The sequence below is a fragment of the Balaenoptera acutorostrata genome, chromosome 20 (genome assembly GCF_949987535.1).
Source record: "Balaenoptera acutorostrata chromosome 20, mBalAcu1.1, whole genome shotgun sequence".
Lineage (NCBI taxonomy): Eukaryota > Metazoa > Chordata > Mammalia > Artiodactyla > Balaenopteridae > Balaenoptera > Balaenoptera acutorostrata.
Genome location: NC_080083.1, coordinates 6,592,630 through 6,644,397, shown reverse-complemented (window position 1 = coordinate 6,644,397; position 51,768 = coordinate 6,592,630). Strand labels below are relative to the sequence as shown.

The 51,768-nt window shown below is 42.2% G+C and overlaps 3 protein-coding genes across 5 annotated transcripts in view; 1 reads left to right on the top strand and 2 right to left on the bottom strand.

Annotated features, from left to right (window-relative positions):
• Positions 1–19,389: 19,389 nt before the first annotated feature.
• On the bottom strand, positions 19,390–34,591 carry LOC103010074 (protein SCO1 homolog, mitochondrial). Of its 2 annotated transcripts, XR_450413.2 has the most exons (7): positions 34,279–34,591; positions 33,121–33,211; positions 30,212–30,409; positions 29,373–29,465; positions 25,456–25,571; positions 21,110–21,279; positions 20,209–20,344 (listed from the first exon to the last, which is right to left on the bottom strand). XR_450413.2 is itself a non-coding variant. In XM_007175282.2 (6 exons), exons 1-6 carry the CDS (start codon positions 34,561–34,563, stop codon positions 20,210–20,212), a joined length of 918 nt encoding a protein of 305 aa, XP_007175344.2. In that variant the 5' UTR covers positions 34,564–34,591; the 3' UTR covers positions 19,390–20,209. The 2 variants fall into 2 exon arrangements, 1 of the variants encoding a protein (XP_007175344.2); XM_007175282.2 differs by lacking the exon at positions 21,110–21,279 and having other exon boundaries at positions 19,390–20,344.
• A 70-nt stretch (positions 34,592–34,661) lies between these two features.
• ADPRM (ADP-ribose/CDP-alcohol diphosphatase, manganese dependent) lies at positions 34,662–49,248 on the top strand. Of its 2 annotated transcripts, none has more exons than XM_007175283.2 (4): positions 34,662–34,725; positions 41,287–41,904; positions 42,758–42,874; positions 46,264–49,248. In XM_007175283.2, the coding sequence occupies exons 2-4, from the start codon at positions 41,304–41,306 to the stop codon at positions 46,572–46,574; spliced, it is 1,029 nt and encodes a 342-aa protein (XP_007175345.2). In that variant the 5' UTR covers positions 34,662–34,725; positions 41,287–41,303; the 3' UTR covers positions 46,575–49,248. The 2 variants fall into 2 exon arrangements, with proteins under 2 accessions (XP_007175345.2, XP_007175346.1); XM_007175284.3 differs by having other exon boundaries at positions 42,758–42,870; positions 46,264–46,566.
• Positions 49,249–50,683: 1,435 nt separating this feature from the next.
• TMEM220 (transmembrane protein 220) overlaps positions 50,684–51,768 on the bottom strand; it is a 13,323-nt gene continuing 12,238 nt past the window's right edge. Inside the window, exon 6 of the mRNA XM_028164778.2 lies at positions 50,684–50,846. Within this exon, the coding sequence (XP_028020579.2) occupies positions 50,711–50,846 (136 nt within the window). The 3' untranslated portion in view covers positions 50,684–50,710. The remainder of the gene's footprint in view (positions 50,847–51,768) is intronic.

The window sequence follows — 51,768 nt, the reverse complement described above, 5'->3', positions numbered from 1 at the left end:
CTGGTCTACAACTGCCATCTGCCCACGGTGGTCTCGGCTGAGAAGTGGGCCTGTCCCCGCTCGTCCAGTCACCACGGCCTCCAGACTCCAGGTCGGTTAACACACTCTTTACCCGCCTCACCCAAAATAGAGGCCCCTGCGGATGTGCTCAGGCCTGTGCCAGGCAGTGGGAGCCAAGTGGTGAACCGAACGGACACGAAACATAGACTGTGCAACTAACTGATGAATTCCATACCTTTGACCTTTGTGGTTGGTGCTAAAAGGGGAAACGCAGGGAGCTCAGGAAGGAGCCAGGCGAGGCACACCAGTGCCACCTTAGTTTACGCACCTGTAGGCTTCAATGCAAAGCTCCAGTCCTTGCCTGCTTTCCACAAGAAACCCAGCCGCACTGAGCGTTCCACGGTTTGTGGGAATCTTACGAGGACGGGAGGGGAAGGGCAGGGCATCACCTTCCTCCATGTTACTCCCCCTCTGCTTCCAGATTCCCCTCACCACCCTCCAACCAGGGAGCCTAAGTTCCTCTTCTCTAGGCCGTGCCGAGGAGCTTTCTCAATGTCTCAGACCTGGACACAAGCCCATCTGGGGCCTAGGTCCCCTCAAGTAGGGTCAGTAAACGTTTCCTTACCAGAGTTTCAAGACGTCTCGCACCAGGTGCCTCGGCAAATAACACTCCCTCCATTCCATGGCACTCTCACCCCACGCACACCTGTCCCTTACGCTCCCTCCAGGTGGGGCTGTAAGGGCCACAGCCCTGCCCTCTGGCAGCAAATGTCAACTGTCCCCTGCCACGACCCTCCTGTCACCACGTCACTTGTGGGTAACCTCATCTGTTCCCGTACACCTGACGTCACTGCTCCCCGAGGTACGCTGGTGCCAAGCACGCTCCTCGCGAAGGGTAAGGCGCCTCTCTTGCCTCACTACATTTCTCTTCCCAAAGCGCGAAAGCGCCATGGCTTTTGCCATCACTGGGATGGGCTGGGGCTGGGGCTGGGGCTGGGGGCTCTGCCGAAAACATGAGTCCAGAACAGGGATCATCCCTCTAGCAGAATAGTCAACTCTAGGAAAGCAAATTGTGGCTCTTCAGGAAACTGGGAATGACAGTGAGTAAAGAGTTACTTTAGAAATGATTTGGTAACCACAGCTTGTGGGGAAATGTTGCCTTCTCCAAGATTTTCTTCTGATTATAAAATTAATATTCATATAAAAATTTAAATTATAGGGCTTCCCTGGTGGCGCAGTGGTTGAGAATCTGCCTGCCAATGCAGGGGACACGGGTTCGAGGCCTCGTCTGGGAAGATCCCACATGCCACGGAGCAACTAGGCCCGTGAGCCACAACTCCTGAGCTTGCGCGTCTGGAGCCTGTGCTCCACAACAAGAGAGGCCGCGACAGTGAGAGGCCCGCGCACCGCGATGAAGAGTGGCCCCCGCTCTCCACAACTAGAGAAAGCCCTCGCACAGAAACGAAGACCCTACACAGCCATAAATAAATAAATAAATAAATAGTTTTTAAAAAAATTAAATTATAAGATAAAGGCAAATCATAATCTCCCACTTAGAGCTAGCAGTCACTAATATTATATATTACTTCCAAGCATTTTATTATGCCTATTCATATTTGTCTTTTCAAAATAAAAAGGGGCGATTTTTACATATTTTTATTAAAGCAATAATACATGCTCACTGTAAAAACAAAATCCTATCATGCGGAAATGTAATTGTAATCAACTTTGTTTTTACTTGACAGGTTGTGGCTATAATTCCACGTCAGGGACTTGAGATTCACATCGTCATTTTTTATGGGGCCACACAATCCTGTCGTGCAGAGGTACTGTAATTAATAAGTCCCATCTTTAAAAATATCATAGTGAGGAACTTCCTTGTTTCTTTGAACATTTATCCAATTATTTCCTTAGGATAAACTTCCAGAAATAGGATTACAGAATCTAATGCTTTTGGTACATATAACCATATTAATCTGAAGGATTATATCCATTTACTATCCCTCCTCCCCCTCGGTAAGGGCTTATTTCCCCACATCTTTGCCAACTCTAGGTCTCATCACTCGCTGGTGCCAGTTTTATGGGTGAACAAGGTAACTCACTCATGCTTTACTTTGCTTTTATTATGAATGAGACTGAATCTCATCTTGTTGCTGCCGGTCATTTGTTGTTCTATAAATAGTCTTCGTGTCCTCCGTCCTTTTTCTCTTGAGAAGTTAATCTTTCTCTATTTTAAGAACTTTCATGTCTCAGAGATTTTAGTAATCTCTCACGTATATTGCAAATGTTTTCCCCATTTGTTCCTCATCTCATGTGAGCCTCACAACAATCCCAGGGGGTTGGCAGAGCAGGTGGAATGATCCCCACTTAATTGATGTGGAAACTGTGACTCAGTGAGGAATACTGGCCAATGTAAGAGGGGTGTGGGAGGACCATGGTTTCCTTGCTTTGAGTCTGATGCACCAAGCTGTCCTACTGTTCCAAGGGCCCTGATGGCATCCTTCAGGATTATGGGAGAAATAACATTTCCCCTATGCAAATTAAAATGTCTTGAATATTTGGGCCTCAGTTTTCTCTTCTGTAAAAAAAAAACAAAACAAAAAAAATGGAATTAAAAAAAAAAATGATCCCTTATGTCCTCTTCAGCTCGACGATCTTCTGATTCTGTGATTTAAGGCACAGGAGAGACGTGCATTGTCTTTATCCTCCAAGCAAGTATGTGGGTGCGGGAGGCAGCTAGGCTGTCCGTTTCCATGTGTGAAGTGCAGGGTGAATGTCCACAATGGCATGATACCAAGAGCCCTTCCTCCCTAGACCTGCCCAGGCAGGAACCTGGAGCTTGATCCTGGCCATGTCTCTCCCCAGTCAAGTCAAACACACAAGGCAAGAGCGATAATCCCCAGCACCTCCACGTCTCGGGCTAGAGCAAGGTAGCTACTGCATCTTCCCAGGATCCCCGGAGTTGTCACCGAGCAGGGCACACACCATGGGAGCCTGGTCACCGCTTCCTCCTCCTTCTTAGCAATGTATCTCAGGAAGGAACTGCTGTTTGATCAAAATCGATGTGGGGATAAACTATTTGTCTTCCTGATACTAGGAGATTCTTCCTAATAATGACTGTTTCTTATTACAAAATTAATATGTGTTTGTTTAGGCAGGTTTATAAAATCAATCCTCAAAAATAAGAAAATAAAAATCATTCATGATGAGATTGGTTCAAGATGGCGGAGTAGAAGGACATGCTCTCACTACCTCTTGTGAGAGCACCATTATCAAAACTAACTGCTGAACAATCATCAACAGGAAGACACTGGAAGTCACCAAAAAAGATACCCCACATACAAAGACAAAGGAGAAGCCACAATGAGACGGTAGGAGGGGCACAATCACAATATCAAATCCCATAACTGCTGGGTGGGTGACTCACAAACTGGAGAACACTTATACCACAGAAGTCCACCCACTAGAGTGAAGATTCTGAGCCCCATATCAGGCTTCCCAACCTGGGGGTCCGGCAACAGGAGGAGGAATTCCTAGAGAATCAGACTTTGAAGGCTACCGGGATTTGATTTCAGGACTTTGACAGGACCGGGGGAAACAGAGACTCCACTCTTGGAGGGCACACACAAAGGAGTCTGCGCATCGGGACCCAGGGGAAAGAGCAGTGACCCCAGGGAAGACTGAACCAGACCTACCTGCTAGTGTTGGAGGGTCTTCTGCAGAGGCGGGGGGTGGCTGTGGCTCACCATGAGGACAAGGACACTGGCAGCAGAAATTCTGGGAAGTACTCCTTGGCATGAGCCCTCCCAGAGTCCGCCATTAGCCCCACCAAAGAGCCCAGGTAGGCTCCAGTGTTGGGTCACCTCAGGCCAGCCAACCAACAGTGAGGGAACCCAGCCCCACCCATCAGCAGACAAGCGGATTAAAGTTTTACTGAGCTCTGCCCACCAGAGCAACAGCCAGCTCTACCCACCACCAGTTCCTCCCATCAGAAAACTTGCTCAATCCTCTTAGAGAGCCTCATCCACCAGAGGGCAGACAGCAGAAGCAAGAAGAACTATAATCCTGCAGCCTGTGGAACAAAAACCACATTCACAGAAAGACAGACAAGATGAAAAGGCAGAGGGCTATGCACCAGATGAAGGAACAAGATAAAACCCCAGAAAAACAACTAAATGAAGTGGAGATAGGCAACCTTCCAGAAAAAGAATTCAGAATAATGATAGTGAAGATGATCCAGGACCTCGGAAAAAGAATGGAGGCAAAGATCGAGAAGATGCAAGAAATGTTTAACAAAGACCTAGAAGAATTAAAGAACAAACAAACAGAGATGAACAATACAATAACTGAAATGAAAACTACACTAGAAGGAATCAATCGCAGAATAACTGAGGCAGAAGAATGGATAAGTGTCCTGGAAGACAGAATGGTGACTGCTGCGGAACAGAATAAAGAAAAAAGAATGAAAAGAAATGAAGACAGCCTAAGAGACCTCTGGGACAACATTAAATGCAACAACATTCGCATTATAGAGGTCCCAGAAGGAGAAGAGAGAAAGGACCAGAGAAAATATCTGAAGAGATTATAGTCGAAAACTTCCCTAACGTGGGAAAGGAAATAGCGACCCAAGTCCAGGAAGTGCAGCGAGTCCCATACAGGATAAACCCAAGGATAAACACGCCAAGACACATAGTAATCAAATTGGCAAAACTTAAAGACAAAGAAAAATTATTGAAAGCAGCAAGGGAAAAACGACAAATAACATACAAGGGAACTCCCATAAGGTTAACAGCTGATTTCTAAGCAGAAACTCTATAAGCCAGAAGGAGTGGCATGATAAAGTGATGAAAGGGAAGAACCTACAACCAAGATTACTCTACCTGGCAAGGATCTCATTCAGATTCGATGGAGAAATCAAAAGCTTTACAGACAAGCAAAAGCTAAGAGAATTCAGCACCACCAAACCAGCTCTACAACAAATGCTAAAGGATCTTCTCTAAGTGGGAAACACAAGAGAAGAAAAGGACCTACAAAAACAAACCCAAAACAATTAAGAAAATGGTCATAGGAACATACATATCGATAATTACCTTAAACGTGAATGGATTAAATGCTCCAACCAAAAGACACAGGCTTGCTGAATGGATACAAAAACAAGACCCATATATATGCTGTCTACAAGAGACCCACTTCAGACCTAGGGGCACATTCACACTGAAAGTGAGGGGATGGAAAAAGATACTCCATGCAAATGGAAATCAAAAGAAAGCTGGAGTAGCAATACTCATATCAGATAAAATAGACTTTAAAATAAAGAATGTTACAAGAGACAAGGAAGGACACTACAAAATGATCAAGGGATCAATCCAAGAAGATATAAGAATTATAAATATATATGCACCCAACATAGGAGCACCTCAATACATAAGGCAACTGCTAACAGCTATAAAAGAGGAAATTGACAGTAACACAATAATAGTGGGGGACTTTAACACCTCACTTACACCAATGGACAGATCATCCAAACAGAAAATTAATAAGGAAACCCAAGCTTTAAATGACACAATAGACCAGATAGATTTAATTGATATTTATAGGACATTCCATCCAAAAACAGCAGATTACACTTTCTTCTCAAGTGCGCACGGAACATTCTCCAGGATAGATCACATCTTGGGTGACAAATCAAGCCTCAGTAAATTTAAGAAAATTGAGATCATATCGAGCATCTTTTCTGACCACAATGCTATGAGATTAGAAATCAATTACAGGGGAAAAAACGTAAAAAAGACAAAAACATGGAGGCTAAACAATACGTTACTAAATAACCAAGAGATCACTGAAGAAATCAAAGAGGAAATCAAAAAATACCTAGAGACAAACGACAATGAAAACACGACGATCCAAAACCTATGGGATGCAGCGAAAGCAGTTCTCAGAGGGAAGTTTATAGCAATACAAGCCTACCTCAAGAAACAAGAAAAATCTCAAATAAACAATCTAACCTTACACCTAAAGGAACTAGAGAAAGAAGAACAAACAAAACCCAAAGTTAGCAGCAGGAAAGAAATCATAAAGATCAGAGCAGAAATAAATGAAATGGAAACATAGAAAACAATAGCAAAGATCAATAAAACTAAAAGCTGGTTAGTTTATCCCTTTGAGAAGATAAACAAAATTGATAAACCGTTAGCAAGACTCATCAAGAAAAAGAGGGAGAGGACTCAAATCAATAAAATTAGAAATGAAAAAGGAGAAGTTACAACAGACACTGCAGAAATACAAAGCATCCTAAGAGACTACTACAAGCAACTCTATGACAACAAAATGGACAACCTGGAAGAAATGGACAAATTCTTAGAAAGGTATAACCTTCCAAGACTGAACCAGGAAGAAATAGAAAATATGAACAGACCAATCACAAGTAATGAAATTGATACTGTGATTAAAAATCTTCCAACAAACAAAAGTCCAGGACCAGATGGCTTCACAGGTGAATTCTATCAAACATTTAGAGAAGAGCTAACACCCATCCTTCTCAAACTCTTCCAAAAAATTGCAGAGGAAGGAACACTCCCAAACTCATTCTATGAGGCCACCATCACCCTGATACCAAAATCAGACAAAGATACTACAAAAAAAGAAAATTACAGACCAATATCACTGATGAATATAGACGCAAAAATCCTCAACAAAATACTAGCAAACAGAATCCAACAACACATTAAAAGGATCATACACCATGATCAAGTGGGATTCATCCCAGGGATGCAAGGATTCTTCAATATACACAAATCAATCAATGTGATACACCATATTAACAAATTGAAGAATAAAAACTATATGACCATCTCAATAGATGCAGAAAAAGCTTTTGACAAAATTCAACACCCATTTATGATAAAAACTCTCCAGAAAGTGGGCACAGAGGGAACCTACCTCAACATAATAAACGCCATATACGACAAACGCACAGCAAACATCATTCTCAATGGTGAAAAACTGAAAGCATTTCCTCTAAGATCAGGAACAAGACAAGAATGTCCACTCTCACCACTATTATTCAACATAGTTTTGGAAGTCCTAGCCACGGCAATCAGAGAAGAAAAAAAAAAATAAAAAGAATACAGATTGGAAAAGAAGAAGTAAAACTGTCACTGTTTGCAGATGACATGATACTATACATAGAGAATCCTAAAGATGCCACCAGAAAACTACTACAGCTAATCAATGAATTTGGTAAAGTTGCAGGATACAAAATTAATGCACAGAAATCTCTTGCATTCTTATACACTAATGATGAAAAATCTGAAAGAGAAATTAAGGATACACTCCCACTTACCATTGTAACAAAAACAGTAAAATACCTAGGAATAAACCTACCTAGGGAGACAAAAGACCTGTATACAGAAAACTGTAAGATACTGATGAAAGAAATTAAAGATGATACCAACAGATGGAGAGATATACCATGTTCTTGGATTGGAAGAATCAATATTGTGAAAATGACTATACTACCCAAAGCAATCTACAGATTCAATGCAATCCCTATCAAATTACCAATGGTATTTTTTACAGAACTAGAACAAAAAACCTTAAAATTTGTATGGAGACACAAAAGACCCCAAATAGCCAAAGCAGTCTTGAGGGAAAAAAACGGAGCTGGAGGAATCAGACTCCCTGACTTCAGACTATACTACAAAGCTACAGTAATCAAGACAATATGGTTCTGGCACAAAAAGAGAGATACAGATCAATGGAACATGACAGAAAGCCCAGAGATAAACCCACACACCTATGGTCAACTAATCTATGACAAAGGAGGCAAAGATAAACAATGGAGAAAAGACAGTCTCCTCAATAAGTGGTGCTGGGAAAACTGGACAGCTACATGTAAAAGAATGAAATTAGAATACTCCCTAACACCATACACAAAAATAAACTCAAAATGGATTAGAGACCTAAATGTAAGACCGGACACTATAAAAGTCTTAGACGAAAAGATAGGAAGAACACTCTGACATAAATCACAGCAAGATCTTTTTTGATCCACCTCGTAATGGAAATAAAAACAAAAATAAACAAATGGGACCTAATGAAAGTTAAAACCTTTTTGCAAAGCAAAGGAAACTACAAACAAGATGAAAAGACAACCCTCAGAATGGGAGAAAATATTTGCAAATGAATCAACAGACAAAGGATTAATCTCCAAAATATATAAACAGCTCATGCAGCTCAATATTAAAAAAACAAACAACCCAGTCCAAAAATGGGCAGAAGACCTAAATAGACATTTCTCCAAAGAAGACATACAGATGGCCAAGAAGCACATGAAAAGCTGCTCAACATCACTAATTATTAGAGAAATGCAAATCAAAACTACAATGAGGTATCACCTCACACCACTTAGAATGGGCATCATCAGAAAATCTACAAACAACAAATGCTGGAGAGGGTGTGGAGAAAAGGGAACCCTCTTGCACTGTTGGTGGGAATGTAAATTGATACAGCCACTATGGAGAACAGTATGGAGGTTCCTTAAAAAACTAAAAATCGAATTACCATATGACCCAGCAATCCCACTACTGGGCATACACCCAGAGAAAACCATAATTCAAAAGGACACATGCACCCTGATGTTCATTGCAGCACTATTTACAATAGCCAGGTCATGGAAGCAACCTATATGCCCATCGACAGATGAATGGATGAAGAAGATGTGGTACATATATATAATGGAATATTATTCAGTCATAAAAAGGAATGAAATTGGGTCATTTGTAGAGACTTGGATGGATCTAGAGACTGTCATACAGAGTGAAGTAAGTCAGAGAGAGTAAAATAAATATCGTATATTAACGCATATATGTGGAACCTAGAAAAATGGTACAGATGAATTGGTTTGCAGGGCAGAAATTGAGACACAGATGTAGAGAACAAACGTATGGACACCACAGGGCGAAAGCGGCAGAGGTGGGTGGTGGTGGTGTGATGAATTGGGAGATTGGGATGGACGTGTATACACTAATATGTATAAAATGGATAACTAATAAGAACCTGCTGTATAAAACAATAAAATTAAAGAAAAAAGAAAACCAGTGTTCACAAAAACAAACAAAAAAAAACACTTTCGCAAATGCTTTTAGTAGCTTTTTTGGTAATTGCCCCAAACTGTAAAGAACCCAGGTGACCCTCGAGTGGGAATGGAGACTCAAACTGCTTCCTCCAGATAATGGAAACCTAGTCAGCAAACCAACGGAACAAGCTCCCCGGGCTCGCAGCTACATGGGTGACCTACACTGTGCGTGCCAAGTGAAGGAAGCCAGGCCAAAGGCCTCCATTCGGTGTGATTCCATTTGCGTGACATCAGTTGTGGAGAAGGCAGAACTAGAGGGTCAGAGGAGAGAGCAGTGGTTGCCTGTGCCGAATGCGGGGTGGGGGGTGACAACAAAGGGAGTCTGAGAGAATTTGACGGGGGGCGGGGTGGTACTGATGGAACAGTTTCGTCTTTTAATTGTGGTCATGGTTACACAGTGCTTTGCATTTGTCATAACTTACAGGACGTGCTTTAAAACCAGTGAATTTTAGTGTGTATGAAGCTTTTCAATGTTTTAATAAAAACAGTGTGTATTAAAAAAAATCATTCATAAACATACCATCATTAGTAATAACATTTTGGTGTGTATTTTTTTTGTGTTTATACAAAAAATGAGATCAAACTTTTGCAGCTTATTCACTTAAAGCATATATTGGACAACTTTCCATATCATTAAACATAAATCAGCTCCTCCATTTTCAAGGTTCCATGGCATTCCACTCATAAATGTACCACAGTTTATTTATCCCCACAGTTGGGCAAATAGGTTGCTTTCCATTATCTACTATTTCCATTATTTATTATCACAAAAATGTTGCAGTGAACAAACCTTCGTGCAAACCTACTGCTCTTTTTGTGGATAAAATGTATAAAGATGGAACAGTGGGGCTTAGCTCTACGTTGACAAACTGCTGTCCAGAAAGTCTGCCACACTGTATAGCCCACCAGTTCTATGTGAGACAAAATTCCACCGTTTTAATTTGTGTTATCTGATCACTAGTAATTTTTTTTTTTGTATGTATGGCTGTTAACTATTTGATATTCTTTTCCGAACTCTTTATGTCCTTTGCCCGACTCTATCTTGGGGTGTTCATCTTCTATTTCCTTATGGATTTGTAAACATTCCTTTTATATTAGTGATAGTAACTCTATGATCTTGATCAGGCCTAGCAATGACTTACTTTATGCTTTTTGCCTTTAGTATCATGTTTACAAAAGCTTTCTCTACTATTTTAGTCTGCATTTTATGGTTGCAAAAAACAGAATCTCACGCAGAACCTCCACAGAAAGGAGGTGGGATGGGGAGGGCGGGTAGTGTTAGAGTGGATGTAGGTGACATCAAAATCCAGGAAGCCTAGGCAGCCTAAAGCACTGGTCTCCAGACTCAGGAGCACACACCACATTGGAGTGTGGGAAGAAAACATCAGCCATCCTACCTGAGTACATATACGCTTACAGTTTTTATAGGAAACTAGAACAAACGTACATAAGATGTACAAAACTACGTGTTCAGTTTATAGAATAATAAAACAAACACTCAGGCATCCATCACCTGGGCTAATAATACCATTTATTTGTTATCTCATCCTTTCAGATGTCTGCTTTTTTCCCCACATGCTACCCCTGACAACCACTTGCCAAGTGTTTGTGCAGTAGTACACGTAGACCATGTGCGAGTAAGTAAATATGCGTGCGCTGGAGGAGGCGTGTCCAATTGGTGACTCTGAGGCCCCACTTGTCTCTGCCCGCCAGCTTCTTGCTCTACCCACAGGCCTCCTTTGCTGAGCGGTTTGCACCCGGCTCGTGGTGGCCGCGCTGGCCCGGCTCCGGCCCCTCCTCGTCATGACCTTCTCGCTTCATTTGGCTCCTGTTGCTGATCGGCACAGCCTTCTTCTGTCCCTGTTCCAGAGCTGGCTCTGACTGGTCCAGCTGCGAACTGGCAGGCTCCGGGCTGCGGAGGGTTTGACCATGTGGTGCAGTAGACTGCACTGCCCACCAGAGACCCGCGTGAGTGGGCTGCTGCCCTCCGGCGTGTTCATTTTCAAGGAGGACGTCGCATTAGAATCTCTGTCTTCATTTCGTTAAGTTCATTAAGTTCCAGTATTGTTTAGTAATCACCACCACTACAATATACTACCTTTGTCACGCAGTCAAGTTTTATAAGCCACATGTCTGTTTCCATACTTTCATTTGTGACTTCATCCACCTGTTGAATGCTAGGTAAGCACTACACTTTAACAAATCATTATGGCTTTGTAATATATTTTAGTAACAGTAAGACAAGTCTTTTCTCCTTGTTATTATTTTTACTGTCTTCCCTTACTTTCCTGTATCTTTCCTTGAACTATTTTGCACATTTATTTTTCCAGATTAATTTCAGAATCTTTTTTGTTGAGCTCCCAAAAAATGCCCCTACAAATTTTTTTTTCTTCCTTAAATTTTTATTTGTTTGTTTATTTATGTCTGTGTTGAGTCTTCATTTCCGTGTGTGGGCTTTCTCTAGTTGCAGCAAGCGGGGGCCACTCTTCATCGCGGTGCGCGGGCCTCTCACTATCGCGGCCTCTCTTGTTGCAGAGCACAGGCTCCAGACGCGCAGGCTCAGTAGTTGTGGCTCACGGGCCCAGTTGCTCCGCGGCATGTGGGATCTTCCCAGACCAGGGCTCGAACCTGTGTGCCCTGCACTGGCAGGCAGATTCTCAACCACTGCGCCACCAGGGAAGCCCCCCTGCAAATTTTTAAAGTTTATTGAGGTGTGTATGTATAAACTAAATTATACCCTTCATGCCTGTCCCTGTTAAGGGTGGAAGTTGATTCTCTCAGGGCTCCGTAGCCCCACTCTCTTCTGTAACCGAGAGGCTTTCTGGCGTCTGAGCTGACCAGGAGACGGGGAGATTTAGCCTCCCTCAGCTTCATTTAATTACGTCGGCTGTTCTCATCAGCCTGACTGCGCAAGGGCAGGGTGGAAGTCAAATGGTCCTCAATCTGGTTTCAATTCAGTATTTGAAAATGCTCAAATGGAAATACTGCATTTAGCCTTGATAAAGCCTCACAGGCTAACCAAACAGCCTATTTCTCCTTTTTGCTGGAATTACAGCAACTCAGTGGAGAAACCCTTGGTATCCTATGCTGAACAGAAGTTCTGATAGGGAATAATATATGTCTTTGATTAAAAATTTTAAATGGAGTGATCAAATAATTACCAGAAAATGGAATTTGTTTACTTGAGAGATGCTTTCAAATTATGTGTTTCAAGGAAGCAAAATTAATTAAAGAGCTTGCTGGTCAGGGAAAGATGAATTACTTCATTATTCTTAACTTTCTCTCTTCTCTATTGGGAGAAAATTAGTAGGCTCCGTGGTATTGGAGTGGGGGGGGGGGGCGGGGAAAGCCACTGTGCTGCAGAGCAGTGGTCCTCAAACCTTAATGTGCATAAAAATCACGTGGGGATCTTGTTAAACTACAGATTCTGACTCAGGACACCTGGAGAGAGCCTGGTCCTGCGTTTCTAGTCAGCTCTCAGGTGATCCTGCTGGTCCAGGGACCACTTCTGGGCATCAAGGCTGTAGAGGGAGGTCTAGGGTTAGCTTTGCTGCAGATTTGCAGACACGTCCCCCTTGGCCCTTCCTCTCCTACACAGCGAGGACGTACGGGATGGTCTCTGCCACGTCGGATACCGTGATGACACAACCACCTCAAGGTCATCCGAGAGACCTCAGCACCCAGCAGATGCAGAGCCCAAGGCTCTCGAGACTGGGAGGCTGTCGTACCATCTACACAGTTCAGTTTGGGCCAGTACCTCTGCATCATCCCAGTGGAGACTGGATAGGGGGCCCCCAGCTGAGGACCACCCCCTCAAGGAGTACTTCACACGGCTCATGTGTAACGGCAGCGCCTAGGCTTGGTCCACAAAAAGGGACTCGGCGGGCACACGAGTCACCAGCCCCACAGCTGACAGTGACCCAGTGCTGCTACCTGCAGCCCAAGGGGAAACTGCCTGCTCTCCCCTCCAGTTCGTTCCCCGTTCGGCGTCCTGGGCCCCAGAAAGCGCCCCCATGGCCGCTGAGCAAACCGCTCTGCCTCTCTGAGCCAGGCCCGTTAGCCCCATCCTCCAGCTCGAGTCACCAGAGCTGCTGAGTGGGACTGAGGAGCCCTCATCTGACCGCCTGCATGACCCCCGGCCCCATCCCGCCTCCGCTCTGTCAGAGCTCTCCGAGAGGCTCCTTTCAGCCGGTTCTCACCTGCAACCTGGAGGAGCTGGTAGCTCGCATTCCCGCGTCCATGCTGCAGTGAGTTGCTGAGCGATGGCCGATGCCTTCTCCACATCGCACTGTTTTCTTTCAAGTGCCCTTCGTGGGAACTCTTCTTCCCCTCCTCAGTTGTTTTGTTTTGGTTTTTTTTGAGTTATAGCCTACAGACAATCAAATGCAAACACCCGAAGTTTATACTTAACACCTCCTGAGCTACGCAAGTCATCAGTCATCGCCCAGATCCAGCCACAGAGCGTCTCCACGGCTCCGGAAGGAGCCCTGCGCTTCTCATAGTAACCGCCCACATCCTGCCGCAGGTGAGCACTGTTCTCATCGCCACTGTAGATTACCATTCCCTGTTCTCACAGCATCTCATCTCATCCTCAGTTATCCCTGTTCTACAAATAAAAAATCCAAGACAAGTGAGTTGGTCTTTCTAACCTGGTCCCGTACCCGTGCAGGACCCTGTGGGGCCTTCCCAGAACAGACCCCCTCCCCCCGCCCATATCCTCCACCAGCCTCTCGTCCGCAGGAGACTTTTAGCCTCCTAGGCCTTCCCTGAGTTCCAAAGAGAAAAATTAATCAGAGAAGTAAGAAAATACAGACGAAAGGAAAAGAGTCAAGTAAGACAAAATAAGAGTGTAGCTATTAAAGTCAGGGACCTTTAGTTCCTCCTCAAGGGCTGTAGATAATATTCGGAGCCATTTCCTTTGAGCTGCTTTGCAGATACTGAAACTCCCACCAGGTGGAAGAAGTTGACTGCGTGCTGATCACAAGCACGTAGACTTCAGACCAGCTGGAACCAGGTTGACGGTGCTGACTCTCGATTACCTCGCCACTGACCAATCAGAAGAGTGTCCACGAGCTGATCACGCACCCCACCACGCCCCTCCCTCACCCTGTCTTTAAACACCTTTCCCCGAAGGCCGTCGGGGCAGTTTGGGCCTTTCCAGCACTAGCTACCTGGACTCCTTGCTCGGTGCCCTGTGATAAATGCTGCACTTCACCCGGTGTCAGTGCATTGGCTTTACTGCGTGTGGGCGAGGGGACCCAAGTTTGGTTGGGTAAGAGGCCGACCTGAGTACTGCCTCCCCCGCGAGTGGGAGTGGTAAGCCCTGTGTCCTCCTTGACCGGGCGCAAACACAGTCACACGTGCGAGGCGGGCAGGACACCCCTCCACGATGAGGTACTGTGGTTCCCTGAAAGCAAAGGACCCAATTTACAAACTTGACTTTTCACTGACTGGATATTCAGTGATATTGAGCAAAAATAAATATTTGTTGGTGTGATAATGAGATTGTGGTTGTTTTTAAAAGACTGAGTTGGTACCTTTTACAGATGTGCACACACGCGGGACTGGGTGGGGTGGGAATGGGCGGAGGTGTAGAAGAAACAAGGTCAGCCACCTTGAGAGTTACTGAAGCTTGGTGACGGGAATATCAAGTTCACTAAACTAGGCCACTCTTTGAGTATGTTTAAAATTTCCCACAATAAAAAGGAAAAAGAAAACTCAAGTTTTCCTTCAATTAAATATCCACAGAGATGTTCTCCTGAAGTATGACACAAAGTGAGTGACTTTTAAGACCCCCTGGGAGGGGCAACATTAACGCCCTCAGACTAACGTGAATCAAAGCAACGGTCATGGTGGGCGCCTGGTGGATGGGTCAGATGAAGCTCTGCCCTCGGCCCTTCCAGGGCCTCCCCGACACTCAAAATAGAGCCAGAGTCCCTGCCGTGGACTCCAGCGCCCAATGAATGTGGCTTCCGGCCCCTTCTCCAGCCTCCTGCCCTCCCTGATTCACCGGCCACTGTCACGCTGGGCTCCTTGCTCTTCTTGAGTGTCCCATGCTCACTCTGGGGTTAGGGGCTTCCCCCCAGACACTCACATGGCTCACTCCCAGTTTCCAAATGGTCACCTCCTGAAAGAGTCGTTCCATGACCAGTCACACTAATACTCATCCTCGTTATTCTCCAAGCCCTTACCTTATTTTTCTTCCCCACTATACGATTATCTGATGCCACTTTATGCATTTATCTGTTGATGGTCTGTCTGCCATACTAAAGACGAGCTCCCCCAGCTAGGAGAGTTCCCTCCTGTCTCCCAGCGCAGAGAACAGTCCTGGCACGTGGCAGATGCGCGATAAATACTGAAGGAACAGACGAACAGGCTGCTGAGCACAGCCGGGTGTCCTGGGGCCAGAGGAGGAGAAATGCTCGCTCATGACCTGTTGTTGGACCCTCGAAGGCAAGTAAGCACCACCCTGTGAGCCGAGCACAGGCAGAGATGGCACAGAATTAAACCAACTTGGCCCAGACTGGCAGAAACTAGGCCCCAGGAAAATCTGAGCAGCCAGACACAGCAACTTGCCCCTTAGGTCAAAGTGGGAGTGCCACTCCATTGTTAAAGCCAGAAATCCTTGATAGGAACAGTCACAATCTGACAGAGCAGCTGCACCTGCGGTCGAAGCCCTCGCTGCAGCCAGCAGCCCTCCGACAACCCTCTGTCCTGAGCATCACATTCTAGAACTTGGAGGACTGCCCTCCTCCTTGGAAGACTCAGAGCTGCTTGAAGACTAACAGGCCCCTGCGCCCACCCCACTCCCGAGGAAGAAGCTGCTCTGACCGTGTACTCATGCCCTGCTGGTCCTGTCAGGACCAAACGCCCCAACACTTCTGGTTTCAACCTGATGGTTTTTCCCAGAAACTTTTTTTTCTATACTTGAATACCATTTAAGAAAACAGGTGTGAAGAGTTCATTAAGGCAATGTGACCAAACAGCTCCAGGCTCGGGTATGTATGGAGTGGCGGGGACAGGAGATGGGGGAGTTCCAGGAATTAGGATACTGCAAGGCAGGCTCGAGTGTGGGGAGCAGGGGGGTGGAGGCAGGGTAGAAAACACTTATAATCAAACCCACTTGCTGTCACCACCTGTTAAGCAAGCCTCAAATCACTGCCCTCATCAGGACCAAAAATAACATCAGCCATCACTTCCCGAGCATGTGCTGGTGTTCTACACGGCTTCCCTAACCCTCACACCGACCTTACCACACCAGTGCTATTATATCCCCAGGTTACAGGTAAGAAAAGTAAGGCTTCGAGAGGTTACCTCAGCATCGTCAGCATTGAAACCAGGCTGGTTTCAGGGCAAGGAACTCCTGAGGAGCAACGCACGCTGGACAGACAGGCTGCGTGCAGGCGCTGCACACCGGCCACACCTGCGGGGGAGGAGCCCGAGCCCGGCCAGCTCTGAAGGTTACTGGCCGTGTGGTCCCCAGTTCCACGTCACCATTCCCAGAGAACGAAGTCTCTCCACCAACACACCTGAAATGATGCCATCAGTCAACAATGGTGAGGGGACACCTGAAGTTTGCCCTGAAAACTGTTTTTTTTTTCCCCTCTAGTTAATCCACTACCTAACCTTGGCAAGAGGGGGCTATTTCGGGCTACCTTCAAGTTCAATAATATAATTATACAAAATACAACAAAAATAACAGCTACATAAAAACTGAGCAGCACCGTGCTAGTTTAACTTAAGTGTTCATAACTGGAGCCTGAGAACACAGCCTGAGTGGGTCCTTAATACTCTGGAATGATACCTACCCAACACTAAACAGCAGTTGCCTATGAGGAAGGTGGGGGAGTGCTGGTTAGAGAGACTTGAGCTTGACCTGCCATGTCTAATTTTTAAAAGGAACACATTGGTGGATTTCCACTACAATAAAAGATTAATGTTGAAGATCCAAAGGAAATGTATCCAAATAGTTCCCTGGTGGTGGAACAATGGTGGTTTAAAAATTTCTTCAACTTTTCTGTATATTCCAAATTTTTATGTTATAATCATGGAAAGACAAACTTTAAAGTACATTCTTAAATGAATAGAAAATACCTAAGTTCTAAAGAGGGTATTAAGGAACATGTGGCTAGAGGTTAATTGTACCTCATTAATAAATAGGAATAACCAGCCATATCTTTACAGAGTAATGTAACTCAGAACTACGAGTAAAAAGTATCAGCTAAATGGATGAAAAATGCTTGTGTGACTGCTCTTTGAAAGGGTAGCTCTCTCTCACACACACACAATTTAAATTGTGCTATATGCAAAATAAAACACTTCTTTAGAGCACTATTGGTGATTTGAAAATTTTAATTTAACCTTGTATTTAAAAACAATGAGATATTTTACAATCTCTCATGCAGATGCATTCACAATTTCAAATCATTTACTGGGTTCATATTAGCTGTCCAACCCACACGGGCTTTCTACTGGTATTCAGTGAGTCTCGGCTCTTACACCTGAGGTATCAGCTACCTCACAGCCAGCCAGATGCAGAAAGTACTTCCGGGCCTGCTGCATGGACGGCATTCTTATGATTTTCAAATAAATGCCATTTCTTAAAATATTAATTCCACTGAAGGGTCCAGCAAAAACACCATAACCCACCCAGGTCAAGGTCTGCAAGTGGCACTTTGCTGAGAGGCAGCCTTGATTTTAATTTCCCGAGATTCACAATGGAAAGGTTGCCCCATGGGTACACAGTGCCCCCGTTTTGTCTGGATTCACAAGGTCCCCATGAGCGCCCCACAGCACTGGGACAGGCAGGGACCTGACTAGAAATTGGGACCCAAGTTCTAATCTAGATTCAGGAGTGAAGCCAGCACCTTAATCTCTGGGATTGTCCGCTCATGAGCAGAGAGAGTTGTCATCTGAGGTGCCTTTCCCTGCTTCTAAGCCTTTAAACTTGACACTGGAATGAAGAGCAAATAAAAGCTTTCTTCAAAAGCTTCTGTTCCTTTTCTGGATCATGACACAAGCTCTAACCTGCAACAGCTGAGAATGAAGACTGAATTTTCTCCGGCACTAGCTGCGGCAAAGTGATCCACACAAATGTTCTGTGGCTTAAAACAGACCATCTTTTTAAATGTCTGGCATTTTAGATACTTAAGATCTTTGTTACATGAGAGTAGTCTTGTATTAAGTTCCTCTTAAGAACCTTCTTGACAAGGCTCCTAGGAAAGTCATTCCAAACCAACTACTCCTGAGTTGAAGTTCATATAAACTAAATCTTGGTATTTTTTTAGTAAGGGAACCTAAAAGGAGAATGGCACTGTATGAGTTCGCTAGGGCGCTGTCACAAAGTACCACAGCACCGGGGCTTGAACCACAGATGTTTATTGTCTCAGCAGTTCTGGCGGCTAGACGTCCCAGATGAACGGGTCGGCAGGGCTTGTTTCTGGAGGCCTCTCTGCGTCTTCACGTGGTCTCCTCTCTGCCTGTGTCCCAATCTCTTCTCATAAGAACACCAGGCATGTTGGATGAGGGCCTTCCCTAAAGGCCTCATTTTAACTTTATCACCCTTTTAGAGACTGTCTCCACTGGGTTAGGACTTCAACGAACACATGAATCTGGGGGAAAGTTCAGCCCATAACCACTACAGAGTTTATGACTTTTCTTTTTCACATGCCTTGACATAAATATCTATAGTAGGTTTTAACAAGTATTGAGAATTTACAAACCAAAAGATAGCGCCGTGTCACGTGCACAGAGCACGGAACTGATGTGCAAGGAAAGCCCATGTCTGAGGAGGTGCCACACCTGTTACGGTTTGTTGAGACTTTCAGAGGCTTTGCAGCAGCTTCAGGTGGAGAATGGTGATAAACGGTCAAGTCCAGACAGCAGGGAAGTTAAATTCAGAAACAAAAGCCAGCATCTTCCTGAATGGCTGTCTGCCTAGCACTTTGTGGATGGATGCACCAGAAGATGACGCACCTAACTCACCCAGATCCAAACCTGCCCACCTCCACCCTCAAAACAGTCTCTCGAGGCCCCAGTCCCCCAGCCACCGCATCGGAGGCACCTGGGGTGGCACGTGTGAACGCAGGTCTTTGCATCCTTCCTCAGCTCAGTGAACCCAGCCCTGGGCCCGGGAACCTGCACTTTAACAAGCACCCACCTACCCGCCCCCTCGAGTCTGGGGGGGGGTCTCAGCCCAGAGAGCTATAAGCTGCCATCTCTGCACCCACGAGAAAGGCCACGGTTGTCCAAGCTGCAAAACTGAGCACACCTTTATTTCAGACAAGTGCAATCCAGTACAGGCAGGAAGGTACTCTGTACACACTCATGATTTGTATCCTCTTATACCCATTTGGCAGGTCCCTGAAAGCCTGTCACATCATTCAGCTAAAAAAAAAAAAAAAACAAAAACAAAAAAACAAAAAACCACATGAAAGATCCCTAGGGAATCTGATCTAATGGTCTGCCCCAAACAACAGATTTTCTCTCCACTAGTAAAATCAGCACCTGCTGACAGGGGAACACAATGCAAACCTGACAGTGATTTTCATTAACAAGCAAGACTACACTAATGCTTTCAAGCATAAAGATCAACTGTGAATGTCAGAGAGCCTAATTTGATTGTTATCAGCCACCAAGAACTCAAAGAGGAAAGCAAGGTCACTATGGCAGTTACGCTCTTCCTGGAAATTCACTACAACCTGACAGAGCAAGAGTCCAAGACACTGGAGACACAGCCACGCTGATCAGAGGGCCCTGCTCACGTGAAGAGACCCCATGGCTGCGTCTTTTCCAGCTGTGTCCTTCCCTGAGGTCCATTCTGCTGGCTTCACGGAAACTTGGTCCTCTGGTCTCAAGGCGACCATTTGGGAGACTTCTGGTTGTAATCTTTGCAGTTCCAAGAATCCATCCTTGCTGAACCCAAGAGTAGCATGCCCTGCCCAAAATTTAGGTGTTCTCCTGGTATGAAGGCCATTCTGTAGGCTGCATGTATATACATATAAGTATCGGCCCCTATGGGAGACAAAGCTTCCTTCCTCTTTAGCAGAATAGCGCACGGCAGCACTGCTTTGGCTAGCTCTTTTTCCTGTGTTCCCTCATGTGCGCAGCAATCGAACCAGCTATTTCTGCATTCTTCTTGTTCTGGCCAAAATAATCTAGAAACTCACCATCTGGTCCAATCAAGTACATTATGATTGTATGATCCACCTGCAGAGAAAAGGGGGGGGGGAAGGAGAGGATGACAAAAAGTTCACCAAAATAAGCTGCTTATTTTACTGAATAAATGCTGCAGGATAAGAGACTTCACATTACTAGTTAAGCAACCTTTGTAGCATCTATTATTTATGGAACAGGCCTAAGTCTATTATACTAAGTATACAGCGAGGAATTATCTAAAATCTTTCCAGAAACGTGCCGACTGTTGCCTGACACGTCAGCTAGAACTTGGAATTCTTTTGGTTCAGTCCTTAACACACTCATCCACATAATTTCTGAGAAAAGAACGCACTTCTAAGAAATGGCCACTGCCAGCCTTCGTTAAACAGCCAATGCTTGTCGAACAGCAAGGCCTGCTTGGGAAGAGCCTACATTTATGAGTAAAATATTTCATCTGACCCCTTAACCATATTATAAAGAGACACCACATGGGATTAAAAGTGTTGGTGAAAAATACTTTCTTTATTAAGTTCTTGGGTATATTCTTTTATGTTTTAGGAAGAACTGGTTATCATTCAACAGGCTAAATTCTGCTTACCATGTTATATTACAAACAAAAACAGAAAAGTAACCACTAAATATAAAATATATAAATTCTAATACAGTATTTAGTCCTCATATTAGTGACTCAGATGGAAACATGAGAACGAGTGTTGTCCTCCCCTAAGAAATGTTACTACACTGAACAATCCTACCTGAAGCACATCACCCAGAAGTTCCTCAGGAGCCGTAAGTGCTACACCCCCAAGGAGTTACCTTAAATCCATTATCCACTTTCATGGCAAAGTTCTTAAAGTGTTCCTAGCTCCACCTAAAGTTTAGACTAGCCATCAATTTTTTTTAGTTATATGCTTCCACAAATCCAATTTTAAATGAGCTGAAGACTTGGCACTTAGAATCCTTGGAATTTATTCCAGGCTTGATTGCTGTTTGGCAAGACAAAAAGAAAGACAGGAATGCGGTCATACATACCAAGCTGGAGACACCCCACATGTACCCAGACACACATGATGTGTCTGTTAGGTTATCGTGCTTTTATACACACACATTCATAAAGAGAGAGTAAATGGAAAGAGCCACTTGTTTATTCACATAAGGAAAGAATGCAGACCCAGAGGGCTCAGACAGCTGGCGATCTTGAGGGGGCTGCGAGTAATTCACTGCGGGAGGACAGGGAACCCACGTTTCTCCAATTGTCTGACAGAGTCAGAAGCAGGTCTCCAGGTGTCTCTTAAAGCCCTACTCCACAGCTTACACCTCTCTTTCTCCCCATTTCTTCCTCTTTCCTATTCTTTCTATTCTCTCTCCCCCTTAAAAAACCAGAATTTCAGCGTGTGTTGGGCTTATTTTATGAGTGTTCTTCACATAAACTACTTTCTAATACATAATAAAAATATTGTTCTACACAAACTGTCAAACTTGTCAGTGGTCACATCTCAGTGTTCACTTGGGTTGTGGGCACAGCAAATCATATGTAAATAAGAATGAAAGAATACACAGTAAATGTATACAATGAAGTCTTCCACTCCTTCCAGACTCCCAGAGTCCCTCAGTTCTCCTCAGAGGGCACCACTACCACCAGTTCCTGCTGTTATTCTTCCAGAGAAACCCTCTGCGTCTATCAGTGTGTCGATAACCACCTATTTCTTTTTAGATAGAATTAACAACACACTATACTTGTTTTCTCACTTAGCAATATACTGGGCGTTGTTCTGTATCAGTACATATATAGTAGCCTTTTAAAGAATTGTTGCTTGGTTTTCAGTCTTTTTTACAAACAATGCTGTAGGTTATCTCTGTAGGACAAATTCCAAAAAATGGGGTCTCTAACCTAAAAAGTATTCCACTTTAGAGGCTGACGATACTGACAAACAGCCTTCTTACGAGGGCGTATCAGTTTAATTCCCATCAACAATGCATGAAAGTGCCAGCCGGTCCAATTTCATTCACTCCAACACTACAGCATTTTCTCTTTTCCTAAATTAGATTTTGACAATATCTTTGGCCTTTCTGATCTAACAGGTGAAAAATGGCATCACATTATACAATTCACATTTCTTTTATTGTGAATAAAACTGAACATCTTTTCTTAGGTGTGAAAGCTATTTGTATTCTTTTGCAAAAGTATTTCCTAATATTTAGAAAATAATGTAATACTATACATATAACGCAATGATGTGCACATTTAGCTTTCAGTGGAATCCTAAACGTTTGTAACCTGGGTTACATATACCATGGGTCAGAGGATGCCACTCGTATTCAAAGCCAGAAGCTCACCTCTGTTGCTATCGAGATTAAGAAAACTTCATTCCTTTATATCTCAACCTTTAACCTTTACTCCCTCATTCCCTACATGTCCTTAAATCTTAAGAGAAGTTCCCCATACCATCTTGCGGATGAAAATCTGTAACCTCAAGGGACAGAAGTCATACTAATGAAAAACCCAAGAAGCTGGAGAGTGTCTCCCCCTACTGGTTGATTTGGCAAATGTACAGCAGTGAACTCACTGATTCTTATCAAACGTCACATTCTTATGGCAGTAGAACAGTATTTATTTGTCAAAATGGGGTCTGGGATGGGTTCTAGAGGATCCAAGAATCTCCATAAGACGTACATATTTACATCTTGATTTTTAAGACTCAAAAACTTAATATCCAAAAAAAAAAAAAAAAAAACTTAATATCCATATTCTGGATTATCTGCATGGCTACCTTAGAGTGCCCAAACCTTGTTTATGTTTACGAGCTCCCTGGCACCTCGCTGTATACTGCTGGTTACGGTCAGACAAGAAAAAGATGCCTTCTTACTAAGTCAAGAACAACCAGTCCAGGTAGGCTACACGATGAAAGGTTCCAAATTTAAGTAAAAAACCACGAGGGGCGGCTGACTATAGAGGTGGGTGTCTCAAATCACATTCCTGTGGTGAGCAGCGCTTCGGTTTCAGCCAAGTATCTCGTATTACGTTAACTGAATGTTTTACTTGAGTTTTATAAGTTGTTTGCTCTAATTTGTAAAATTTATTTTAACTCTAGAATTATGAGCTATAAGCAACAAGACTACAGGGTGTTACCTAGTTTACAACTGTACGTATGTAAACAATTGAATAAAACTATTCAGCACCGGAAGTCAGACGGACTAGCTCAACTGCTCCCACTACCATCACAGGTTAAACCTCAAAACCAGTCAATAGGGCTTCCCTGGTGGTGCAGTGGTTGAGAATCTGCCTGCTGATGCAGGGGACACGGGTTCGAGCCCTGGTCTGGGAAGATCCCACATGCCACGGAGCAATTAGGCCCGTGAGCCACAACTACTGAGCCTGCGCGTCTGGAGCCTGTGCTCCGCAACAAGAGAGGCCACGATAGTGAGAGGCCCGCGCACCGCGATGAAGAGTGGCCCCCGCTTGCCGCAACTAGAGAAAGCCCTCGCACAGAGACTAAGACCCAACACAGCCAAAAATAAATAAATAAATAAATTAATTAATTAATTAAAAAAAAAAAAAACCAGTCAATACAGCTCTCTTTCATAGGAAGAGTAAGGAATTCTGAACAGCTCTTGTTTCTCCACGGCTTCCTTTCTGCTCTCCTCTCATTCTTCTCATGCTGCTGGCGTGACAAGAGGAAGCCACTGTGGGGTCCCTCTACTTTCCTTAAACTTAGGGTGTAAGAAGAAAATGCTCACTTTTCTTGTCTTTTTCTCCCATGAACCCAAGTTTCCCTAAGTCTATGAGGCATCAGAACTAGAAAATAAGATTACTGTGTGGGCTTAAGGCAAAGGGACCAGAAACATGCTTTTAATTTAGGCCAAAGGCTACAGTGCTGGGACTTCCCTGAGGGCGCAGTGGTTGGGACTCTGTGCTCCCAGTGCATGGGGCCTGGGTTCGATCCCTGGTCAGGGAACTAGATCCTACATGCATGCCGCCACTAAAAGTTCGCATGCCACAACTAAGAAGCCCGCCTGCCACAACTAAGACCCAGCACAACCAAATAAATAAATAAATAAAAAAAAAAAAAAGCTATAGGGGCACATGTGCTCCAGGTTCAAAAGTGGTGAGGAAATCACAGTGGGCCGTAGAGACAAAGCACCACAGTGGGATGTCCCCTCTGCATGTCACTCTTGGGAGCTGGCCATGGCGTTGCTGAAAGAGCAACGACTCAAGATCCTGACCATCTTTCTTTCTACAAAACCAGCTCTGCGGCTGGAAAGGCTCTTATGATTAATCACTTTGTCTAACCAATACTATAGAGAAATTAGAGCATGACAACTGAGGAAAAAACCTGAAATAATACTAAAATACAATGTCAACTCTTCATGTGATAGGGAAAAACGTCCACATTGAGAAGGAAACTGGGTGCGTAGGGGTGGCGCTTATGCTTCACTATGAAACCACTGATGAGAAGAGGAACAAGGTGACCCAGGACTCCTGGGCAGCGCCGATGAACGTGAAGACGGCTCTTTAATGTAAGAGCTACAGGAGAACAACCTGATAGAATTTGTTCTTCATCATTAAAAAAACTTCATTAAGTACCTAATTATGTAGAGCATAATAGCTGCAAACGCAACTAAACACAAAATTATGCAAACACATAGTTGGTATGAAAAGAAATCTTATGGGAAGTCTAGCTGCCTATGGCTTTCTTTTCTCTTGCTTTTCAGAATTCTTACTCACTCAACCCAAAAACGCAGTTCCCTACGGCCTAACACTACTTCTCAAAAGGAGTATATTTCTTATACCTCTTCATTGAGGGCAGAGAGAACCAATACAATGCTTATCAACTAAAATGAGCTTTGCCCCAAACGATTATATTATATTCTATTGAATCTAAGATATCCCTGATTTTATATTGCCCTATAATTTTATGTGCCACTAGAAAAGCAGGCAATTAAACTCTAAGAACAATGAATATAAATTAAACAATCATCCTTCAAAAAATATATATACTTCTTCTATCCTTTCAAACATCCCTAATTATTAAGGAATTTGCTATGATCTCAGATTATCTTTCGTTTTAATTTCATTTTTAAAGCCAGTCGTCACGGAAAGCTATATGAATGTCTGGGACCTGGGAACCTGTCCAGGTGTTGAAAGCTGTGCATTTGCTTACTATGTAGTCCTCATCTTCGTCCTTGGGGCCAGGGCTGTAATACACTCTGAATGCTCTGGCCATTTGATCGATCTCTTCTTTTGTGCCAGTTAAGCCAATCAGTTTGGGAGAAAATTCTAAATAAAAAATGAGAAAGACAGTGAAAAAGCAGCAAGCAAAACAACCATCCTTACACTTCAAAAAACAGTATCAGTTATACAGCAGCCCTACTGCCACTTTCTTCCTGTGAGTCCCTAAACATTTCTTCATGTTTCAAAGAAAAACAAATTCGCATAGAACAAATGAAAATTCTCCTCTGTAATATATGTCACATTCACCAAGACAGATCACACTGGAATTAAACTAGAAATCAATGGCAGAAAGATATCCGGAAAACCCCCTAACGCATGGAAATTAAACACACTTCTAAATAACACATGGGCCAAAGAAGAAATCTCAAGAGAAATTAAAAAAATATCTTGAATAAAATAAAAATGGAAACACAACTTATTGAATACATATAGTAGAAAAGAAGATCTAACATCAGTAATATAAGTTTCCACCTCAGGATCTAGGAAAAGAGCAAATTAAATCCAGAGTATGCGGAAGAAGAGAATTAGAGCAGAAATCAATGAAACTTAAAACAGGCTATTAATAGAGAAGAGCAATGAAACCAAAAGTTGGTTTTTGGTAATATATAAGTCAAATCCTTTCATGACTGGTAAAGAGCTGGAGGGAATATATTCTAATTATTTAAATCACAATTTTTGTTAATTTAGTGGTTCTTAAATATTTAGGTGTAGTTCTGAGATATGCTGAAGTTTAAAGATATTATTATGAATTAAGCACAACAGTTTTCCATTGTATCATATGAGAAAAAAGTTTGCTGACAATTAGTTCATACCAGATCAAAATACCTGTATCTCATTTTCTAACACATAATCTCACAGCATGCATTTGCTATTAAGTTTTTGGAATTTATGTAAGTAAGCTGGGGAAGTCACTTAAAACACCTGGATTCATCAGACTACTGAGCCGAGTCCAACACTTAACAGCAGTACCTTCTTCCAAAGGTAGAGGAAGCCTATTTTTATTCTTTGGACTAATTCATTCTAAATTGAAAAACTGCTCAGATACTGAAAAAGCAAGGTAGCTTGTTCTTCTTCCCTACGCTCTGACTAAATGAAGAGAAGGTGAGTGAAGCCTCAATTAGTTGCACATCCAAACCTTTTCAAAAAATTGTTGAAATTGCAGTAATTTTCTAAATACCAACTTAAATATTTAAAAATCCCTCCCAAATGCAACTAGAAATGATCACATCATCAATCACTGTATGTACCTGCTGATGAAGAATATTACCGTAAGGTTTTGGTATTTCCATTAGGTACGGCAACTCAAATGTCTATTCATTTGGGGATTATCTAAGGTTTGGTTAATATGTGATAATAAACAATTGCCAGTATGACACACATTTAAATTGGAGATCATTTATCACCCAATGAGTTATACCTGCTTTTTACTGCTTTAGAAAATAACGATGCTATTGCTCAAATTTCTGACATACCTGTAAACTGTGGACATAAATTCTGCTTGTATATAATAAAAACTCTAAAACTTCAACGAGAAAACAAACCTTTGTAACCTTGGGTTAGGCAAAGATCTCTCACATATGAAACCAAAAAATTATCTATGAAAGAACAAGCTAATAAACTGAACTTCATCAAAATGGAAACTGCTCTTCAAAAGCCATGGCTGACATGACAAGCCATAGACCGGGAGGAAATATTTGCAAATCATACACCTGATAAAAGACTTGTATCAGGACTATAAACAATAAATAAGTAAGTAAAAATAAACAGCCCCATAAAAATGGGTAAAAGATGTGGAGACGCTTTACCAAAGAAGACATACAGATGGCAAATAACGGCATGAAAAGATGCTTAATGTTAAAAGTTATTAAGGGAAATGCATTAATAAAACCACAATGAGATATCACTAAGCATCTACTGAAGTGGCTAAAATTAAAAAGACTGACCCTACTAAGTGTGCGAGGATGTGGAGGAGCTGGAGCTCTCATACACTGCCAGTGGGAGTGTAAAAATGTACCACCACTTTGGAAAAAAGTTTGTCAGTTTCTTAAAAAGTTGAACATTCACCTATCACATGACCCAGCCACTCCACTCCCAGGTATTTACTCAAGAGAAATGAAAGCATGTGTCCACACAAAGACGTACGTGTACATGAGTGCTCAGCAGCTTTATCTGTAATAGCCAAAGACTGGAAATAACTCCAATGTCCATCAGTGGGATATTACTCAGCAATAAAAATGAATGAACTATTGACACACGCTACAACATGGATGAATCTCAACATAATTACACTGAAGGAAGTCATTAAAAAGAAAGAGCATATACTGTATAATTCCATTTACATAAACTTCTAAAAATGCAAACTAATCTATATTGATGGAAAGCAGATCAGTGGTTGCCTGGAGACAGGAGGTAGGTGCAGAGGAGGGACATGAAGGAGGAATTAGCAAGGGCGCATGGAAGCTGCTGGGGGTGATGGGTATGTTCACTCTGACTGTGGTGATGGTTTCCCAGGTGCACACATGTGTCAAAAGATAACACACTGTGCACTTGAAGTATGTACTCTTTTTATATGTCAACTATCTCTCAATACATGAGTTAAATAATAAAATATACAGCAGGTCTTACATAAGACACATTTTAAAATAACTCAAAGTTTTAGTGGATATGCATTAGAAGGTATCATACAATAAAACTAAATAGAAAACTATTCATTAGTCCTTCTGACCAGTAGCTTAAATCAATTCCACCATAATTAAAATGGAAATTCCTGATTTTTAAGCACTCATGTTCCACACACTACTAGTACAACAACAAAACCTGTCTGATCAGATTTTTAGTCTCATCACTTTTTTCAGCTGAAGAAACTTGAATTCAGAGAAATTACCCAAGCTCATAAGAACCTAAATATTCATCCTTAATTCTACCATAATTTATAGTCTTTAAAAGTACCTTCTAGGGCTTCCCTGGTGGCGCAGTGGTTGAGAATCTGCCTGCTAATGCAGGGGACACGGGTTCGAGCCCTGGTCTGGGAAGATCCCACATGCCACGGAGCAGCTGGGCCCGTGAGCCACAATTGCTGAGCCTGCGCGTCTGGAGCCTGTGCCCCGCGACGGGAGGGGCCGCGATAGAGAAAGGCCCGCGCACCGCGATGAAGAGCGGTCCCCGCACCGCGATGAAGAGTGGCCCCCGCTTGCCGCAACTGGAGAAAGCCCTCGCACGAACCGAAGACCCAACACAGCCAAAAATAAATAAATAAATAAATAAAATCAAGTAAAACTTTAAAAAAAAAAAAAAAAAAAAAAAAGAACCAAAAAAAAAAAAAAAAGTACCTTCTAATAGTTTTTAAGTGCATGTTGAGATGTTTGAATTGAAATTCTTCCTTAAAATGGTTATGTGTTTATCATTAATATTTTAGATTTATAAAATATATACTATGAATTCAAAATGTGCTTATATTTAATAATTTTTCTTTAATCTCCCAATGAACATAATCCCAGAATGTCTGTCTGTCCTAATTTTACAAAGGGAAGAGTGAGGTACTGAGCTGGAATCAGAAGCAATGTGTCCCCTCAATTCAAGGGTCTCTTTACTTTGTTGATATATGAAGGCCAAGTTCAATCTTTCCTCTGTGACAAAATAAAGAGCCCTGCACCAGGAACTGAGAGGCCTCTTATTTATTTACTTACCGGCCACAGTCACAATTCTGTCTCTTTTCATCCACCTGTAAAACTGGTGACAGTACCATACGTCCCCCGTATCTTACAAAGCATTCCAAGGTCTGAATAAGCTGATCTTTCAAAAACTTTAAGAGCTAAACAGATGTAAAGTATTGTGAATAAAACACACCTTTTACATAATTTGCGATGGCTTCTTTTGTGTCCCTCTCCGGGTCAATAGTGATGAAAAGTGGAGTTAAATCTGGCAGAGTTGGAATACTATCTGAAACAAAGTTCTCATTAATCAGTATTCACATTCTAAGGGAAAAGACAAACAGCAATTACAGTAGCGTGTAGGGAGTGCTACAGCAAGGTGTTCAGGCAACACAGAGGGACATCTAACACGGATGGGGAAGGGGACGGGACAGCCTCCAGGAAAGGCAGATATATACACATCTGTGGTGCAATCAGATAGATATCCTATCAAATACCTGCACCCCTGCACACATGTTGTTACTCAGAATCACATCACGTGTGATTCCTGTCTCTTAATCCAATGCAATGTTTGTAGGATTCCCCCGCCCCACCCACCATTTCTCAGGGGCAAAGAAACTATTAATAAGGACTGAATATCCTGGAACAGTTCATTTTAAGAAGGATGTACATCACAGACCATACCACAGATTTCCTAGTCTAACCATCAGTCACCAGAGAAAAAGCAATGGCAATGTCAGTGATGAAAGGCTACAAAAAGAAAGGGACACAAAGCAGAGTTAAGGGAGACCCAGACCACACCAACATTTTTAAGCAACCTAACATTTAGCATCAAAACAAGCTTCCTTTGGTAAAGAATAAGGTCATGGGAATCACAGCCACTAACAAGCCTAACACTGAGATTTTATGTTCTCACAAACTGAATTATTACAACCCTCCACCTAACAGTAATAATATAAAAATGTGAAAAGCATAGTAACATTAGGGACATCAAGTAAACACATACTTTTTTATAGGAAGAGATGGCTTTCTTACCTATTTCATCCACAACTTGAATCATTTTTTCTAGTTCTTCTGGACAGATATCAGGGCAATGAGTGAAACCAAAATAAATCAATACCCATTGACCCAGGTAGTCCTTATCAGTTTTGGGCTCGCCAGTATGAGTTGTGAGGGAAAATGGGCCCCCAAGTAAAGGCTTTCCGATGCTTCGCTGCCGTTCCTTCTCCAGCTCTTAAACACACACGAACACACACCGAAGGGGAAAAAAAAAAGTCAATCTAACCACAGGTACTCAAATGCCTGATCTATGGTTCATTCTATACTACTGACTGAGGGCACAAAATGTGGAAGAAATAGGCTCAGTTTTCAAGAAGCTTAAAAAATCTTTTAAGAGAAATAAGCATAAAACAATAAAATAAAATCAAACACTATTGTATATAGTAAGGACTACAAGAAAAGTGGTAAAACTATTTTCTTCCCCTTCCAGAACAATTCAGTCCTTAGCCATTAGGTGTGGCCACGACGGGGGTGAGGGCACAGCAGAGCAGAATGTCTGAGCCCAAGTGGGCGAGGTGGGTGGCCTGGCAGTGGGTGTCTGAGCCTGAGTGTGCTGAGGAGGGCAGCTGCATGGGGAGAGGACAGCAGTAATGGGAACTCAGTTACATACAGGGGCTTGACCAAATAAGTAAATACATTAAAGAGCTACAAATGAAAAGGGAGTTAGAACAATGGAAGGAGAGAAAACTAGAATGAACGCTGAAGTACTGGAAAGAAATGGGAGGTACAATACAAACTTATAGTTTCAATATAGATAGATACAGAAACAAGTATAGATGTAAATAAGCACATCTCTCTCCTAGCTCTGTCCACTGAAAGGACCCAGGGGCGGATACACCCCAAGAGCAATGAGCTCATATCCTGACTTCTAATATCCTCCTCCACTAAAAGGAAATGAGGCTTTTAGAGAAACGGATGATACCAGGACTGGGGCAGAGAAAGTACACGAACCTAGAACATCCTTTTGTGTCAGAATTAAGTTCGAACCCAAAGCACATAGGAGGCATGTCAAAAGGAAACAGAAGCCTGTGTCGAAGGGGCTCCCACTGACCAATCTGGGACAATGTGAGCGTCAAACCAAAGACAATAATGGATTACAACTCACTGGCTTGCTAGGAAATCATGAATCACACTGATATAAATAAATGAATTGAGAGTTTGATGGGGAACAGAATATTTACATGTATAAATACATAATATTTACATGTGTAAATGTACATCACAAAATACACATTAATTACATTTTCAGTAGAGAAGCCTGACAGACACCACCTTAATCAAGTGATCAAACTGAACTTAAATCAGTAATGGGACAAACTGAAATCATATGACACCTGACTAAATGCAATGAGAACACAGCATCCTGAATCTAACCATGAGGAAACATCAGACAAACCCAAACGAAGGGACAGTCTACAAAACAGCTGGCCTGTAATCTTCCAAGCTGTCAAGGTCATGAGAGTCGGGTAAAGGCTGAAAAACTGTTACAAACTGAAGGAGACCAAAGAAAAAACTAGGTATGAGGTGTGGTTCTGAACTGGATCTTTCTGCTATAAAAGGAGGGCATCAGTTGGGACTTCCCTGGCTGTCCAGTGATTAAGACCCTGTGCTTCCACTGTGGGGGGCACAGGTTCAATCCCTGGTTGGGGAACTAAGATCCCACATGCCACAAGGCACAGCCAAAAAAATTAAAAATAAATAAAATAAAATAAAGTAAATAAAAGGAGGGCATCAGTTGCACAACTTGAATGAGGTCTGAAGATTGAACGGTGTAACATATTGATATTAATTTTCTGATTTTGATGGCTGCATTGTGGTTATGTTGGAGAATGTCCTTGTTTGTAGAAAATACACAACAAAGTATGTGGAGATGATGAGGCATCATGTCAGCAAATACTCAAACAACTTAGGCACACTTTTAATGCTGTTTCATAATACAAGTTTTTATAAAACAAAATTATTAACTGAAAGTGAAATTCCAAACTAAAGTCAAAAGAAGCTTGGCTTTTTCTACAATCGTCTCTACCATTACTTTCCTAGTTTGTCAGGTTTGTTTCATTTTGAAATTGAAGGAACTTAACTGCTTATTAAAATATGAAAATCATATCAATAAAACACTGCTTGTTACACAAAAGAAACATACCTGTACATCAATATGGATCTTATATTCCTAAAGTTCTAAAGCCTATGAATTTTCACTCCCAGATGTAAACATTATCCTTTGTATAATGTCATCAAAAGAGACTCTCTAAAGAATCAAAACAGAGTAAGTGATACTTTAAAGATTTACTGGAAACTTCTAAAACAAATCTTAAAAGTCCTGAAATATTCACTAAAATATAAAGTTCCTGTAAACAGTTTCTAAACAGTTTCTGAGTGTTAGTCCAGAGCAGTTCCTTGCCGTGAAATTCCCTCTGGCCTGGCAGAACCTCATCTAGTGAATCCTTCACTTCTGTGTCTGTTTCACTGTCATGGGCGCCTGAGTGGCTGGACTGCACCTTAGTCATCTTTGCACCCTCTGGACTTGCTACTATCTACATCCAGATCTGTCCACAATAAGTCTTTTCACATGGTTAGACAGTGGTGCCCTGAACAGATAAGACAGTGGAAAAACAGGTGAAATCCAAGTAAAGTTTGTAGTTTAGTGAACAGTACTGTATGAACTTTAATTTCTCACTTTTGATAAATTAGCCATAGTTATACAAGATATTAACATTAGGGGAAGAAAGGTGAAAGATACATGGAAACTCTGTCATTTTTACAACTCTTCTGTAAACCTAAAATTATTTCTAGATTAAAAAGCTTAAAAACAACAATGACAAAAAGATGCCAGTCCACAGCCAGGAAGGATTTTATTCAGCGCTGACCAGATGATATCTACTTACTCTTTGTCTTTTCTTTCTTGAAGTACTTCATCCCAGCCAGTAAAACTCCTCCAATAGCAAATGTGATGGCTAAGGACTTCCAGGAAACAGGCTACTGGGGCAGAGATTTCAAAAATAAAAATACTAGAAAGATGCAAACATTTAATCACACTAAATTTATTACAGTAGTTTTTAAGATACCTACACACAGGCCTCGATCTTGTTAAATGGACAGCATGTTTCACGTTACTTTGGGATGAGAAAATACTGAAAGTTTCTGGGGATGCAGTTGCATCTGGGCTCCTAACACAATTACAAAGGCACTTCTTTCCAAGGGAAGGTTCCCTAAGTCGATTTCTTTTCATGTGGAAAAAAAGACCCAAGGCTCAATCAAGCACCATGATTGTTACCACGTGTGATCCAGATCCCAACTGCTGATTTAAAAACCAGTTAATCACCTGCTTGTGCTGATATTGAGAATACACAGAAATAAACCAAATAAATTTAGGAGGTTAACCTAACTCTGGCTTCCAAAAGTAACAAAGCCAAAGTAGAAGACAGCTCAAAGTGGAACGTCTTGCAAACCGCATCATTATTTCTTTGTACTTTTTCCAAGTCCCAAGATAAAATAACTCATTAACCTTCCCCCAGCTCCGAAGACCACTTCTCTTGTCCATCACTAGAGCCTAGTGGCTCTTAAGTTCTTCGGGAGTCAGAACTACAACCCGGGAGAAACCAAAGAAAAAAGGCATATCCAGCACGCCGCTATGGCCCACATGTGCTCAATTTCAGCATATACACACCAGGCCTCCGAAGGGAGAGCCAAGTGATAAATAATAAAAATGCTCTGACGCTTCAATCATGGGAAACTTAAGGTTGAGACCCACCCCCCGCTTAGAACACCTGAAACTTATTTTCTTGGCGCAAAAGCTAACTAAAATCCAAGCCCGGGTATCTAACCACGTGGAGAGGGTGTCGGTTCTGAGGTTCTCTTTACCGCAGAGGGTCCGTGCAAACCGGAGGGAAATGCGGGATGAGATTCTGTGACCCAGGGAGGTCAACCGGCGGAGTGGAGGACCACTTGAGGCCGAGTGGTTTCCGAGGTTATGACCAAGTGGGATGGGAAGGGCGCGCAGGGTTGACTGTCGAGCAAAGGTAGGGCTCCAGGTGTGCACTCACCCGGGGCTGCGAGGGACGCGTGGGGTCTCCGCCGCCCTTCGGCTCCGGTCCTGACGAGCCGGGCGGGGGCGGCCTCGCCGTGCTGAGGAGCCGGCACCGCAGGCAGCTGCCAGCGAGCCCCGAGGCCCGCCACGCCTCCTCTGGTGGCGCGCGGAGCCGCCCCAGCATGACCTTCGCGGTCCCCTCCCCGGGGCCCCAAACCCCGAGTCCGCGAGGCAAGAGAGACCAAAGTTTGCCACCTGGAAGCCGCATTATTCTGCCGGGCGCGCGCAACAACCCCGCCATGAGATCGAGAGACCGCGCCTCCTTTTGCCCCGCCCCTCGACTTCCGGTACCGTTTCCGCTTCCTCCGAAAGGGAGGGAGAGCTACTCTTTCCGCTGAGCTCGATGGTGACGCGGTCGCCTAGCCGGTAGTCTGGGAGGCCTTCGCCGCGGAGTCGGCGCGCGGTAGGTGGTTCCTCGCGGCTGGAGGCGGGGCGGGGCGGGCCGGGCTGGGCTAGGCCTACGCGGGCGGGCGGGCGGCAGGGCCCTCGGGAGCTGGCAGGGCCCGGAGGAGGGGGCCGCGTCGGGGACTGGGCTGCGCGGCGGCAGCTGGGCCGGGAGGCCTGAGTGCAGCTCAGGGGCCTGGGGCTTCGGCGACCGCAGCCTCTCCTCCCCCACCGGGTGCCCCCAGCCTCGGAAAAGAGAAAACGGCGTCCGGAGGCGGCCGGGACCGGGCAGCCCCCGTCCCCAGCCTGGAGGCCGGTCGTTGACCGCTTTGCACCCCTAACGTAGAAGCGGACCCATTGCGCTTGAAATAATGTGCGACTTTTTAAACACATTTGCTGATTAGGATATTTGAGCGGTTAGGGTGACAAGGACTAGTCAAGTATGACTGAACTGCCTGGGACTTATATTCCCAGGGTACAAGGAACCTGACTAGAAATACCGGCCCTGTACGGAGTGGTGTCTCTCCTGCGTCGTGTCCCAGCCCTTGACTTGGGCTCTCTGGGCCCTAGCATTTCTACAAGCCTGTATTTACATAAGCCCTCTGTTAACTAGGCGGAGAGCGTTCGTAGGCTGACTTTTCATTCCTTGAGAAAGTTTAACTCGCGTTCATTCTGCCTTGCCTTTGTTTTTGTCTCAGCATCTGCAGTCTTAATTTCTCTCTTCCACGCCTCCGTGGCAGATGTGCAAAATACAGAAAAAGGAGAAAAAAAAAAAAAAAGCTTTCTAATGTCCTTAACTTTGGATCCCACTCCCCGGGGCCTTTTTCAGGGCTTCGGCTGAGCGGAAGCATCCGGTGCCTGGTGATGGTGGCCCCGGGGCGGGGTATTTTTTATGAACTGGCTTCATCAGCCAGTGTGCTCCTCTGCTCGCCCACCAGGAGGTTTGTAGTAGTCTGTAATTACCTGTGTTTCTTGATTCCTGAATTGAGCTGGAATTCTCTGGAATATCGGCTCAAAGTAAATGTTCAGCACTTCAAATGATTTTTAATCAAACTGATTTTTCTGTCTTGAACTTGCCCATGCTTCAGATCTTCTCCCCCGCTCCCCGCCTTATTTCTCTGTGTTTGTTTCTCCAGGGAGAAGGTAGTCCTCAAATTAACAAAAAGGCACAAAAGTACCCTGCTTATTCAGGCAGTGAGTGTGTAAAATTATTGTTCACCTCTTTGCTCAGTTGTAGGTTAATTGATCAGACAGCCGTCAGATACATTAAAATTGAATTCAGGGTTTTTTTTCAGCTGGTCTGTTAACTTCTATTTGCCAGAGTGATTGTTTTAATAGCTGGACCCTTTATTTGTTTAATAAAGCATTTTTATACAACTTCTTCATATTAAATTTATAATGTTAAATAAAATACTAACTTCTAAAACAGTTCCTGGCTGAAAGTAGGTGTTTTATAGATGTACATTGGATGAATTGCTAACACCTCTGAGCCTGACTTCATGCACCTGTAAAACTTTAGTGTTAAAAGATACCGAAAACACTGTCTAGTGTAAACCTGTCACTTGTGAGAGGAAAATCAGAATGGTGTTGGTATTGCTAAGAGAGCTCACTGAAATGGAGCCGGGAGGCCCTTGAGGATGTGTGACTTAGGCATGTCTCAGCCTGGATGGAATCTGACCTTTGACCGTTTATTGTCCTAACGAAGTCATCCAGAACATGTGCTGGAAACTCACGATACCTAGCGGACCCATAGCCTGGAATAATTCGTGATTCCTTAAAGACAAATATTTCTTGACTTGTGTCAGAGTCGATCACAGTTCTCAACAGGCAGCTAACTCTGTGGCTTTTCGTATTTATGAGCCCCTGACTCTTTCTCTTCCCCAGAACACTCTCAGTTTTACCTGAATCTGTGTCTCCTGAATTGCAGTTCTTAAGACCCCAAATAAACTCATTTCTTACTTGTAGCCTGCTGCATTGTTTTTTGGTTGACACACTTTTATTACTCCTCTTAAACCACCAAGATCACAAACGAGTTTTTCTTTTTTTTCCCAATTTAGATACTTTCCTTGAACGAGACAGGATGTAGATATTATCATCTGATATTTGTTCTATCAATAGTGACAAGGCTGATCAAATTTTGTGCTTGACATAACCTTAGGCTGTTTGACTAGGACAGCTAGGCCTAACTTCCCGGCCCTGTAGTTCACTTGCTTCATTTCAGGTGCAGATCTCCGCCCCACGTGTCTAGCCACAGACATTTCCTGCCTCACCTTGCCTGTTACTGCTGTGTCTAGCACAGTGAGTTTCAAGGCTATCCCCCCCCCACCCCTTCTTTTTCCACAGCTACCTAGCCCATGTGGGTCTATGTATAAAAACTTGGCTCACGCATCCCTTCCCTGAGATGCTTCTGGCTTAGGCTTTGAGCATCTCTTTATTGCAGTACTTCCCCTTAACAGTCTCTCCTTAGTAAAGTCTAGACTTGTCACATTTTTTTCCTTTGACAGTAGTTTGAAGGGCTGTCTTTCTTCACAGCCTCACCATAGATTCTTGAGGGCTTTCTACAAGGACCTTCAGCCTTCTGCCAGTCTTAATTATCATAGAAGTTTTTTATATCATCTTGTAGCAAGTTTTCAGCAAGTAAGCATCCCTGGGCATTTCCTTCTATTCTTGAAAATCATTGGTGCCTAAGGTGGTTTTCGCAGAATGCTGACTGCTTATCCTGCACCATGAATTTTTGTAGGACTTTTTTTGAGGAAATCTTGTGAAGTTTTCTACATTATCCTGGTCTATAAAAAGTTGGGGTAGTTTCATTTATCTTGAGGTTCACTAGGCAGATATATAATTAAAAAATAATTTTCTTAACACGTATAGAGTGCTTTATGATTTACAAAGTAGACCACTGTGCGTTAGAACTCAGTTGAATCTCACAACGAGTGATGAGGGTTATTTTGCTCTAAGAAACTGGAACTGCAATCATTTCTAGGTTTTCAGCTTCACAGTTTCCAGCAGTTCATCATAATACCTCTTAACTAAAACTTAGATAACTTAGCGTATATAAATGGTGCAGGCAAAACTTCCAGAACCAAGTTCACTAAAAACTTGCTATTTTGCTTTCTTTTCAAAAGCAAATTATTTTCTTAGATCTTCTAATTCTTCCAGACTTTATTTTTCCCTAAACTTTAGAATGCTTTTAAAAAATTTCATATTATAGACATTTAAAAACATGCATAAAAGTAGAGAGAATAAACCTCATGTACGCATTTTAGCTTTAACAGTTATTCTCTACTCATCTACTTGTTTGTGTGTATTTGGTGAAGGATGGGGAGTATTTTGAAAAAGTTCTATGGCACTGGAATGCTTGTTAATTTTCTAAGTCTGCCCACTAGAGGTGTCTTTGAGTTTTTGATCTCTCTGTCCACCGGGATCAGTCTTTCTGAGCTCCCTCGCATCTCCCTGAACCATAAAACAAAAGACTCTAAATGAGCCACAAGAGTCAATTCCCGGCCCACTTGGTTCTTTTTTGCCCTGACTCACTCACTGTTGATTCCAATTGTCTTTCCGTGAATGTGATCTTGTCCTCCCTTATCTCTTATCTTTTCTTTAACAGATCACGGTATAAATTTAAGTTTCTGTTTTACAAAATAATTTCTGTGTTTAATAAAATGCATATTTTTTTCTATCCTTAGCCTTATCTTTAAAAGCTATATGTAATGAGCATTTTGAATCTCTTTTCTACCCTAGAACACATTACTGCTTTGAAGTATGTGGCCCTTGCTGGTTCTCTTCACATTGCTTAACTTTCTTTAAAAAGCTGGCAAATCTTCAGATACCCTGGAGTTTCCCTAAACTAAACTGTGTTCCAGTGGAAGGTGCATCTGATAGGGCTTTTGGTATCGCATGACAGAAACCTTAAAGCCAATTCACTTTGGCTTTACTCAGAGGAGATTTTGTTGGCTGATAGAACTAAATGACCAAGAGTAGTTCTAGCAGGGACAGGTGGATCCAAGTGTTCACCTAGTGTTTCCAGGACTTGACTTCCTTTCATCGGTCACATTGCTTCCTTCTAGATTGGGTTTCTTCTCAGTTAACTTTTCCCTAGCAGCTCCAGTCTTAGTTATCAGTTTTAGCAGAAGTAGTTCCAGTAGTTTTGCTAGTAGTTCCAGTGAAAGTCCCAGGGCTGATGCTTATTGACCCCCAACTGACCAGAGGGAAACTGGGCTTTTAGAGGCCAGGCCTGGGTCCTGGGTCTGCCCCTTCCCAGCCAGGAGGTTGAGGTTAAATCACACAGACTGAGAGTGAGGGTGGGTAGGTGCCTAAACAGACATTGGGATGCTGTGACCAGAACAGGAAATGAATGCTGGGTCGGCAGTGACAGGAGTCTACTGGACAAGATCAAATTAATTGGGACCAAATATCCTCTAGGAGATGTACAGTACATATTGTTACCCTAAAGGCACTGAATTTAAAGGTAAAAACAAACAAGCTTGTTTAGCAGGGGATAAAAGCATTCCCAGAAACCATTTTCTCTTAAACTCTGGTGATAACGTTCCAATGATAACACTTGCTAAATTATCTTCTGGTTTGATTCTCTTATTAATCTGTACTCGGAATCCCAAATATTTGAAGCCTTAAAAGACTAGGGGTTTTCAGCTTAAATGAGTTTTGTATTTATTTTAATTGTATCTCACCTTTCAAATCAGATTATCTCATCTATACTATCCCTCGTACATATTAACTGAGTTGGTATTTAGTGGGGTTTTCAGATGCGACTGCAGGAAGAAATGAACAACAACAACAAAAAAGTATAAGAACACCAAGGAATTTTTCAGGGTTTCCATCGCTTTTTCTAGTTCTGTTTTACCTGTTTTGGGGCTCAGTCTACCCAACCAAATTAAGGAAGGAATTTAGCTCATAATTGGGTAGATCACGTAGAAGGTGTGTCATTAGTGACAAACAGTTTTAGACCAAAAAGAGACCCTTAATTCTCAAAAGTGTCAAATAGAAATCTGGCCCTTATTGCTGATTGTGGAGTTGTCACCTCCACCTCACAGGAGCACTCTGACAGGATTTCACATGTCTGTAGAGGGTTAAAAAGAACTCAGTAGGAATATTCAGCAAATGACTGGAGACCAGGAGTCTGAAAGTAATTATAGAAACTACAAATGAATTTTTAGAAACAACTAGGTTTTAATAACCTAGACACCACAACACAATTTATTACTGTAGTTTTTATAGCAAGAATAGTTGATAATTTAGGGTCCTAGCCTTTGATTTTTATTTTAATCCTTAGTGTTCTTGGCACTTTTAAGAGATTACAAATGATTATAAATTTAGATTGTAAACAATCTAATAAAGTAATAGCTTTTTCAAGTCTAAATCCCTAGCACTTGTGGTCCCCTGAGGCAGGGCAGAGATCATGTATAAGAAAAAAAGAATACATATTTCCTGTTTTGGTTAGAGAGAAGGGGAATGTGTATTCAGGTTTTAAAAAGCTGGTACAAATTTGAATCCAACTTTTGAAGAACCAGGAATCACTACTCACAGAAATGAAAATAGTCATATCAATGTCATAGTTTTTGTGCCAGATTTTTTTGTTTAATCCTCTCATCTTTTTTTCCTCTCTCTGTTATTGCATATATAAAATATGAGAAAATTATTTGAGGTGACCTACCCATCAACAAAGAGAAAAGATCTAGCCTAACATAATATACTCCTACTAGGAACTAATGTATAAAGTACAATGAATGAGTGTAATATACAACTCCCCCCCCCAAAAAAAATCTTGAGCTTTTTTTTTTTTTTTTTTTTAAGGATTTTCTTTTTATTTATTTATTTATTTATTTATTTATTTATTTATTTATTTATTTTTGGCTGTGTTGGGTCTTCGGTTCGTGCGAGGGCTTTCTCCAGTTGCGGCAAGCGGGGGCCACTCTTCAGCGCGGTGCGGGGACCGCTCTTCATCGCGGTGCGCGGGCCTTTCTCTATCGCGGCCCTCCCGTTGCGGGGCACAGGCTCCAGACGCGCAGGCTCAGCAATTGTGGCTCACGGGCTCAGCTGCTCCGTGGCATGTGGGATGTGGGATCTTCCCAGACCAGGGCTCGAACCCGTGTCCCCTGCATTAGCAGGCAGACTCTCAACCACTGCGCCACCAGGGAAGCCCAAATCTTGAGCTTTTGATAGAATTATTTTGGTGTTTGTGGAAGAAGGGGTGTGTGTGTGTGTGTTTGTTTAAAACTAGTGTATATTTATTAAAAATTACAAATTATACCAGATTTGAATTTGACTTTACTAGAACTAGAATGCCTGTTCATGAATAGGATAATACCCTTTTGTAAATTGCTGTTCTTCTGCAGAATAGAGGTTATCATCTATTTTACAGATGAGAAAACTGAAGCATTTTGAGGACTTGGTAATTTGGACCTAAGACCATCAGACTCTGAAGCCCATGTACTTTTCTCTGTACCAAGCTACCTAGTGGATTGACTATTAAGTTTAATATTCATTTTACCATTTTCTTCAGTCCAGTTAGAAAATTAGATGTTTATAACTTTATCTTTTTCACTTTCCTTACTTAATTTAGAAAACTATTTGGAGATTATGGATGCTAAGCCCGAACCTGGACCCCTCAGTGAGAGTTCAGAACTTCTTTTCTCCTTTGGAGTTATAGCAGATATTCAATATGCTGATTTGGAAGATGGCTATAATTTCCAAGGAAGCAGACGGAGATACTACAGACACAGTCTTCTTCACTTACAGGGTGCTATCGAACACTGGAATAAAGAAAGCAGCCCACCCAGCTGTGTACTTCAGCTTGGAGACATCATCGATGGATATAATGCACAGTATAAAGCATCAGAAAAGTCACTAGAACTCATCATGAACACATTCCAAAGGCTGAAAGTCCCAGTTCATCACACGTGGGGAAATCATGAATTCTATAACTTCAGCAGAGACTATTTAACAAACTCCAAACTTAACACAAAGTTTCTGGAGGACCAGATTGCCCATCATCCTGAGACTGTGCCTTCAGAGAATTATTATGCTTATCATTTTGTACCATTCCCTAAATTCCGGTTCATTTTACTCGATGCTTATGACATGAGTATCTTGGGCGTGGATCAGTCTTCTCCAAAATACCAGCAGTGTCTGAAGATACTGAGGGAGCACAATCCAAATACGGAATTGAATAGTCCTCAAGGTGAATTATTCCTTTGAGCTGAGAATCTAATACATTGTCTTTAAATTCTTCAGCTACCTTTTATTCAGCAGGAAGATGGACGATTAAGGTAAAAGTATATTGTCCTGTTGTTCAGGGTCAGGATTTCTCACACGCCTGATGGCACATGGATTGGTGGCATTTGGTTCAAGATTCATTTATTTAACAGATATCTGAGTGCCTGATGATCTGGCCGGGTACTTTTTCTAGGGCAGCGATTCAGAGGCGTAGGCAATACTGACAGTCCCACTTTTTTATGGATGGAGTGGAGGAAACAAGAAGAAAGTGGACGGGACAGATAATAAATGCAACAGAAATAAGTGATCAGTGCCACCAAGAAAATAAAGTACAATATTATAGAAAAGGACTAGGGGTACCATTTTAGTCAGGTGGCCAGAAATAGCCTCTCTAAGGAGAAAAGCATTTCAGCTAAGTGACGTGAAGGAGTCATCCTTGGGAAGAGCGGGTGGGGCAGAGCACTCAAGACAAAAACCAATGCAGAGGCGCAAAGCAGTGTAAGACACTGTTACTGAAGAGCACAGAAGGGCCCATGGGGTGAAAGGTGATTTTATAGTGGCTCAGTGGACATAGAAGACAGTCTGTTTTATATTCAGTGTAACAGGAAGCTGGGGAAGTAAGCAGAGGAGAATTGAGATTAGGAGTAAGATACAGTGTGATTTGCATTGCTCTAAATTGTTATGGTTTCCTATTTTAAGTCAATTGCTGCCAAATGTTCCTAAAGAAAAGTACAAGTGTCCCCATGTTAGCTAAGTTTGAATGCCCAAATGAGGGAAAATCGACATTTGATGGGTCAAAATTACTAAATTTGTTTCAGGACTTGCTGAGCCCCAGTTTGTCCAGTTTAATGGAGGATTCAGCCAAGAACAGCTGAACTGGCTGAATGAAGTTCTTACATTCTCTGACAGAAACCAAGAAAAGGTGGTGATTGTGAGTAAGTATTTAAATGATTTGATTACACTAGCATTTTAGAGAATGGGTCTAGTTAGGTTTTAAAACATACTAGCAATATTTAATATTGTGATATTTTTATAAAATGAAAGCTTAGTTTAAAATTTTTTATTGAGAAACAATCTGAATGTGAAATTAACATTTAAGCTTGAGTCAGGAAAGAATTGTAAAATAAAACATCTTGCTATATATTAGAGCCTGTGAGTTGGCCCTTTAAGTTTAAAAGTAGTATTTCCCCAAGTGGGTTCAATTTGTGTAGTAATATATATAAGTGAAAAACTCCATCCAGGCCCCAGACCAAATCCCAGCCTCAGGAGACCTACCTGTGAGTGCAGTGACCTCTGCTGACGAGGTGAAAGCAAAGCTGGTGTCACAGGACGAGTGTGAGAGGCTCATCTGGCAGGTCTGTAACTGTGTCCACCATATGATTGCAAGGAAATAAAATGTGTTGTTTTCGTGTAGAATTATTTTTCACAGACATACTGCCATTAGAGGTTATAGGAACCTGGAGGTGCTTAAAATAGACGTGTGTGTATGTGAGCGTGTGTGCGCGCACGCATACACACGAAGAACTGAATTTGGATTTGCAGTATGGCTGGTGTACTTGGTTTGGGGGCTGAGATTAGTCCTCTCGTTTCAAATCGATGTGGCCTGATGGATGAGAAGATAGGATTGAGGGTCACAGGGACGGCATGCCATTCTAGCTCTTGTTTCTGTGACCTGTGTAACTCTGGACAAATGTTGAATGTGCAAACTGTAGTTTTCTCAGTATTGTATCAAATGAACTTACGAACATGAAATCCCTTTGAAAATGACAGGCTATTCAGATAGTTGTTAATATAAAATTATATTTCAGGGAATTCCCTGGCAGTCCAGTGATTAGGACTTGGCGCTTTCACTGCCGAGGCCCGGGTTCAATCCCTGGTGGGAGAAATAAGATCCTGCAAGCTGCTCGGTGTGGCCAAAAAAACCCCATTGTATTTCTATTAATCAGTTTTTACTTATTTATCTTTCACTGATGTGGTAAAGATATGAGATGGAGTAGGGGTATTTCTAGAATATCAAATGTCATTCAAGGCTTAGAAAATTATAAGATGCCCTCAGGGGTTATAGACATGATGTGACACTGTTTGGCTCTGTAATAAGTGGTTTCCAAAGTGGGATACTTCTTGTCTCTGCTTTTTAGTTTTGACTGCCAAAATGTACCTGTTATTGTAGAGAATACTGGAGCTAAAAGGGACCTCGAGATCATATAGTCAAACCTTTTAATTTTAAAGATAAGGAAACTGAACCCAAAGAGATTAAACTACGTAGGTCAAGTCATAGAGCTCCTGAGACTGGAGTCCCCTTTCGTCGTCTCTCCCTCCGTACCGTATTCTTCCCGTTTCTTTGCACTTCTGTCAGTGCACCTGTCTGCGTTAGCATCTCGTACATTTCTTCCATTTTGCTCTAAGCTCAGACACTGGATGAACAACTGAGTGCCTCGGGTTTTCTTTAGCAAAGTTTAAAATGGCTACATTTTCTTTCTTTCTTTTTTTTTTAAATAAAGACAGTGAAATAGAAAGTCTTTATTCATTCATTCATTCATTTATTTATTTATTTATTTATTTATGGCTGTGTTGGGTCTTCGTTTCTGTGCGAGGGCTTTCTCCAGTTGTGGCAAGTGGGGGCCACTCTTCATCGCGGTGTGCGGGCCTCTCACTATCGCGGCCTCTCTTGTTGTGGAGCACAGGCTCCAGACGCGCAGGCTCAGTAATTGTGGCTCACGGGCCTAGTTGCTCCACGGCACGTGGGATCTTCCCAGACCAGGCTCGAACCTGCGTCCCCTACATTGGCAGGTAGATTCTCAACCACTGCGCCACCAGGGAAGCCCAGACATTTTCTTTTGTTTCTGTTTGCTTCTTCACTTTCATTTTGGCTTCTCAGAGGTATTTGGCCTACTCAAGTTTTGGCCATGCAGTTGGAAGGATAGAATTGCTATTAGCTGAGATATGGAACACTGCAGTAGGAGGGGTTTTGGGTGAAGAGTTCAGGAGTTCAGGTTTGAAAATATTAAGTTTCAGATGCCTATTAGACATCAGGAGAGATGGCTGAGTAAGCAGTAGGGACATAAGAGTCGGAAATTCAGAATAGGAGTTTGGGCCAGATATATAAACGTGGAAGTTGAAAGAATACAGATAGTATTTAAAACTGTAAATTACTAAGAGATCGCCAAGCCATTGGGTAGAGACGGAGTAGTGAAGCCTGAGGACCAAGCACTCGGGCACTCCTGACGGGACACTGGGGAAGTGAGGAAGCAGCAGAGTGAAGATCAGAAGCTGCTGAGGGTGGGAGAAAACTAGGAGGACAGCCATGTTCTGGAAGCCAAGTATTTCAGAGAGGAGGAGCGGCTCATTGTGTCCGGCGAGTCCAGCGTGGCATCTGGGTCTGCAGAGTCACCCAGCCTCCTGGGACGCTCGGCCCTTATCACAGCTTGAAGAGTGGTTGTGCGTGCGTGCGTGTGTGTGCGCGCACATGTGCTCTGTTACCTCCCCTTTTTTTACTTGTATTATAAACTAATAGATATTAAGCAGAATAAAAATACTCAGAATAAAATTTCAGGATAAAAATAAACAGTAACAGAGAAAAAAGGAAAGTGATTTAATGGGAAGAATCAAAGATCAGTGAGCTGTTGTACCTGTACGTGGGAGTGAAACCGTGACCTGATGTCGATGTGGCCTCGTAGGTGCCTTGAGATCAAGAATTTGGAATTCTCTTGGCTGTATCTCCGGTGGAAGCTAGTATGAATGTGCCCTGCTTTAACTTAGTTTTCTCATCTGTAAAATGGCTATGGCCACCTTGATCTCATGGAGGTATTTCAAGTAGCATAAGTCAGTTCTTTATAAAACATTGAGTGTTTATATAAATGACATATACATATAATCCATTGGTCCATCCCTAAACTGTTTTACTTGGGAGTAGTTCTTTCTGTGTGTATAACACTCATACTCTTAGGGAAATCAGTGAGACTGGATTCCAGTGCAGCACCTGCCTGATCTCTGGCTGCCTTTACGGACCGCGCTGCCCGGGATGCCCTCAGTCTCCCGTGGTGGTGTTTGTGCATCTTGAGACTTTGTAGGCCATAGATCTCAGGGTTTCTGCCTATACAGCAGCCTCTCTCCCCTTGGATGCAAACTGTCTCGCCCTTCTTTATGCTCCAGAGACGTGGCTCTAGAGTATCTAGTTTTTCATGTATGTGGATTCTCTCTGGTCTTGGTCCATATGAGTAGCAATACACATTTTCTTTATCCTGAGTACTAGTTGTTAGCCTTTTTTTTGGTGAAAGAGGTATTTCTTAATTGGCTCATAACTCTTCTTCTCTTTAACTAACAGGCCATCTTCCCATTTATCCCGAGGCCTCTGACAGTGTGTGCCTGGCCTGGAATTACAGAGACGCCCTGGCAGTCATTTGGTCTCACAAGTGTGTGGTGTGTTTCTTCGCCGGTCACACTCACGATGGTGGCTACTCTGAGGACCCTTTTGGTGTGCACCACGTCAACATAGAAGGGGTTATTGAAACGGCTCCAGACAGCCAGGCTTTTGGCACAGTTCATGTCTATCCTGACAAAATGATGCTGAAAGGGAGGGGCAGAGTTCCAGACAGAATTATGAATTACAAGAAGGAAAACGCTTTCCATTTTTAGTCTGATCTTATTTGTTTACTTTTATAGAAAGAGACTGACTTGGCTTTGTGGTTTTGTTCCGCCTTCCTCTCCCCAAATTCTGAGTCTCATTGTTTAGTATTCCGTTTGCATAACAAATAGCCATAACTGACTTCAGTGTGTGTTAGCTCATAAGATATTCTGAAATGTCATTTTTGGATAATATATCCCGTGTTGAAAATTGGAAAGGAAATGAATGAAAGTAGCATGAATAAACCAGGGAGGAGACTGAGGTGGGGGGGATACAGTCCTCCAAACAGACTCTATTTAGCCTTACCTGAGGTTTTTTTTACTTTTTACAAGGAGAATGTATTCATTCACTGTATTAGCTATGTAAGTTAAAATTCATAATAAAAAAGAAATAAAATAAGCTCAGGTAAACTTCTTCCATTTACCCAGCTGTGTGAATGAGCTTTAGACATTGTTTGCTCAGAGTACCTATCATATTTGTACTTTTATAGGTTTTACTCCTGTTTTGTAAGCCAGAAACATCACCAGTTACTTCACAGGTGAACGAATAGCACCCCCATTCACACAGGTGAACGTGTGGTCTCCCTTGTGAACCTCTTGTGAGTTCAGCCAAAGCAGGACCAAGTGCCAGGGCAGCTGTGTGCCTGCCAGCATGTCTGTTTGGGCCCCCAGCTGGTGCTATATGAGACTATCGTAGGTAAATGAATTTACCCTTGACTCCCTTTATAGACAAACGGGGCATGTTTAACTGAGCTGTCATATATTCTAAGACTTATTTGCAGAAACACTTACTCAGTGGCAAATGGGGACTGTTCAAGTGTAGAAAAAGTTTGATTCAGGGCCTGAAAAACAGGAAGACCAAAAAACCAGTACTAGTCAACGTAAGTGTGTCTGCTGAGTACCGAAGCACCGTGGGGCTACAGAGGCATATCAGTTTCCGCTGGCTGCTGTAACAAATTAGCACAAACTCGGTGGCTTAAACAACATACATTTGTTCTCTTGCAGTTCTGGAGGTCATAAGTCTGAAATCGTCTTCACTGGGCTGAGATCAAGGTGTTATCAGGGCCATGCTCTCTCGGGGGCAGAATCGGTTTCCTTGCCTTTTCCAGCTTCTAGGGCTGCATCTCTTGCATGTCTTGGCTCATGGCCCCTTCCTCCATCTGCAAAGCTAGCAGTGCAGCTTTTTCCAGTCTCTTGCTGCTTTGTTGTCACAATGCCTTTCTCCTCTTCCGTCGGTAGTCAAATATCCCTGTGCCTCCCTCTTATATTGTAATTACATTGAGGGCCCACACAGATAATCCAGGATAATCTTCCCATCTCAAGATCCTTAATCACATCTGGGAAGTCTATTTTGTGATGTAAGGTAACATTCAAAGGTTCTGGGGATTAGGACCTGGATACCTTTGAGGGTCATTATTCAGCCTACTGACGTGACTTTAATGCGTGAGAGAGAGAAACAACCCTGCATACAAATGTATGAAGAAAGGGCAGTGGCAACATGGAGGAGGGATTTAATTTTGTTTGAAGGGAACAGGGATGACTTGAAGAAGGAAGAAAAATGGTTTAAATAGGTGTGTGGGTGCATTTCATGTAGACAGAACAGCGTAGCATCATAGGATATGCTGAGTTCAGGAACTGCAAGTCATGCTACGAGCATTCACCAAACGGCGCTGGGGGATGGCAGGCGGTAAAGCGGGAAAGGACAAGGTAGGGCTACGTGGTGAAGAGCCCTGAGTGATGGATGAGCCAGAGTTAGAACTAAACTTGTCAGGCAGTGAGGAACACTCCGGTGTCCGAGCTGGGGAATGTGTGAGGAAATTTGTGTCAATTCCAGGCAGTGGATAATGAGAGGCTGATATAGGAGAATGACAATGGGGAGAAAAAAGATTGTGAGGGTGGGAAGACAGAGATTTTGACAATAGAACTATTAAACTTACTAATAATACTTAAATTCAATTGAAAAATAGAGTTGAAAAGCAATTTCAGTAATACTCTTCAAAAGGCAGTACTTTACCAAGTTACTGCCTTTTACGTGCTTCTGGAGATATGAAAGGAACTGTGTATATTCACAAAATTCATAGTGTTATATGGGAGATGCAAATATGATGAAAGTGTATTTTGGACATTACTTTAAAAAAAAATGGAAACATTACAGTCTTTTAAGCACAGAGTCAAGCATTACTTGGAGGATGGGTAGGTCCTATATAGAATTTGGAAATAAATCTGCTTCTTCATGTCTAATAGTTATACTAACGGAGGTATAAAAACCATAAATATACTAGAAAACTGAAATCCTTTATTTGTATTTCACTGACCCTTAAAATAAATTTTACTTTAATTGCTTTAATATCAACTAGATTTTTTTTCCTTTACCCTCTAAATCTTGATAGAGAATTTCTGACTATCCAGTGGCCATTATGTAAAACAAAAAACATGCCTATCTCCTTTAACAAATATTTATAGAATACTTAATATCGTATTAAAGGCTATAAAAATAGGCAAACTACCAGACTCATTTTCACTCTACTAATACTTTTTGAGTCAAATATTTCCTAAATCTCATGAAACTGTCTTCACTATGGAGTTTGATGCTAGCCTATGTAAAAAGAGTTGCCATCCAGATGCCCTAAGACAGCACTGACCAAGAGAAATATAATGTGAGCCACATAAGTAAGTTGAAATATTTTAGCAGTCACATTTTAAAAAGTAAATAGAAATAGATAAAATTAATTTTAATTATGTATTTTATTTACCCCAATACATCTAACATATTAACATGTAATCAATATAAAAATATTTTACATTCTTTTTTATACTAAGTCTGTAAAATCTAGTGTGTATTTTATACTTATAATCCATCCATTTGGACACTAAATTTTCATTGGAAATACTTGGTCCATATTTAGATATAAAATTTGCAGTTGAAGAAGTAGATTCACATATCCAAGTTGTTCCAAACATACTTAAAACAAGTGTTCCAAACACACTTATAAGTTTTCTCATAACTGAATTGATGTTTTTAAATAAAAATGAAAAACTTCAAACTTCTTCAGTGTACATTTCAAGCGCTCAATACAACATGCAGCTAGTGGCCACCAGACTGTACAGCTCTGAAATGGTCTTCTCTCCAGGGCTACTTTTTTTTTAATGAATTGACATGTTTTTATTTATTTATTTATTTATTTTTGGCTGTGTTGGGTCTTCATTTCGTGCGAGGGCTTTCTCTAGTTGTGGCAAGCGGGGGCCACTCTTCATCGCGGTGCGCGGGCCTCTCACTGTCGCGGCCTCTCTTGTTGCGGAGCACAGGCTCCAGACGCGCAGGCTCAGCAGCTGTGGCTCACGGGCCTAGTTGCTCCGCGGCATGTGGGATCCTCCCAGACCAGGGCTCGAACCCGTGTCCCCCGCATTGGTAGGCAGATTCTCAACCACTGCGCCACCAGGGAAGCCCCCAAACCAGGGCTACTTTTGACATTAAAAATATGTGTATAGATTTTGGTCTTATTTTTCATTTAAAATGTAATTAATATTCTCTCCTCCTTTTTGGTCCCACATTCCTTTATTCTAGCTAACTTTCTTTCCAAGACATGCTTGTTCACTTGGTTCATCTGGAGTCCTCATTTAATTCACGGCACTGTACCAGTTCAGTATACTGAGGTTAGTTCAGGGGTACAGCCCTCTCTTGAACTCTTTCTGTCATTATCCAAACCCTGCTTCCCTCTATGTTATCAGGTGCAGCCCTTTGTCAGCTCTTTATATTTTGAATGCTCTCACATTATCTCGCTTATAAACCTTGCAACTATATAAGTAGGAGGTCTGGTAGTAACCCTATTTTATAGATAAAGAATTATCCACGGGAGGTTTATACATTTGCCCAAGTCATATGGATAGTGACGTAGCTGAGTTAGAATTCATATTTCTTAACTTTTGTTTTGCCTTTTCTACTACACTGTGACACACCAGAATGCCAGACTCCTTCTCTCACTAGTCCCTTCCAGTCCTGTGTTGTAGGCAGCCTAACTTGGGATTTTAAAAAAAATCATCTCTAGTATTAACTCAAATTACCTGAAATGAATTCCTAGGAAACTGGCATGTTACAATCATGTTTACAAAAAATTGAAAACTCTCATTTTAAGAACAGGATTCTTCATTTAAATTACTGTCTTGCAGTGAGTTGGCCAGGAGGACCGCATCTCCTTGTTTATATATATATAGACCCATGAGATAAATGGGAAAAGAGCAACTGTGATAGCAACAGCCAGCTGAATTCTTCCACCAACTGGATTCCTATAAAGACACACAAAAATTATTATAAATAAAAATCCAATAAAAATTATGAATTGCTTTGGTAACGAATATGAAGATTGATTTTAGTAAAACACATCGTTACATTTTCGTACGGTCTTTTTAATTTTTTAAATTGAAATATAATTCTTATATTTCATATAAGAATTATATAAGAAATATAATTCTGTGTTTCAGTGACCTCAGTTGAAGGTCATTGATAAAGCAATGTTAAAGTGGATCTTTACGTAATGATTTTTGTGTCCTGTTTAAGAAAACTTTTCTTCCCCAAGGTCTTAAGGATACTAGATTATCTTCTCTAAAAGTTTTATTGTTTTGCTTTTCACATTAGATCTATAATCCACCTAGAATTGATTTTTATGAAAGTTTTAAGGTGTAGGGGTTGTTTCACTTTTTTCCATATGGATATTCAATTGCTCCAGCGCTATTTATTGAAAAGATTGCCTTTCTTTGCTACCCTGGAGTGCCACCATTGTCCTAAGTAAAGGCCATATACATATAAATATATGGATCTGTTTCTAGATTCTATGTTGTTTCATTCATTTATTTTGCCAGTATGGGTTTATCTTATACTGCCGTAGGATAATTATTTAGGTGTTCTTTATTTTAATATTGAGGTGTTTAATTTCTCCCATAATGTTTTATAGTTTTTATAGTTTTGTATGCAGAGATTTTGCATATCTCTGCTAGATTTATTCCTGGGGAGTTGATTTTTTGATACTATAAATGGTAACTTTTTGTTTTTATCATTTTCTGTTATTCGCTGATAAAAATACAGTTGATTTTAGTATATTGACCTAGTATCCAGCCATCATGCTAAACTCACTTATTTGAATAACTTTTTAGATTTTTAGAAATTTTCTACATACATGATTTTGTCATCTGTGAATAAGGAAAATTTAAT

What these genes read in the sequence shown, in the direction of transcription:
- ADPRM (XM_007175283.2), top strand. Translation starts at nt 41,304, where the DNA reads ATGGATGCTAAGCCCGAACCTGGACCCCTCAGTGAGAGTTCAGAACTT. An exon ending in GGAATTGAATAGTCCTCAAG is followed by an intron (nt 41,905 to 42,757) that starts GTGAATTATTCC and finishes AATTTGTTTCAG; the next exon opens with GACTTGCTGAGCCCCAGTTT. An exon ending in AGAAAAGGTGGTGATTGTGA is followed by an intron (nt 42,875 to 46,263) that starts GTAAGTATTTAA and finishes TTTAACTAACAG; the next exon opens with GCCATCTTCCCATTTATCCC.
- LOC103010074 (XM_007175282.2), bottom strand. Translation starts at nt 34,563, where the DNA reads ATGGCGGGGTTGTTGCGCGCGCCCGGCAGAATAATGCGGCTTCCAGGT. An exon ending in TCAAGTTGTGGATGAAATAG is followed by an intron (nt 29,466 to 30,211) that starts GTAAGAAAGCCA and finishes ACTTTGTTTCAG; the next exon opens with ATAGTATTCCAACTCTGCCA. An exon ending in CATCGCAAATTATGTAAAAG is followed by an intron (nt 25,572 to 29,372) that starts GTGTGTTTTATT and finishes TTTTTTATTTAG; the next exon opens with AATTTTCTCCCAAACTGATT.